This window comes from Stenella coeruleoalba (genome assembly GCF_951394435.1).
Source record: "Stenella coeruleoalba genome assembly, chromosome: 4".
Classification (NCBI taxonomy): Eukaryota; Metazoa; Chordata; class Mammalia; order Artiodactyla; family Delphinidae; genus Stenella; species Stenella coeruleoalba.
The window spans coordinates 126,404,994-126,477,082 of record NC_137149.1 but is presented as its reverse complement, the minus strand read 5'-3'; the positions used below and the strand labels follow the sequence as shown (position 1 = coordinate 126,477,082).

Sequence of the window (72,089 nt, the reverse complement as noted above, 5' to 3'; positions counted from 1 at the left end):
TTGGGAGCCTTGAGGTTTGGTTTGCCAAAAGTGGATGTATTTTTGAGGACTTTGGAATTCACATTATAGTTCTGTGCCTCATTATTTTTAAATATCAAATGGGAATGATAACAGTGGAACATAATTGGAAAAGCTAGAAAAAATCAGTGTTTATATCCTTTAGACCAATTATCCTCAGAATCTTTGAATTTGTCACATTTTATCATTTCGTAGTTGATTTTACATAAACTATTGTGCCTTGTAAAATTTCACTTGGTACGAATTTATTTTGAAGATTAAAGTGATATAGAAAGGTAAATATGCTTTCATGTCTTTTTGTAAGTGGAGGTGCTGTTTTAAAACATAATTTTATGGCATGTCTTGAAGTTTTTAAGGATCTCCCAGATCTATTCTAAACAGGTGTCAAAAACCAGGTTGGTCTTCACTACTTTGTATCAAGTTTATTTTATTGCCTTTTAAAAATGAAGTTCACAAATAATGGAAAATGAGAATAACTTTGTTTTATATTCACAAAAATAATTCAAAGAAAATAGGACGATTAGAATTAAACTCATAAAAAGAAGTAAACCAGTGGTACGTCTGTTAGAAGTAATAATTGTCTTTCAGGTACAAAATACACATTGAGCTGCACTACAGATTTCAAAAAGTTTTTGAACCAACAAAAACTTCAGTGGAAACAATCTCAGAGTTTTTAAAGCTAGACTTCAGGAAGGAAGGGAAAGTGTCATTTGTCCAAAGAGCTGTCGATTATTCAGTCTAAGGGGGTGAACAAAGTTCTAGACCATCCCCCGAATGTGAGGAGATAGTCTATTTTAAGAGCATTAACTCTTTTTCCTTTTCTGTACTCCGTGGATCTTCTCCATCCTCCCCTTCTAGCCAGCTGTGGGCTGTAGTTCATTGCATCAGAGATGGTTAGGAACAAGTGAAAAGCAGAGGGCGAAGCCTACTGACTTTCCTGGCTCTGATTTCCCCAAACTTAAATCCATTAAGATTGAATGGATTTATTGTAGCTACCTCTTACCCCTGTCAAATATCAGGCAAGGGATAGATTGTTCCTTAAAGCTAAGGTTGTTGTTTCTCTGAGAGTCCCCTTGAGCCAGAGAGCCAACAGCGGAGAGGATATCAGAGGGGGTTCAAAAGGCCGCTTCCTGGCAGCCCATCACGTGGTCAGTGCGAGCAAGATGGAGAGGCTGAGGTAGATAGACATGTGGGACCTCTTGGCAGAGGACTGCCAGGGGGCCCCTTTGCTGTGCTGAGTCATCTCCTATCTCCTTCGTGGGAGCAAGAACCAACATCACCCTGTCAGCAACAGGTGAGAACTTCCCTGCCTCAGCAAGCAGCGGCTCGACTAGGGCTTGCCCTCCTGGGATGCGTCAAGACTCTCCTTGGGCTATTTGACTTTCCCTAGTAGACATCTTCAAGATACTCAAAAACCTGCCCAAAGTCCCAGGTATCCCCGAGTGCCTTGCAGTATTGTAATAGACCGGGGAAGCCCCATCTCTATGTGCAATGGGGCTAAATAATAAAAGACTGAGATAGCTTCCATGATGACTGAGACACCTCAGGCACCATCATTCTGGGGAGGATCTGAAAGGTATTTCATTTCATGTTTGAGTTGTATAACAATGCATTTGATGTTCAATTCACTTCCAACTAAACAGCAGGCATGAATCCGCAACAAAGAGAAATCCCAGCAAGGGCAGGGACTGCTTAGATTTGACTTGCTTCCTCGGTTCAACTCCTTCCAGAAATCGACTGAATTCCAAAGTATTGGGGGTGGCCAAGGAGTTCGTTTAGGTTTTTCCCTACGATGTTACGGAAAACCCAAACGAACTTTTTGGCCAACCCAATAGATGGATGAAAATCACTTCTCTCAGAACTTTCCTGAAAGACAAGATGAGTTAAGCCCTCTGGTTTCACAGGATCTCTCTGCCAACTACTTAACACAGAAATGGATGAAAACAGTCCAAACCCCAGAACAAGATTTGCTGAGTGCCGTTCAAATACTAATCATCCAGAAGAGATTCGACGTTTAAGTTCAAATCTGGAACAGGAGCGAACTCCTTGGAAGGCGGAAAGGACCAAATTTTAAATCCTGGGATACCGACTCTCCTTGTCAGCAGGTAAATCTGAGCAGGCCCTAAACTGAGGACTCGTCCACTCAGCGTGGACTATTTTAATCTCACATTAGTGGAGGGGCCAGTCTTGCAGGCTTTGCTGTGTTGTCTGTTACTATAACCCTGCACATGCCCTGGTTCATCAGACCCAAATGGCTTAACTTGACTGTGCTCTTCCCATAAATATTTGTATTTTTTCTTCCGTGGGTCATTCTAATTAATTAAAAATACTTTGACTTGAAATGAGCATTTCAGGGATGATTTTTCGATTTAAATAAGGTTTTCTTCTCAACCTCATGACCACTGATGAGAGTCTCCCTCCTGGCATTTCACCCCTGCCCTGACCACCACCATTGTCCTGGGCCCAGGTTGGTCTGTTTAAAACTGGTGATTCTCTGTTGTAAACATTCTATGATATGGTGGACCATAGAGTATCAGACAGCGAAGAGTTTAAAGGTGCCTTTTAAAAAATTGAACCCGAATGATTGTAACTTTCCACTGGAGAGTTTAACATCCTACAGTCATCAGCCTCCACAAGTGCTGTTAACCAGCTCTCCCAATACAAACGTTTCTTTGCAAGCATTTACTGAGATATTGTAAATTACTTAACTACAGCAATGTACTTTCTTCCCCTTAATCTTGATCTGATCCCTGAGGGGCTATTTATTACAGATATATACAACTTGTCATTAGAAGTGAAGTTAATGTAATATGACACAAGTAGCACACATTGTTTAAATGTGTTCCAGAAAGTTAGCAAATTTAGTTCAGAGAATACTTACATACTCTTCTGCCTGAAAAGCAGCAAGAAAGGAGTGAGGCCGGGGGGTAGGGGCAAAATATTAAACACTGCTCACTGTAGGTGGCCAATTAATACCCTGTATCCAAGCTGGAACAAATCCTTCCACGATATATGTAAAGCATATAATCTCTTATCTGCTTAGGCATTATCAAATATTTTAGCAAATCCTAGCAACTTCAAACACAGGTTTAATGGAATGCAGTGCTAAAACATGCAAAGTCAAGAATCAAGTTTTTTAAGAACATAATCTGTTTTAGAAGGTTTCAAGAGAACTACTTTGTAATGCCATTATAATCTCATCCCATGAGGAAAGACGTCTGATTTGGCAAAACATTGCATCTGTTAAAGCAAAATGCACAACTTTGCCTTCCCCTACATCAGAGCCATAAGCAGGCAAATCACTTTCATTCCTTAGAAGCTGAAAGAGTGCACAGCTATTGGTCCAGTTCTCAACATTTGGTCACCAGACCATATTAATTTGAGAGGGAATTCATATAGATGGCAAGATGACATTAACAGTGTCATCCAGCTGGGACGTGTGCCAGTATGGATTCAACATTGTGGTTTGTATCTCATCATCAAGTTAAAAGTAATACCATTCATTATACCACGAGCGTGAAAAAAGCAAAAACAAAATCAAAACACCAACGTAGCAAGAGTAGAACTCTGAAAAAATTTGTTTCCGCTCATTGGTACATTTACTTAAAAATGGATCTATTTCTCCCCCAGCCCCGCTGTCCTCTTTTCCTGGATAACTGGGATATATTTTAAGTGCCTTTTCATCTTTTCCATCTTCATCTGGGATTCTGCTCGTGCACTCAGGGTGGTTTAGATGAAAGATCAGAAAGTAGGGAAAGTGAGAGAAATCTCCCTTTTAAAGTGAAGCGAACACAGCGTGAAGCCAGAGAGTAAGGCAAAGAAACAGACAGGGAGAGACAGACAAAACTGCCTGTAGAAAACTGATCTTTCCATGTATTTTAAAGCAAAAGCTGAGTGATATACTTGACTTATAAGCGTAACATTTTACACCTTTTTTAGAAAACCAAAAGGCAATTCTTACCTAAAAGCGGGGGGAAGAAAATAAAGCCATCTTATTTTTTCAAAAAGAGAATTTCTTAGTAAGGTTTGCACAGCTTGAGGAATCTGGTGCTTGTGAGTGATGCAAGATAACACTTTCTTGTAATTTTATATAGTAAGCAAAGATTTAGAATATTTACAGACCACCCTGAGTAAGAACGTCACTGGATTCTAGGAGCATGCTCATAGCAGAACATTCATCTTTAAAAAAAAAAAAAGGTCCAGTGGCCCTCAGGCCATATATGGCTATAGGGGAAGGTATGCCTTTGACCTCCCAGTGCCTGCAGAATTAGAGCACGAAGTCATTACAGCCTACTGAAAGGATTTTCTTTCTTTAATTTGTTATAATGAGTACCTTTCTTTCAGATCTGGCCTGCAACTACACTGAAACACTAAGGTTCTCCACATTCTAATCTCTGACAGAAAGATATCGGAAAGACACTTGTATTGCTTTGAGTGACAGTCTGCTGGGTGGGTGGGTGTGGGCTAGGATTCAGTGTAAAACAAAGTTTTTCCATCATTTGCACACCAGCAAACTATATTGCTTTGGTATCTGGGTGCTGGTGGCTTGCTCTGTGCTCATGGGCTAACATAGAAGGGAGCTCTGTGTATTATATTTTTGACCGTATACAACCAGTCTGGTATAAGTTCCTTTTTTTGATTTATGGGTGGGTCTTGAAACAGTCAGAATTTCTTATTGAAATTGATATAGGAACGTTCCAAGCTTTCAGTCAAGAAGAATTCCTTTCATTTTTATTCTATGCAATGTAATTGTAATGAATTACAGTATTCCACTATTTATATTCTCAGCATACACTTTCACAGAAGTTCCCTGTCATTCTGCATTAGTTAACAGATGCTACAATGTCTGATCTTAAAGATTTTGTGGCCCTGTGTATTTTTCCCATTACTCAGGCAGCTAGATTTCCCCCCCCCCCATTGGTTATTTCCTCCCTGGGAATAAAGGCAGTTTTGCTAAAGCGTTAACTCTTTCGTGGTTTCACTTGCTCTAGCATAATGAATCAGTAAACAAAACCGATGATACCACATGTGTCTGAAAGAGCGCTCATTCCTACTTACTTACAGATTGAAGGTTGTTCAGTGAGCTCTTTCTGAAATGCTAAGAATACTCTTCTAAAAAATATTCACAGTATTTACTTTTCTATCAAACAACTCCTTACGGCAAAAGATGCCAGGCAACTTATGCAGCATTATTTTCTATCAGCAGGGATATATAACCAACATTACACCGTATGTTTACCTACAAGTCATAATCTACTTGGGGTACAGGTTTCTAAATATTTTATTTTAGGATACCAGCTCAGTTTGTTTTTAATGGAATGGAATGCCTTTGGTTTTATTCCTTGCTGGATTACTGAAGTATGCGATATAATTCTGCAGTCTAACAATATTACTATTCTAGGAAAGATAGTATTGTGCAAAAGTCTCCTTACGCTTTGAGTTCTACGGTCATTGCAATTCATTAAGTCTGAGCTATTTTAACAGAGTCCCAGGGAGCCTTAGATTTGGTGATAATTTATAATATCTAGGTATGTATTACAATAAGTAGGTATTTATTTTAAGGATAGGTGAATATAACCTGCCGCGTCAGATTTAGGAGATTGGCAATTCCAAACCAAGGTCAGCTGTATGGCTTCCTTGACCTTGGTCAACAAAAAGCTGGTGCTATTTTATTCATATCAACAAATCAACGGTCAGTACATTGTACTCTTTGTGTGCATTAATCCATTCATCGATTCAAAGGGTGTTCTTAGTTGTCTTGCAGTAGAGTAACAGAGGCTCTTAAGGATCACCTCTCGCCCCCAGGAAGGTCTGGAGTTCTGGTAGGCACCTTGCTGAAAATGTGGTCAAACACTTACAGGTTCTGTCTTCACCCAACGTGCTCATGGGTATGGTTAACTTAAGTAAAATTCTCTTCTGTTTGATACCAAGAAGTAAGGTCACAGTATATCCTTCAAGTGTAGGATTGCCTATGCTCATTCAGAAGTGACTCACTAGTACCTTCTCACATCTGATTCTGCAGGGCAGAGGGGAGAGCAGCAAAAGCAAATGTTGTCAGGAGGGAAACTTGACTGAACTAAAGCCTTCATAATCCTAGATCTCATCCTGAAGCTCACACATTTTAAGGATTTACATCCCAAGGCACACACAAGACCTGCAGACACATAATACTTTCTGAGGTTATTTGAAAAGATATACTTTCAACCTCAGATAGTGGTAAATAAAATCTATACTAGTCTATTGCTAACCTTTCTGATTGCAGAAGATCTATTTCCCAGAATTGTTTACAAGGAACCAGAAAAGACAAACTAAAACAAGATTCCTGAGAATATTTAAATTTTGGAAATTTCGAAAACTCTTTGGATTACATGATACAGGTTAAAGGTTCGAACTTCAGAAAACTCATGGAGCAAGTTATGGCTTATTCAATATGGGGGGCTTTCAGACAGTGTTCCTGAGAGCCTCAGGAAGAGGTGAGGCTGGAGTGGAGATGGAAGAGGGGCCAGGAGAGAAAATTCTGCCCCTTGGACCACATGACTGTACCTTTGGCTGTCGTATGTATACATCGAAGGTCACCATAAGACTTCGTTTGACAAAGGATTCTCAAAGAAAGAAGGAAGTGCTACAAAATACGCATTCTAGATTAATGTGTTACCAGAGGAATTACAGAAATCCAGAATAACTATTTTTAGCAAGAAGGTTCATTTTTTTTCCAAATAAAAACCTATGAAGACTATCAGAATTTTCTTGAAATTTGAACAGACTTTTAGTATTCATTATGGAAATGTGAATCAGTTATTACCCCACAGAAGAAAATAAGAAATAAGTACTGTAGTGAGGATTTTATAACAAAACGACAAAAGAGAGAAGTGTGTTAATGTAAAAATAATTGTTCTTTGGGTTATAAATGTAATATATTTTCATTGTGGAAAAATTTTCATACACAGAGAAATATTTTTAAGGCAATATCAAATCATCTATAGGCCCATTGTTAGTTTTTCTGTGAATGCATGGATGTAGGAACATAATCAATACTGTAACGAATACACTTTTGTGGCCTGTGTATTTGATTTAACATTGTCTTGCATAGTTTCTCATGCTTAAAAAAAATCTTTACTGAAGGAGGAAATAGAAAGGACAGAATCGAAGCAAGTTTTCATTGGTCTAAAATTTTAGAAGCGTGAAACAGGGACTTTAGCTCGTTACAAGTTCCTTCACTTCTCTATTTGAACAGCCGCAGGTAGCAAGCAGTATTTGCCTTGAAGCTAATATTTTCTTGGAGATGGGAGCCTTAGTGGTCCTAGGTCTCTGGAAATTTAATCTAGTCTATCTTAGGGATATTGTCCCCATTTGTCTACCCTTTGCTTTCCTAATTTCTTTTTCCATTATCTTATAAAGAAAATAGTTATAAAATAAATAAAAGGCAATTTCCACTGTGAGGAGAAAAGCCAAATAATCAGTTAGAAAAGAATTGTCTTAATGAACTGCTAAGCCTAAATTAGACTTCCTGATATAAACTAAAATAAAATGCCCACAGCTTGTGATAAATGAATGAATATTGCACAAATTAAGCAAAAGATTATCTAGTCTGTCTGTGAGCTAAAAAAAGGCAAGATTTCCCAACCAGAGGCCAGAGGAAATGGGTTTGGGGGATGGGTAGAGTCACACAATTGCTTAAGTGTGAAGGTCCTCTAGGATTTTCCCCAAATATATTTTAGATTAAGGGCCAAAGAATCATTAGATCTATTTAAAGTTCACAGCTACTACAAGTATTAAACACGTTGCGATAAGAAACCATCTGTCCATCACCCTACAGAGAGAATTCAAGGAATTAAAACAGTTTGCCTAGTGGTAATCATAATCTAGTAGGTTAAAATATCCCTTCTCTAGCTTCTTTGTACTCATTCTCTCTCTCTCTCTCTCTCTCTCTCTCTTTTCAGCTTTTTCCCTAACTAGATTATCCTCCATTTGCTGTGGAAACTACGTCAGCATGGTTACCTCTTTTTTTTTTTTTTTTTTTTAATTTTTGGCCACACTGCGTGGCTTGTGGGATCTTAGTTCCCTGACCAGGGATCGAACCCTCACCCTCAGCAGTGAACGCACGGAATGCTAATGACTGGACCACCAGGGAATTCCCAGCAAGGTTACCTTTTAATTATCATATTAAGTTTTAGACTTTATATCCTCCCTAACATCTCTTAACGCTTCCCATTTACTCAGAAAGCAGCCTGTAAATCCTTTATCATAAGTGTACAAAAATTGCCTTTTTACATGTCTTTCCCCACCTACATTACACATATCTTGAGAACATCATTTTTTCCCAGCATCCGATGGAGTCCTAGTCATTGAGTAGGTGCTCAAAAATAATTATTAAATAAATGAATAAACAAATGATAAATAAATAAATAAATGGAATAAATGAATAGAAAAAGGAATAAAATTTCGTATAACTGAGATGTTGCCATTATAGTGATGGCACAGCACTTTGGTCAATTCTTTTTGGGCATAACCTAGCATGTTAAACTCGACATGACCAGGTGAATTCCACTCCGTTAGCTGTAACCATTAAAACATCACCTGCAGTCAAACATACCTTTCAGTCTCTGTGTGTTGTTTCAGAGAACTAAGGACCTCAGCCTAGAGGCTTTCTTTTGGATAAACCATCATTAAGGGTTAATGACCCAATGCCTTGCTTTAGGCCAAAAACTATTTCTAATCAGTCATTAGCCTCCCCTTACTTGTCCTGAAACTCTGATTGTTGCTTAATGTAAGCACAAACGACTATGCAGGCAGAACATTGCCTATCTCTGTCCTTTAAACATAATGAGCACAGATTTCAGCGAATTTAATCAGTTGTTTACATACAAGTTAGTTCTTGGCAATAACGGAAATTGTGTCCTTCACTTTTATAAAAATGTAAGCATAGTGTCCTAAGAGGTCAGATCATATTGGTTATTTCCTCCATGAATCAACATCATTATATTTAAGATTAAATATTTTTAAATTTACAAATTGGATAACATTTTAACGTTCTGCCATGTTACTCTCTATTTTGTTTTCTCTCGAAGCACAAATTTGATTAGTTCTTGAAATACATAGTAGCAATTATCTAATGACAATGTGACCCATGTTCCTTCAGGCAATTTGATACCATATGATTTCAGAAATACCTTGGGTTCCTAAATTAGTAACAGAAAATGTATCATGGATTTTTCCAGAGTTTTGTTTTATAAATATTTACTGCAGCACAAAACTTTGTTATACTTCTTGAGTCTACTTGATAATCTCCTGATTAGACCATCCCATGCTTGGAGAAGCCAAAGAAAATTTGTGGAGCCTGACAAAGGCAAATAGACTGTGTATTTCTTTCAAAATTCTATTTTTTTCAATAGCTTGTGGGGTTTTTTTCTGATAAAATAAACGATTTAGACTAACAAGGCACTCATTGATCTTTGACCTTTTCAGCCACATCAAAAGCATCTTAAAAGCCAATTAGTGGAAATACAGAGGAAAGGTCATTTTATTATAGCACTCAGCATTGGAACCATAATATTTTACATAGATTCACATTATCCCATGGCTTTCATTAGAAAAATAGAAAGAAAAACACTTCAATCATAAAGTAGGTAGATATTCTGCATGCACAAATGGTGTCACTCTTCCTCATTTGGATACAGTAATTTTTTAGCACGGCCGATGCACAACGATCTCTGGGAAACGCTCTCTTGATTATCTCTTTTGATGTAGAACAGGGACGACCCTGATAAATGATGTCTATTGATAATCCCCAAGCCTCATTTTAGACACTGGCTTTAATTACTTTCTCACAATAACCCTTCACCAGAGGATTTCAGAAGAAGAAATACATATAAGATGAAACATTAGCTTTTATTCTCTGTCCTCCTTTTCTTCTTCGAGAGTGTGGATTTGTAGGCAGCATAACACAGAGGAAAGGAAAATCGAGGACTCTGATGACTTCAGAATCAAGCCCTCAGAAATTAAAATAATTATTTGATTATTCAATATATTTGTAATTAAATTTCTAAAATTAGGTGTTTCAAGAAGCATTCATTCATTTGTTTTTCTGATTTGATTTGAGGATCTGCAATCTGCAAGGCCCTGGGCTAGATATACTTTGAATATATAATAATAGAAAATACATCATTACAACCCTTAGAAAATTATAGTTTACCAGAGGATATTCCTACCTGGTTAATCCTTTGCTATGTTGTGCTGGGGCATGATATCTTTCTGTCAGTTTAATAAGAAATGGTAGAAATCATTTAGATTTTGGTAGCAGGTATTGTCCTGTGACACAGAGAACCAATTCATCTTATTTAAAAATGAGAGTATCAGAGTTTTCTCTAAACAAGACGTTATCTTTGTATATAGGACAGAAAAGAAAACAAGTATACAAAAAAAAAAAAGGAAACAAACAAACCCTAGATCAAAAACCTAAATATATCCTAAAATAAAGCATAATGCCATAATGCTGTAATGTAAAAAGCATGTGGAGCTGGTGGAATAAAGTCTCCAAGGTCACTTGTAACATACAAGTATCGGGTATTGAAAAACTGTATTAGACTTTGATTTTCTGAGCAAGAATTTCCAGTCTTTTCCTGAAAGCTTTTCCTTTAAAGTACAAGCAGACCACATTCATCAAAACCAGATGCTAATGTCTCTCTGCTCAGTTTCAGTTATCAATATCAAGTTTGAAAGATCCAAAACATTTTTGTAAAAATGGACTATGCCTGTGATCAGGCCATATTCACCAGGGTTGACATGAGCCAAGGTCCATAAATGCCTTTGAAACAAAAAAAAAAAATCAAGGTCATCAAACCATGTTTTTCTCTTTAATTTTTTTGAGTCAAAAAATTAGTTGTTCAAGAAATTTCACATACATGTGCAGCATGCACGCACACACACACATTTGCACACACATATTTTAGTTAAGGTCTGCTAAACATTAGGTCAGGAGAGAAGCCAAACTTCCTGATTTGGTTCCTTTGAAAACTGCTGACACTGAACGAATCAGCCCTTCAAACTCTGGTTGGCTCTGTTGGCCACAGTGTGTCCATATGATGGTTTGTGCAGTCAACAATCAAGACCACTGGTGTTGCCACTCCCACAGTCCTGAGTGGATGGGGCAAACCACGAGTTAGGGCGCCACAGCTAGTACCAATGCGTTGGTAGAGGTGGGATCATGTTGAATGGTAATATCTTCAAAAGAATATTGAAGTCCTTGAGCTGCTTTGATGTCCTTCCCTCAGGCATCCGAAAGTCTAACCATATACAATTTCCTCCAGCTATATTTGAATATTCTACATAAAAGTCTTTCCTTTCCTCTTAGAGAGTAAGACTAATGGCAATGGTATCTTGGACAAAATTTCATAGTTTTTTAAAAGGCATTTGGACATTTGATTTAAGGCTTTTAAAATTTACTTCAGCTATAGAATTTCAAAGAGACAAGTAATCAAATTTAGAAAATACATGGATTCACTTACTGGCATAGAAATTATCAAAAATACCAACTAGGTGCTAATATTCTGGTATAACATAGGAGAGCAGGTAGTATAATTTAGTGCTACATGTATATTAAATGTGAGCATCTATATTAAATGTGATCTAAACACTATTTAGAATTTTAACCTTAGAGATAGATAAGTGCTGTATTAGACGTTAAGTATGCAACGGTAAACCAATCAGGAGCTCTGTCTTCATAGAGCTTACAGCCATTAAACAAGCACAAAAGTAATAAACACAAAAATAAACAAGTAAATAAATAAATGGTAATATGTACAATGAAGAAAATAAACAGGCCACAGAAGCACTTTTTAAATTTTGTAGGTCACAGATGATGTGATGGTTAATTTGATGTGTCAGTTTGACTGGGCCATGGGGTCTCTAGATATTTGGTTAAAAAATTATTCTGGGTGTGTCTGTGAGGGTGCTTCTGGATGAGATTAACATCTGAATTGGTTGGCTAAGGGAAAAAAGCAGATTGCTCTCCCTTATGTGGGTGGGCCTCATCCAATCAGTTGAAGGCCTGAATAGAACAAAAAGTTCAAGAAAGAGAAAACTCCTCCTGCCTTACTGCCTTCTAGCTGGGACACCAGTTTTTTCTGCCTTCTGACTTGAACTGAAATATCAGCTCTTCCTGGGTCTCAAGTCTGCCAGCAGTTGCACCAGAACTACATTATTGGCTCTCTTACTTCTCTAGCTTGCCGACTGCAGATCCTGGGATTGGTCAGTCTCCATAATCACGTGAGCCAATTCTTTATAATGAATCTCTCTCTCTCTCTCTCCCTCCCTCCCTCCATCTATATAGTACATATATTTGTAATATATACATTATATATATAAATACACACAACCTGTTGGTTCTGCTTCTCTGCAGAACCTTAAGTAATACAGATGATATCTCTTAGGAAGTCTCACTTAATCTGAGATGCAGAAGCTAAATAGAAATGAACAAAGTGAAGAAAGTGCAAAGCATTTGTAAAATTCTTGAATTGAAAATAGCCCTAAGTGGCTGAAATTTAGTGAAAAACTCTATGTTATGAATTTTGTTTTTGTAAGTGTAATTATGAAAGGTTTTTGAGCAGGGCCATGACATGTGCTTATATTTTAAAATATATATTACCCTTAAAACATTTTCTATTTTTAAAATCAGCTCACTGGAACGAGTGATTGGAGAACAGAGTAAAAGTGCAAGTGAGATAAGACAGGAAGGGGGTAGCAGCAGAGATGGAGTAAATAAAGTGTAGACAGGTTTTGGAGGTAAAGTCATCAAAACTAGCTTATGGTTGAGGAAGACAAGGGAGAAGGAGGCCGTGTGAAAGGTAACTTTCATGTTGATTGCTTGAGCAGGTGGGTTGACACAATTGGACGAAGAGCAGATTTGTGGAGGAATAACAATAATGAATTTGGGGCATTCTTTTTTTTTGGCTGGGCCGTGCAGCTTGTGGAATCTCAGTTCCCCAACCAGGGATTGAACCTGGGCCATGGCAGTGAAAGCCTGGAATCCTAACCACTAGTCCACCAGGGAACTTCCTATTTTCTAAATGTAATCATCCAAATGGTGATTTCCAAAAGAATTGCATATAGAGATCTGAAGGTCAGGAAAGAGGTCTTCATTGGAGATCTGTCTTTAGGACACATAGACTTATACATGGCATTAAAGGCATGGCAATGGTTGAGATCACCTAGGCAATAAGCCGAGTCAGAGAAAAGAGCCTAGAGCACTGAGCCCAAATTTAAAATTTGGGAAGAGAGTGAACCCACAAACAATACTGAGAAGGGGTCAGTAAGCAACACCAGGAGAGTGTGGTGTCACAGTCAAATGAAGAAAAGATGTTGTAAGGAATAGAGGAGGTAAGGGCCTTCCGTGGCGCAGTGGTTGAGGGTCCGCCTGCCGATGCAGGGGACACGGTTCGTGCCCTGGTCTGGGAAGATCCCACATGCCACGGAGCGGCTGGGCCCGTGAGCCATGGCTGCTGAGCCTGCGCGTCCGGAGCCTGTGCTCCGCAACGGGAGAGGCCACAACAGTGAGAGGCCCGCGTACCGCAAAAAAAAAAAAAAAGAATAGAGGAGGTAAGGGCCTTCCCTGGTGGTCCAGTGGTAAAGAATCCGCCTTACAATGCAGGGGACGCGGGTTCGATCTCTGGTCAGGGAAGATCCCACATGCGTGCCACAACTAGAGAGAAGCCCGCGAGCCTCAACTAAGACCCAAAACAGCCAAAAATAAATAAAAGAGATAAATAATAATAAATCTTAAAAAAAAAAATAATGGAGGAGGCAAGAGTGTTAAAGTGTTACCAGTTCCTGAGAACCGATAAGAGAACATTACAATTTGGCGGAAGGAGATAATCGGAGGTGGGAAAAGAAACCCATAAAGAGAGATCACCATATCTAGTAGAGTGAAAGACTACTCTAGTAAATAGTTCTCTCAAGACTGATAGGATCGTGTCACAACCAAAGGAACAGATTCAAAGGAAATCCAAACATAGAAGAATTCTATACACAATTTCTGGAATTGCCAGCTTTTCGAAAATGATATTTCAACTCTATATGTACCATTTCACTGTGAACATTGATGTGCTAGAAATATAGCTTAATAGGTAGTTTTTTCTGTATAGTTAAACTCGACTTGCCTATAAAGAAGAAAGTGTACCAAAACTACTAAAAAGTTTCATAGAAAATCTAATTCAAATAAAGTTCTGATCATAACAGTGTAATTAGGCCTAGAGCTATTCCTCTGCCATTAACAGGTAGAAAACTGGAAAGAATGTATGGAACAATTGTTCACAGACATTGAGATGACGGGATATGTAGAACTGTAATCCTGGAGAGACAGGAAACTAAAAGGTAAGCCCTATGCTAGCCCTGCCCCCCTGCCTAGAGGGATGTTCTTATCATGGTGTGAAGAGAGAGATCGCAAACAGAGCACAGGTGTATTACTGACTTGAGGAGACAGAGAAGTTCAGAGAGCCTGAGGCAACTGGAATTCGAGAAGCAGAGAATTGGAAGGGAGGGAGAAACCCGTGGAAGAGCTTAAGAACACTCCTTAGGCGTCTGCTTAAGCCTTTGGCTGAATATGAAGCCATACATACATAGTGTGAAACTCAGTGGGTCTGAGCAAAGAAAGTGCAAGGGATTTGTAAGCTGAATAATTCCCAGACTGGGAGACAGTCACGTACAAATATCCACGGTGGAGAGATTTCTTTAACGCTTGAGAAATTCAGTAGAGATTTCAGAAATGTCATGACTAAGTAGAAAGCCTAAACTAGCACTAGAGTAGCCCTCATTAAGCTTAATAACTGGCCTTGAAAAGATCGAGATGATCTGCAAGTAACTAAACTGCTTGCCTGTGTGTGTGTGTGTGTGTGTGTGTGTGTGTGTGTGTGTGTATGTGTATTTAATGGGATTGAACTAAAAAGAGAAAACTGGCATAAGCCTAAAGAATTATTATCTAACTGGAAGTAGAAACAGTTCCTTTTACCTTTACTATTAATTTTATATTAGACTTATTTTTGATGCAGTGTCTTATGGCTGGCAACTTATAAAGAAGGGACATAAAAATAGTTAAATAATTAATAATTAATGCACATATCCAAGGAAAGTAAAATTAGAAAAGTAATTTTCTTTAGAACAGTTTGTGACATTGTGGATTAATTTATATGAGCCTTATTTGGAATGACTCCTTTCAGAAGCTGAAAATTCCAGATGTTCACATTGCAACCTCCAACGCTTAGCTCATTCATTTATTCATTCAGCAAACATGTATTCATTACCTACCATGTGCTGGGCCCTGTACTAGACTGAGGTTACAAGGATGGAGAAGACAAAGACCCCACTGCAGCATTTCTAAACACTGGTTTTGAGAGATTATCAGTGGGGTGAATCGCACTTTTGTTAGTAAAGCACTGAAGCATATAAATTATATTATTTTAAGGAGCTCCCTGTTAGAAACATATACCGTTTTAGGTAGGACAGAATAAGGTGAAGTAACAGCCCTTGGACATAATTCTAGATGTGCCCATAAAATGTCACACATATGAATGTGTCTGTCATGTATTTAGCCCCAGAAATAAAACGAAGAGCTCGTGTGGGAGAGGAAGATGCATATGTGAATAAACTGTTATGGACAGAATAACAGAGTACAGTAGCATCCAGGTGAGAAAGCCATAGCAAAGGCTTTGTACGGAAGATCATTCTTGATGTAGGAGGCAAATGGGTGTTTGCTCTCTGGACAAGACATCAGTGAAGAAGAGGGTGTTTGGCACAGATGTGAATATGGGACGGGGTAATGGAGCAGGGGAAGGAGACACAGTGGCAGCATGATCAGAGAGACTGACTGAGGCTGGATCAGAGCATTCCCATGCCATGCCATACTGAATTTGGACTTATTTTTGTAAATGATAGGAAAATTACCGAACCATTCTGAGCAGGCAAATACTGGTGAGAATTAGAGAGAATTACATTTTGCAAAGGTTTCTCTGGAGGTGTTTTGCACAGTGAATGAAGGCATGGAGACAAGTAAGGCCCAGCTTAAAAAAAAAAACAACAGTACTGTAATAAAACTGTTAAGAGACAGCAAGGACCTAAGGCCATCTCAGTGGTAGAGAAGGAGGGGACTGACTATCTGTTGATCATTAAGACATAGAACAGACTTGTGATTGCCAAGGGGTAGAGGGGTGGGTGAGGGTGAAGTGGGAGTCTGGAGTTAGTAGATGCAAACTATTACATTTAGAATGGATGGACAAGGTCCTACTGTATAGGACAGGGAACTATATCCAATGTCCTGGGATAAACCATAATGGAAAATAATATTAAAAAAATGTATATATATATATGTATAACTGAGTCACTTTTCTGTACAGCAGAAATTAACACCACACTGTAAATCAACTATACTTCAATTACAAAAAGGAAAAAACAGACTTGGTCCTGTTGGAATGTGACTGGTGACAGAAGAGCAGCTGGCCGGGGTGACTCAGCTTTTGGACCTGGGGCATTTAATTGGGTGAAGAGTGGTCTCGTTAAGCACAATATGCAATAGGCCAACACGTTTCTAGTGATTTCAGAAACCAGTGAGGCTAGCAGACAGTGATACTTGCTTATCATTGAAGTAGAACACGGAAGAGGTAGTTCTCTGGGATATCCAAGAAGAGTGTTTCACAGGTATCTTGCATCCTTGGTTCTAGCTACTGGCTGAGCAAGTGTCTCATAGACACATACATTAATGCTGAGGGACCAGCTCAGATCCTGGGCTAACAATCTTCTTTCTCCTGTGGCTGAAAAAATATTGATACTGTGAACCAGAATTCAGTGGATAGTCTACCCAAGGTACTCAAAAAGTTATTTTAAGTTCTTATTATTCTGGGACTACCTACCACGTGTTCTTAAGCAAGTCTCTGAACCTCACTTTTCCGTGAGAATGCTGAACTAGATGGTTCCTGCATTCCCTGTCTGGCTCTTTTAAAAAAAATTTGTACTGTGTTGGGCAACAAAAAGAGACCTCATTATTGAATAAGTGCTAGAAGAGTGAGTGGGTGTGCCTATGTGAATAAAGTGGGTACTCCATTTCTTCCAAAACGTGATAGGGAGTTTTGTCGGTTGAAGGCTGCCTTTTTATGGCTATCACATCCATTCTCCCAGCAATTTTTTTAAATTTTATTTTTTATTGAAGAATAGCTTATTTACATTGTTGTGTTAGTTTCTGGTGTACAGCAAAGTGATATATATATATATATATATAATATATATAATATATGTGTGTGTATATATATATATATATTCTTTTTCAGTTTCTTTTCCATTATAGTTATTACAAGATATTGAATATAGTTCCCTGTGCTCTACAGTAGGTCCTTGTTGTTTATTTTATATATAGTGGTGTGTATCTTTTTTTTTTTTTTTTTTTGCAGTACACGGGCTTCTCACTGCTGTGGCCTCTCCCGTTGCGGAGCACAGGCTCCGGACGCGCAGGCTCAGCGGCCATGGCTCACGGGCGCAGCCGCTCTGCGGCATGTGGGATCTTCCCGGACCGGGGCACGAACCCGCGTCCCCTGCATCGGCAGGCGGACTCTCAACCACTGCGCCACCAGGGAAGCCCAGTGGTGTGCATCTTTAATCCCAAGCTCCTAATTTATCTCTCCTCATCCCTCTTTCCCCTTTGGTAACCATAAGTTTGTCTCTATGTCTGTGAGTCTATTTCTGTTTTGTAAACAAGTTCATTTGTATAGTTTTTTTAGATTCCACATACAAGCAATATCATATGATATTTGTCTTTCTCTGTCTGACTTACTTCACTTAGTGTGATACTCTCTAGCTGCGTCCATGTTGCTGCATCATCCAGCATTTTAACCCGAGGATAATTTTTACTTTTGGGAACTGTTACCTCCAGAGTGCCAAACATCAAATTTACCGATAAGATAGCCCAAAAGCAGAAATCAAAGAGTCAAGGGTACCTATTTACTACTCATTCGTTCCATAAAATAAAAATAAAACATCTTTTCCTTTCCTAAATCTAATTTGGGGCTTGCCCAAAAGCTCAGAATCAATCTACCCTTTCTTATGAAAAGGACCAGGCAAAACCCTGAAGAGAGTTTGAACATTTGGCAATGTTGTTCTGGACTTTTTAAAGGTTATCTTCACAGAAGCAATGTGGGTTAAGGGAAAATAGTGTGTGATTTCTTTTTTTTTTTTTTTAATGTTAACACTCAAGGGAATGACTTTGGCATTGCTGCCTCTAGGACCATCAAGATATCATTTCCCTTCTCCTGTTCATACAGTTGTATATACAAGAAAACCAGGGCTTCATTTATGGTTTTGCTGCTTCTCCCCTTGGGACTTGCCAGTGTTCTCAATTTAAAGCTAAGGCGTAAGTACAATGGGCTGACTTTGGCTTAACTATAAAGTCACATATTTGCAAATATATAAGAAAAATGTTGAACTGATTCTGACAGCCCACAAACTATTCAGTTTCAGTTGATAGCTCTACTTTATTCAAATCCATTGCATGTTTTAAATTCTTAATATGCATGTTTGTGAATGGGAATTGAAGAATTTGTGGCAACCTTAAACATATGGGAATTCTGTATAACTCTGAATTAGCCTTTTTTGATGTTCTGAGTCTTACTTGGTGTTATTTTCACGCGGATAAGTTAGGTCTGCTGTTGGTATAAACTCCTGAATGCTGAATTTAGCGGTGGGTCTGTAAGTAACAAAATTCCAACTCACTTTCATTCTCCACTGATGGTCTATCTGCAAGGTGGTTAGGGACCATATTTCTGTAGGGTTTTGGCTTTCCAAATATGTTGGCAGTTCTTGGCCTCCACTCAGATTCTGGCTGGTATGGAATTTGTTTTTCTTTGAAGGTTACTCCAAGGCTTGAGTAGAATGATTTGTATCTGGGTCTGTTTCGCTTCTCAGGTGGTATCATACTCCCTTGCAGAGACTTTGCCAGGAATAACCTCTGCTGGAAGGAAAGGAGCAGGGAGGCAGGGAAAGAGGGAGAAGGGGGGAAACAGAGCCTATCAGACTGCTTTTGTATTTCAAATTTTGGAAAAGAAAGCAGGACCTACTGTGGAATTCACTTAAATAAATATTCCATTGCCTAGATAATCATACTCAAGTGTTTTGGTACAAGATGAGAAAGATATAGCTTAATGTTATTCATAGATGGCTACAAGTGCAATTATTAGCTCACAATGTGATCTGCTGCATAAAGCGAAGGCTATATTAGGCTGCACTGATGGAAACACAGTGCCTGAATCACAGAGTGCAGTGGTCCATCTGGATGCGACTGCTTTCACACTGCTTTGAGGGACTGCATTGAATCCAGCTACCACAATCGAAAGAGGATCACGACAAATTAGGACATATCTGAAAATGGCCACCGAGTAGCCCTAGCACAGAAGGCATGACTTTTGAGAAAGGGTGAGAGAAAGTCAACATATTTATCTCAGACCCAAGAAGGACTCGATGGCATTTCTGAAAGTGTTTTTGATTGATACCTGAGTCAGAATCACTTCAGGTGCTCTTTTAAAACTTGGATTTCTTGGCTCTGCCTGTGAATATTGTGGGCCAGTTGGGGGTGGGCAGATATACTTCTGAAAGAAGTTTCCAGATAATGTTTTTGCACCCAAGCATTTGCAAGCTATTGGAATAGAGAAGCTGAGAGCAATCTTCCAGGGACTGATGGGCTATCATACTGTAGACCCAGTGGGTAAGGCATGTGCTTAGGTCCAAGTTTGGAGCTAAAGCCACACGGAGACAGATTTCAGTACAATTAACCCCTTGAAATCATGAACACTTTTTCATCAGAAACGGTTTTACTTTCTTCTGTATACCCTCATTTCTTAACAAAGTGAATTAACTTCATGGATGCTAATTAAATATTGTGGAATGGATGGATGGGGTAACTCTTTGATTAGGGTGACCGTATATTCGGGTTCCATAGGGCTGTTCTTGGTTTACACCTGGTAGGCCACTGTCCTTTCCAGTTTAGCATTTGTCCTGAATTTCTCATTTTTAAGCAAAATATTATTATTATTACTAGTGGCATTGAAATAAGACAGGATAGATTTAGCTTGTGTCCACTTTGTACTTCTAGCTTCTGCCATGGTCTCCACCACTGCTTGTGGGGTGAATGTAAGAGAACAGAGCCATCACTTTTCACATTTGGTGAAATCTGAAAGGTGACCAACAGTGACGCCCTCTCTTTTCCCTGTCCTTTCCAGCTGTAACATAATTAACACTTCCCTTTATAGAACAGTGGGCAGAAAGCTCACTGATAAAATGAGTACCTTGGGACCCAAACAGCTGAGGGCAGCTAATGTGATCCAGCCTTAGATGTTAAAGAGGTAAGCAGTGGATGCCGCTCTCCTTGCACCTGCTTGGTGTACCAACCGGCTATGCCTTTACCCATGCATGGCTGGCAAGGGACACAAAGCTGCCAGGCCATCAGTTAGCAAGGCCAGAGGACAGTGTGGAAAATTATAAGCTAGGTGTGCATAGGTATGTGCAGGAAACAAAAGTCGAGCCATTCTGGGCTTCCCTGGTGGCGCAGTGGTTGAGAGTCCGCCTGCTGATGCAGGGGACGTGGGTTCGTGCCCCGGTCCGGGAAGATACCACATGTCGCAGAGCAGCTGGGTCTGTGAGCCACGGCCGCTGAGCCTGCACATCCGGAGCCTGTGCTCCGTAACGGGAGAGGACACAACAGTGAGAGGCCCGTGTACCGCAAAAAAAAAAAAAAAAAAAAAAAAAAAAAGTTGTGGTAAAAGCCTGTTGAATAAAAGAAATTCATTTGACATGGTACATGAAACTTTTCTCTTTGCTGCCATCAACAACCCAGTATTAGAAATATCAAGCCTCTAAAGAAGTACTTTGTAAATTACCTAAATATCCTTAATAGCAGGGGACTTATTATAAGGAATGCCTCTCAATTTTCGTTACAGCCTTTTCAATCAATTAAAATCATTAATCGAAGTATTCAACAAATGAAAGTTTTAGAAAAGCTTGTGAAGCTTTAAGGAAATTGCAATAATTGAACAAAGCTTGCAAACCAGAAGATGTTGAAATTCATCCCGATAGAAGCAAAGGAGCAACAGAACAAGTTAGCCAAGATTTCCTTTTGAAATATCTCATATTGTGAGAAGAATCATTTGACCAAGCCCCTCCTTGCATTGGAAAAATTTCTATTCTAAATGAGGAGAGAATAAAATTGAGAAAGCTTACTATTTTGCAGCATCTAAATTTGGTGAAACATTTAAAAGAATCATAAGTAGAACTTAGATATATGAAAGAAAAATACCGTGAATGGAGGCAAAAACATAGCACCTGTGAAAATATTTACACATTTCAGTACAGAAAAAAATTGGAATTGAGAATTTCCTTTGGTAGAATTTGCTCTGAGCTTACCAGGCAATTCAGCATGTACGTGTATTTATTTCCCAATTATAAAAATCATGGTATACAGAGAAGAGTCAATAGATAACGTCAATAATTTCAAATGCATTCACACTAAAATGTAACTTTGAGGGAGACTGAAGACAATTTTGTTTTTAAAGTTTTAAATATTAAGACCAATGTTGAAAATAAAATGAAAATAATATTTGGAAAATAATGCTCCTCAGAAAGTTTCCAGTGACACATTTTTAGAGATAGATACAGCTAGGAAACTAATGCAGGAATGCATACAAAAAAGAATTATTTGGACTATGTGACTTTTTAAAAATTAATTTATTTTATTTATTTATTTTTGGCTGTGTTGGGTCTTGTTAGCTGTGCATGGGCTTTCTCTAGTTGTGGCAAGTGGAGGCTACTCTTCGCTGTGGTGCATGGGGTTCTCATTGCGGTGGCCTCTCTCATTGCGGAGCATGGGCTCTAGGCGTGCAGGCTTCAGAAGTTGTGGCACACGGGCTTAGTAATTGTGGCTCACAGGCTCTAAAGAGCAGGCTCAGTAGTTGTGGCTCACGGGCTTAGTTGCTCCGTGGCATGTGGGATCTTCCCGGACCAAGGCTCAAACTCATGAACCCTGCATTGGCAGGCAGATTCTTAACCACTGCACCACCAGGGAAGCCCAGACTATGTGATTTTTAAAAATAATAATATAATGGCACATTTTAAATAGTGCTTTAATTTACTTCGATGTCTTGGTTTTTGTTTTTAAGCAAAATATTTTTTCCAAATAGTTTTTGAATACGACTATTTTTAGGATTCCCCAATTTACTAAGACCAATTTGTCAATCAATAAACATTTCAAAAATTATATAATTTAGTTAGTTTTAGTGCCTCTCTCCTTATACTTTCAAATGTGTCACAGTTTTGCTGAAGAATCATGTGGTCATCCTATTTTTAGTGGTTAATGAGAGTGGGATTAGGCTGAAACAGAAAGCAGTGGGCACCTTGTCCCAAGAAATTGTAAGGAACAGGATACGATGATCTGGATGAGGGACGATGCATCTGAATCAGGAGAGAAGCTGGTCTAGATCACTGGATTTCAATCTTCCATATCCTGCCTGTACAATAGTTTCATTTTTGAGGATATTTGTGCAGGTGAGAAAACCAAAATTATCTTTCAAAAATTTTTACTCATCAAGTAAGAAAATGGAAGGAAAGAAGGAAGAGAGAGAAGGAAGGAAGGAAAAGAGAGGGAGAGAGTGAGAAGGTAAAGAGGAAGGACGAGAGGATCTAAACACCAAGATGGCCACTTCCTGTTGCCCATCATGCCGAAGCGTTTCCGTCTTCTTGAATCAGGCCTAGTTTTCATGAGTGAGCTCCTTTACAGCTTGTCTGTTTTTATGTAATGACCCTTATGCCAGGAAATGGGCAGGGGCCCAAGCACAATAACCTCTAGAACATAGTCAAGACATAAACCGGTGGGTAGGGAGAAAGGCAGAATGGGAGAGGCACTCGTGGTCCAGGTCACTGCGGCCAAATCAGCAGGGATGGGTACTCTGTGGACAGGCGCCACCAGCTTTAGTTAGTATCCCACAGGCTCCACGGAGTGAAGGAGAGACTTTCTTGGTAGTTGTTAGGAAAACTGCAGACCAAACTAACTCTGCATCTCACCAGTAACATGCGCACTGCTGGATGAAGATCCCTGACCTGCAGAGACCTCTTCCAACTCTGCAATGCTGCCATAGCTACTACAGTGTGAGAGTTAAGGGTGGAGTATGTGAAGCCAGACAGACTTTGAACCCAAGCGTGGCCCCTCGCCTTATAGCCTAGGTGATCCTGAGTAATTTCCTGAACATGGCTAAGCCCACATCTTCATTTGTAAAGTGGAGCTATTTCTTACTTCATTATGCTTGGGGAAGGATTAAATAAAATAATGTACGACTGATGCTTACTGTCTGATAATACTGAGTGAACACACAGTAAATTGCAGCTATTAGGATGTATTATTAACATTATTACTGTTATTAACTTGATTATTACTATTATTAATGTGACGAGGTGGCATTCTGGTTTTCCCCTCTTCCGGTTAGAAATTCAATACTACATTTATGGCTTCCTTCATTGACTCAACTAATTTTTATTAAATTCCTACCATTTGCAGGGGTCTGAGATGATTGGGATGGAAACGTGAGTAAGACACATGGCAAGAGCTCATGTCTGTGATACTACATAGATAATCTTAAAGATGCTACCAGAAAACTACTAGAGCTAATCAATGAATTTGGTAAAGTAGCAGGATATAAAATTCATGCACAGAAATCTCTTGCATTCCTATACACTAATGATGAAAAATCTGAAAGTGAAATTAAGAAAATACTCCCATTTACCATTGCAACAAAAAGGATAAAATACCTAGGAATAAACCTACCTAAGGAGACAAAAGACCTTGCAGAAAATTATAAGATACTATTGAAAGAAATTAAAGATGATACAAATAGATGGAGAGATATACCATGTTATTGGATTGGAAGAATCAACATTGTGAAAATGACTATACTACCCAAAGCAATCTACAGATTTAATGCAATCCCTCTCAAAATACCACTGGCATTTTTCACAGAACTAGAACAAAAAATTTCACAATTTGTATGGAAACAGAAAAGACCCCAATTAGCCAAAGCAATCTTGAGAAAGAAAAACAGAGCTGGTGGAATCAGGCTCCTGGACTTCAGACTATACTACAAAGCTACAGTAATCAAGACAGTATGGTACTGGCACAAAAACAGAAATATAGATCAATGGAACAGGATAGAAAGCCCAGAGGTAAACCCACACACATATGGTCAACTTATCTTTGATAAAGGAGGCAAGAATATACAATGGAGAAAAGACAGCCTCTTCAATAAGTGGTGCTGGGAAAACTGGACAGTTACATATAAAACAATGAAATTAGAACACTCCCTAACACGATACACAAAAAATAAACTCAAAATGGATTAAAGACCTAAATGTAAGGCCAGACACTATAAAACTCTTAGAAGAAAACATAGGGAGAACATTCTATTATGTAAATCACAGCAAGATTGTTTTTGAAAGATTGTTTTTGACCCACCTCCTAGAGGAATGGAAATACAAACAAAAATAAACAAATGGGAGCTAATGAAACTTAAAACCTTTTGCACAGCAAAGGAAACCATAAACAAGACGAAAAGACAACCCTCAGAATGGAAGAAAATATTTGCAATTGAAGCAACTGACAAAGGATTAATCTCCAAAATTTACAAGCAGCTCATGCAGCTCAATATCAAAAAAACAAACAACCCAATCCAAAAATGGGCAGAAGACCTAAATAGACATTTCTCCAAAAAAGATATACAGATTGCTAACAAACACATGAAAGAATGGTCAACATCATTAATCATTAGAGAAATGCAAATCAAAACTACAATCAGATATCATCTCACACCAGTCAGAATGGCCATCATCAAAAAATCTACAAACAATAAATGCTGGAGAGGGTGTGGAGAAAAGGGAACCCTCTTGCACTGTTGGTGGGAATGTAAATTGATACAGCCACTGTGGAGAACAGTATGGAGGTTCCTTAAAAAACTACAAATAGAACTACCATATGACCCAGCAATCCCACTACTGGGCATATACCCTGAGAAAACCATAATTCAAAAAGAGTCATGTACCACAATGTTCATTGCAGCTCTGTTTACAATAGCCAGGACATGGAAGCAACCTAAGTGTCCATCGACAGATGAATGGATAAAGAAGATGTGGCACATATATACAATGGAATATTACTCAGCTATAAAAAGAAATGAAATTGAGTTATTTGTAGTGAGGTAGATGGACCTAGAGTCTGTCATACAGAGTGAAGTAAGGCAGAAAGAGAAAAACAAATACTGTATGCTAACACATATATATGGAATCTAAAAAACAAAGAAAGAAAAAGTTCATGAAGAACGTAGGGGCAAGACGGGAATAAAGACACAGATCTACTAGAGAATGGACTTGAGGACATGGGGAGGGGGAAGGGTACACTGGGACAAAGTGAGAGAGTGGCATGGACATATATACACTACCAAATGTAAAATAGATAGCTAGTGGGAAGCAATCGCATAGCAGAGGGAGATCAGCTCGGTGCTTTGTGACCAGCTAGAAGGGTGGGATAGGGAGGGTGGGAGGGAGGGATATGCAAGAGGGAAGAGATATGGGCATATATGTATATGTATAACTGATTCACTTTGTTATAAAGCAGAAACTAACACACCATTGTAAAGCAATTATACTCCAATAAAAATGTTAAGAAAAAAAAAAGAGCTCATGTCAGGGTGGGGAAACTAGACTTTTTGCCTCTTTGGGGACAGTCTTTATTCAGAAGTGATGTAACTGAATCTCTATTGTCTATGCTTTGATATATAACTAAATACAAGGAAGAGTTGTTTTGTGTTCCTTGCGGCAGCTCACCATCTGGACTTGTAAGCCGCTTCCTTTTTGAGATGATGTATGTACACGTGTGTGTGTTTTCTCTATGTGGGTTAATTGGCCCTTATGACAGATTACAAAGATAAGGCAGTATCGTGCCAAAATTGTCTTAGCTGGGAGCGTGGTGGCCATGGCAGTGTATGATTTCAGGCGAGTGGGACTTCACTTAGGTTTTGCTCTGTCTTGTCTCTCCCATGCTGAGCCGGCTGCAGGTCCCTGAGAAGGCAGGGCTATTTGTGCCTCCATATCGAGATGGTTTTAAGTAGATCCCTTTGCTGTGAACAACCATCCCTCCTTACCACCTGCAGAGCACCGCTCTTCTCACAGCTCAGCTCCTGTGTGATCTCTATGCAGCCCTGCTGATACACTGCTCCTGTAATAGTGTGGACCACACTTCCCTTTGTCCCCACTATACTCTCTATAAACTTCTGTAATTATACAGAGAATACCTTTTTTTTTGGCCTTCACTGATACATGTCTGTATCTTTCTGCTAAACATAAGTTCCTTAAGGACAGAAACTATTTCTTATTCATCTTGTATCTCAAGCACGCAACACAATGCCTAGAACATAAATGGGAATCTAATAAAAACTTTCTGAATAGATGGGTGAATGAATGAATAAAGGAATGAATAGGAGTGATGCTTAGAATAGTACGATATGTATGATTAATTATTCTACTCTGAAACTTTTCCTGCATTATCAACCAAGTCTCCAGGAATGAGTTCTCCTTCCAATGCTTTCTCTTTCATAATCTTGATTCTCTTAGAGTCTTAGATCTCACAAGAACTGTCTATCCCCTATCTACTCTTACTTACCAAATTTTGAACATTCAACGGAATGTTTCTGAAACTAAATACCATCCTCCCCCTTTTGACAACTGCTGCCAGAGATTCTCACTCACCTACAAACCATATAGATTTGTCATCACTTTCAATTCCCTAAAAGCCCCAACTTTCTTTCTCCATCACTTCCAAACCTGATGACAATTCTGATTCTCTTTTCCTCCCTCTAACCCTCCAAGAGCACAACCTTCCACCTGCCCCGACCCCATCTCTTCTCAGTTACTGATAACCTTGGCCTCAAACTCACTCCTCCTCTTACGCTCGTCATTAATCTATTTCCACCCCCGCCCCCTCCCCAGGATCATTCTCAGCTTTGTTCAAGCATGTTGGCTTTTGCTTTTCACAGTCTTCACCGAATTCCATCTGCCCTTTCATCCACCACCCCACACAAGCTCTTCTGTTATTAACCTCCTATCCCTGTCTTCCTCTGCGGGCTCTTTTCAGGCCACTTTTAGACACATATAGGTCTCCTTTATCTTCACAAAGTTATCACTGGATTCCACACACTTATCTAACTGCCACTCCAGATTCTCCTACTGTTCATCAGATCAAAACCCATGGGGCAGTTCTCTAACTCCTTCCAATCTGCGACTTGTTTGAAGTAGTCCCAAGAAATGTAACAAGTCAGTTTTCAAGTCAAACCCAAGGTCAACTAATTCTTTCTCGATCCTGATGATTGGTCCTGCCCACTCTTCTCTCCTCAGCTTCAGACAGCTGGCCCTGACCCCTTTTTCCACACTGTGTTCGTTCGCTTCCTGTCTCTAATTGGTCATTGATTCAACACCATCTTTCTGGTTCCATTATGTCCAAACAACATTCATAAGCAGTACCATAAGTGTTGGGAAATGTTCAATTTGATATAAAAGGTATTGGGGCACCTAGTGCAATGCCTGGCAAATAACAGTTCTTTATATATCAGTTCTATACATTTACCCTTTCTCTGCCCATGATACCACCACGAGGTCTTTCATTTCACAGGCAGAAGCTGAGGACTGAGAGATGGATTCAGCTTTCCTAACATTCACGGTGGATCAGTGACTACATCCGAAGCAGGTACCAGGTCTCCCATCTCCAGACACAGGCACAGTATTCGTCCCTTTCACTTCTCTACTTCGAAACCACATTTTACACCGTGAAATTTCATTTCCCCAAACTCCAAACTCCAAAGAGACTTCCAGATTTAATAATCATCTGAAACACAGAGATTATTAACCATAGAGAAAGACTGACAAATGTGTCCCAATTTAAAACAAACTTATCGGTGCCAAGACAGAATGTCTTTGAAAAATAGAAAAGAAAAAAATGAATTCTTTACATTGCAAGAGGATACTCATTTTACAAAGGGGGAACCACTGAAAGTACCTCTAAAGTGTGCAGTATCCTGTTACTTAAAATAGCTTATATAAATTATATAATTTATATAGTTATATATATATATATTGCGTAAATGTCTGTGGTTTAAAATAGCATTTAATCTTCAAAGTTTAATTTACATAAAAACTTTGAAAGCCACCATATGAACTGTGCAGTGTGTATAGTGACACCCCTGTAAGTGGGCGCTGTGTGCTCAGCTATGGATGGGTGCACTGACACGAAGACACCATGAGGAGTTTGTGAATCTCATTACAATACTACCAGACAGTTCTGCCACTGACTACCTTGGCAACCTTGGGAAAGCTCCTTAACCGCTACTGAACTATAGCTGATACATCTACAAAATGGTGATAATGCCTAGGATTAAAAATAATGTTTAACGAGTGTCTAATGCAATGCTTGGCACGTAATGGTGCTATTTGCCCCTGTTTCCCCTCCTCTAGCCTCTTTGTGAGATTCTCGGGTTACAACCCATGAAAACCATCTTCCTCCAATCTGTAGTATTAAAACCCATAAACAGACTTTAAAGTTTCTCTTTAGGAAATCACATTTCTCCTCTTTTACTTGTTTGTAATAGGAAAATATAAATAAAAGGAGACAGCCTCAATGCCCAACTAAAAGGAACTGGTTAAATACATTATGATACATCCATTTAATGTGATACTATCCATCCTAAATAATGTTAATGTGTATTTGAATTTGTTAATATGAAGAGCAGTTTATAATATATTATTAATTGAAAATGACAAGACAGTACATATAGTCTGATACCATTTAAAGAAGTCTCATGCACAGAAACACACATGTACTTATACACTTATGTACATGTTTTATAAGTACAAACCTGTATCATTACTGGATTCCTTATAGCTGGACATTAAAAATGTTAAAATTTTTTTTCCTATTATAAACAAGCAAAAGAACACAGACTTGATTTCCTAAAGAAAAGTTTTAACACATTATGGAGATTAGACATTAAAATGTTAACTAACAATCAGTATCTCAGTGTAATGAGATTATGGTTAATTTTTTAAAATGTAACCTACATTATGTACTTTCCCAAAAAATAAATATATATTACTTGCTTAATAAAAAGTAATTAAACTGGACAAAAACAAGCAAACCATATATTCATTGTACCACATCAGATACCCTGGTGAGCCAACACACCACGTGCACATCCCTCACCGACAGTTGACAGGCTATCGTGAAAAATACAGCAGTTCCTACTTCGAAATGTACATAGCAAACATCTTCTATTGACATTAATCAATTCATCAACTGTCTTTCTGTTTACACAAATTCTAAATGTGACCAGTAGCTTAAATGCCACTTCATGGCATCATCACTAGAGTCACTGTACTAGTATTGTTGTAGCTTGAATTCCTGGGGAAAAATGTGCACAGATTCAAACAAACTTGAAAAATCCAAACAGAGACTTTTATTAGTGACCCCTAATGACCCACAATCAAGGCTAAACATCTTAGCTAAACAATTATCTTTGGGAATTGAAATGTAAACAGAAAGAAAATTTGCTGCTTGCCCTTACCCTATGTGGCTATTCCTCTCTGGCAATAACACATCTGAATACATCCTATCAAAGTTAAAAAGTTCCTGGTACAATTTTAAAAGTTTTCACTTTCTCATTTAGAAAGCAAAATGGTTATAATTATATATCTATGTACCCCAATAAATTGCTTTTTCCTAAACAAAACCCAGTATAAAACTATATAGAAAACAGCAGACTTTGTTCCTACAACTAGGCATCCAAAACGCCTCTGTAATGTTATTTATGCTCCTTACATTCACGTTTCCAAATCAGTTTGCCTCTCAAATATCATCATACGAATAGCTTTTCAAAACTCGGGTATAGTCATCTGCACACCAGTCTTCAGAATTATGTTCCAAGAGCTGTTTAATGTTAGAAGTTCGAGTACGGATTAAAAGTTCTAGAGATAAACTTTAAAAGGTGTGGAGGTATATGTGTATGTGTGTAGAAGAAGGGATTTCACAAAGTATCAGTTTATGACTTTGCACTGGGCTCTAAAGAATTAAGATGGGTACAAACCTTGATGCCCTCTATAAACCGCAAACTGATAGATAAAAGTCGGTGAGGGTACTGTTTGTTAAGAGTCAGAACACTGCAGTCTCATATACTTCTGCTTTGAATGGATGTTGTTTTTGGACTGATTTCCTACAACCCTGACTATACTTATTATGAATAAAGAGCCATTCCAGGAAACTTCCTTTCAGAGTCAGATGTTTTAGCCACACAAACCCCTGGCAGAGATAGGACTAAAGTAAATGTCTTTCATTTTATTTTTCTACAATCATAAACCTGTGCAAATATAGAGATAAACAAGAATTGCCAAAGGCAAATATCCCTTTCAGTGTATGGTATTAGCAGAATATCAACTTGTCCTTGCCATGCCTTGTGACTCCTGTTGCTTACTTTCTAAAGAAATCTCACTACTTTAAAAAGTGTAAATGTCCTTACATGGCATTCAAAATAAATGGAGAGAAAAGCACAATAAAAAAGGAAATAGTAAATGATTATATTAAACTCTAGCCCTTTACTTGGCCATCTGTCTTCAATTTCAGGCATGTTGTTTTTGAGTAGCGTCCCATTGTAACCAAATATAATAGGATAGGCAAGTTAATGAACTACGACACATCCCATCATAAATGTGATGTATCACCAAGGCAAAGCCACCCAAGATGCAAGGCAGCTACTGTTTTCCTGTGAAGCTACTAGTTTTTAGTGCAGTGCTCTGTGGGAAGAGTAGCCTCATTTATCTTTGTGTTTGTTGTAAATCCTCAGACTGCTACCCTATCCTTTTTCTCCCTTCCTGACCTTGACCTCTAAAGAAAAATGAAAAAGGTAGAGAAGCCCCAGGGAGGTGTAGGTAAAGGAGAAAGAGGTGAGATTTGGATTCATCTGAAAGAAAAATATGTGTTCACCATTTTCATCACCAATCAGGATTCCTCAGTAAATTACAAATCAGTTTTGCTAACATCAGAATGTTTATTGGCCAATTCAATTATTGACCAACTGTGTCTTCGTATATTCCTCCCCTGAAACTAAACTCTTTCCTCAGAAAACTCCTAATTGGTTTACATTCTTTAAATTTATTTAGACAACACTATTCTCTGAAGCACTGGATTTAATTTCTTGCTTATGAAAAATATTTTAAATGTTATGAGAAATGAAATACACATTGTTAGAAACTGAGACACTTAAGAGATTGCACTCAAGGAGTCTGAGTCTCCCCTAATCCATTTTTATTTTGTGTCTAATGGATTGAGTGATTTTGATTTAATAGGATAGTTGATTGTAAAGTTCATTAATGTATGGGATTAAGGATCTCTTCCTGAACTCATTTCTTTCTCTGACTTTCCCCTGTCCATCTATTCCACTTTAACTGCTCAAGTGAAAAATTGTCCTCCTGACTTCCTTGAGCTAATTTAGGGCAGGAAGTTGATTCCTCATTCACAAGTGCTGAAAAGCAGCATGATCCATTTCATATTAGCATTCTCCTTTTTCTATGGGAGTTTTATTTCCCAGCATCACTTCTCATGCAGAGCATGGTAGACAGAGTGCTGAGATTCCCACCCCCTGGTGTACACACACTGTATACTCCCCTTCCCTCGAATGTGAACAAGACTGGGGATATGATGGATTTCATAGGTCCACCATTAAGCTGCCTTATATTGCAAAGGGGAAAAGATTTTGCAGATGTAATGAAGGTCCCAAATCAGATGACTTTCAATAAACAAAAGGGAGAGCCTGGGCGACACTGGCCTTATCGGGTGAGCCTTGGAAAGGGACAGGACCCTTTCTGATAGGAAAGATTCAAAAGTGCAAGGGTTTCTCCTGCTGGCCTTGAAGGAGCAAAGTGCTCGGTCATGAGGAGGGCCACGTGCAGGAAATGGTGGATGGCTAGGAGCCGAGAGTGACCATGGTCTGACAGTCTGCAAGAAAATAGAGACCTGAGTCCCAGAGCTTCAAGGAATGAACTCAGAAGAGGATGCTGAGTCTCAGATGAAATCATAGCCCAGGCCAACACCTTGATTTCAACGTGGAGAGACTCTGATCAGAGGACCCAGCTAACGTGTGCCTGGACTCCTGACCTATGGAAACTGTGATAGAATAAATTTGTGTCAAGTCACTAAATTTGTGGTAATCCATTATAGAGCAATAGAAAACTAATACACACAGCACGTGAATCCATTCAGGGCATTGTAAAGTGTGTGATGGTTACTTTCTTGCCAATCCTCAGCCTTACATTCATTCCCCTGAACAGTCACTATTTAGTAACACTCATGATTCATAACTGCGAAGACAAACTCATTTTATCTTTGGAGCATTCAAGCTGAAATCTAGATGTACCCTGCTCCTATTTCATACATGAGGAAACAGGTTCAGAATAATTGACTAGTTTGAGTTTATACTGTTAATAAGTAGAAAGAATTTGAGATCTATTCCAGAGTTCTTTCCACAAAAGTAGAGAAACTGGATTAAGATTTACTTTGGGGGGACTTCCCTGACTGTCCAGTGGTTAAGACTCCACGCTTCCATTGCAGGGTCAGGGGTTCGATCCCTGATCAGGAAACTAAGATCCCACAAGCTTTTGGTTTAATTACGATGGAATCAATCCCTCCCACTCCTGATTTGTGTTAGCACTGCTATTTGTTGTCAGTCTATTTCCTATAACACCCAATACAATGCATTTTAACTGTACTAGAACTTTTGTTTCCCATAGGGTTATATCAGCAGAGCATGCTGTAACTGATAAGTATTTAATTGATATTTTGTGTATTAATGAATGACTTTAAAGAGGATGAATTGGCTGGGTAGATGAGAGAGACAGAATTATTAAGACATCTGCAAATTATAATGGGGTGGAGGAGTCGGGGCAGGTAATTAGGAAAGTAGAAAGGCTTTAAAACCAGATGCCTATCATTAGTCATTAGAGAAATGCAAATCAAAGCTACAATGAGATATCATCTCACACCAGTCAGAATGGCCATCATCAAAAAATCTACAAACAATAAATGCTGGAGAGGGTGTAGAGAAAAGGGAACCCTCTTGCACTGTTGGTGGGAATGTAAATTGATACAGCCACTGTGGAGAACAGTATGGAGGTTCCTTAAAAAACTAAAAATAGAACTACCATATGACTCCGCAATCCCACTACTGGGCATATACCCTGAGAAAACCATAATTCAAAAAGACACATGCACCCCAATGTTCATTGCAGCTCTGTTTACAATAGCCAGGACATGGAAGCAACCTAAGTGTCCATCGACAGATGAATGGATAAAGAAGATGTGGCACATATATACAATGGAATATTACTCAGCCATAAAAAGAAACGAAATTGAGTTATCTGTAGTGAGGTGGATGGACCTAGAATCTGTCATACAGAGTGAAGTAAGGCAGAAAGAGAAAAACAAATACTGTATGCTAACACATATATATGGAATCTAAAAAACAAACAAAAAAGTTCATGAAGAACCTAGGGGCAAGATGGGAATAAAGACACAGACCTACTAGAGAATGGACTTGAGGACATGGAAGGGGAAACGGTAAGCTGGGATGAAGTGAGAGAGAGAGTGGCATGGACATATATACACTACCAAATGTAAAATAGATAGCTAGTGGGAAGCAATCGCATAACACAGGGAGATCAGCTCGGTGTTTTGTGACCACTTAGAGGGGTGGAATAGGGAGGGTGGGAGGGAGGGATATGCAAGAGGGAAGAGATATGGGGATATATGTATATGTATAACTGATTCACTTTGTTATAAAAGCAGAAACTAACACACCATTGTAAAGCAATTATACTCCAATAAAGATGTTAAAAAAAAAGGTGTCTAAGGAAAAAATTAAATTTCTAAGGAAATACTTGCAACATATGTTGATGAAATACTTTGACACTGTGACATACTCAAACCAAATCTCCCAATAAAGTCATCATTCATAAAATAGAAAACAACATTAATGAAATAGAATTACAGGGCTGTGATTTCATCTAAAACCTTGGCAATGTAATCATCTCTCTCTTTTCACCGCACATATATCACTCTCGCTGTAAAGACTGCAACCTTAAAAAGTAGATCAATGTGAAAAAATGTCCACCAATCTCAGGTCACCCTAACATCTCTTCCAAGGGAACTTCAAGAATACTCCACATTGGAAAGAACTAGAACCCTAGACTAACCTCTGAAATACTCAGCTCTTGCTTTAACAAGGGATGAGCGTTGCCTGAACTCTCTGAAGCCTCTTGTTGCTTAGTTGTGACAGTAATCAGGAAGCTGGAGGCTCCTCGAGGGAACGCCTACTCTTCCAGCTCTGTACTCTCTGATTCTAGCACAATGTTTCTCTATGAGATGAGGGTAAATTATGTGTTTTGCTCCTGATGTTTCTCCAGTTATCAGAACTGAGTGAGTTCAGCTGTAACAGCTCGTGTGAGAATCAGGCATGTGGGGGCAGAAATCGCAAAGACAGAAAGAACAGCTAGTGGAAACTGGCTGCATGAATTGTACAAATTCAAGGAGTCACTCTTTCTCAGTGGGAATTTTGGAGGGTTTATGAGTTAAGTCTGATTTCTATTGAATAAGAGATATTTAAAATGTACACTTCTTGGAGCACATTTTTTCCTTTTATGTCCACAAAAATTTTCATGTGAGGGAAACATGCTGACCTTTGCATTTGACTTATTCTTAATTTCAGAGAAACATGACCAACAAGAGCATCATCAAAGTGTGAGTATAGTAATTAAAGGGAGAAAATAAAGAAAGGACTAAATGTCATCCAAAAGAAATTCTCCTGAAATGTAATTTACTCCAGTCTTGGACTTCAGTGTAAGTGAGCCTACCGCTGAAGTCCCAAACTGGAATAGATTACCCTGGTCCCCAGGTCTAAGGTAACTGTAAGGGTAGCAATCCAGGAAAAGAGTGCTCAAAAATGGCTTACACATCAAAGAAGACACGTGTCCCCTGTTAGCTTTGTTGGTCCTGGTTTTCAGTCTATAACTCCTGGAAATGACAATTATTCTCTGATATCACATGAATACTCTTTATCCAGAAAGAGTATGGATCATACTCAATCATTTGTTGAGAGTGATGGAGGTATTAGCTAATGCTACGGTGGTAATCACATTACAATACGTAAATGCATCAAATTAACATATTGTACACCTTAAGTTTACGCGAGATCATATGCTAATTATATTTGAATTAGAAAAAGAGCATATTAATGGTCTAAAAGAGTAAATACTAGTTCCAAAGATGTTTAAATTATCACTATCACATAACTAACACATGGCAAGGACCTTGCAAGTCTATCAAAAACTTCAGAGTAGGGTTGCCAGATAAAATACAGGATGCCCAGTCAAATTTAAATCTCAGATAAATAACAAATAATTTTTTTACTATAAGTATACCCCAAACATTTCATAGACACACTTATATTAGAAATTATTCACTGTTTATCTGAAATTCAGTTTTAAAAGAGCATCCTGAATTTTTATTTGCTAAATATGACAACCCTACAGAAGACATTAGGGTGGAATCACTCTGAACTTCCCAGACTGAACATTTTACTCTTTAAATTATTAGCTTTCATGTTACCTGGAAAGAAAAGAACAGCAGAGAAGATTGTCATTTCCTGAACGATTTTTTCCATTGGTCTGTGTACACTGTCCTGGACCAAAGGTAAAGTTCCAGGAATAAATATCCCAACAATTGCAGCCAAAATAGAACAGAGATGTATGATAGGTGTCACAAATACCTAACTTTTAGTCACATTTCAACAAATCATTTTTAAGTGAACACGGAGGTTGCATTTATAAAGTACTTATTATAACCTAACATTGATACATGCCATGTAAATAAGAGACCAAAGTATAGTCTGCTGGGTTGAGGAGCTTAAATTTGGTTTAAGGAAATTGTGACGATACATGAAGCACAATTGGAAAAGGATGAAGACCTGCAACTTACTTGGCATTCAAGTTCAAGTGTGTGCTCTACAGGCTCATTCATTTCTTCATGTATCAGAGAGATCCATGGTCAGGTCCTGTTCCAGCACTGGTGAAAAAACTGTGAATGAATCAGAAAAAGTCCTTTCTTTGATAGAGTTCCATTCCAGTTGAGCGTAGATAGATAATAAACAAATGAATTCATAAAGAAATGTTGAGTGGTAATAATTTCTATGATGACTATTGAAAAAGGAAGTCAGGAGTGAACTTAGGTTTGGGGCAAGCAAGGTTGTCTCTAAGGAGGTGACATTTCAGCTATGCAACAAGAAGGAAACAGCCTACAGGAAGATTGAAGAGAAGCAGCAGTCCAGCGGGGAGTAGAATGAGTGAGTGCAAAGACCTGAAAGTAGAAGTGGCCAAGGCAGGAACAAGCTTGCTGTGACTGAGCAACAGAGAGAAGGATCCAGTGCCTGAGTCAGCAAAGAGGAGATGAAGGCAGGGCCATTTAGGCCAGGATTTTGGTCCACCTGTTCTACGTTTCTTCTAAGAGACAATGGAAGGCTTTAAGCAAGAGAGTGACAGGGTGTGAAATATATTGGAAAAGAAATCATCCCAGCTGCTGTGAAGATGCACTTTTCTGTACACAGTAACCAAGGAAGAGTAGAAACAGAAGCAGTGATGGAGAGACAATGACCCTATGCAGGCAATGGTGGTTTGTCTCAACTTGGAATGAAGATGGAGATAGAGGTCAGGTTTGAGATGGATTTTTGGAGGCAAAGTTGATAGGACTTTCTAGTGGCCAGGTGGGAATCAAGGGTACTTCCTTAAGTTTTGACCTAAGCATCTGGATGATGAGACTACCACTTACTGAGAAGGAGAATCAGATAACCAAAAGCTTTACTACGGAACTTGTTCAGTTTGAGATGCCTTTTCGTCAGCCAAGTGGATATAGGTGAGCAAGATTCAATCTGGGCTGGCATAGTACAGAAAAGACTTGCAGAAGAAAGAAGACTTGCCTTTGAAAGTGAGTTGGATTCAAATGGATATTGGAGGAATTTTCTGCATTTCTTGCAGAGGAAAGAAAATTAGGAAAAGATGTAAAAGTGAGAATGAACATGAAATGTGGTTGGAAGTGAAAGAATGGGGAATCGATGTTGAGGAAAAGTATGACGTAAAATTAGACTTGTGAAGTAGGGCTAGTGTATCGGGACCTCCAAAAAAAGAGTTTGAATTCTTCCTCTAAAAAACATGTAGGAGCTGGGATAAATTTCAATTTCTGTTCTGACTTGTTCTCTGTTTTATCTCCAGTTCTTACCACAGAGTCTGGTATGTAGAAAGTGGTCAATTTATTAAATGAATGAATGGACAATGAATGAATGATTATAAAGCTAAGTGTGTTTGCACAATGAGAGAACGAGTGAAAAAAAAAAGCAATGAAAGGCTCCCTATTACAAACATTTAGGTTTTTCAGAGAAGGAGATAAAGCCTTTGTATAATATAGTGGTGAAAAGAAGGAAATAAAGCTGCCTTATTATATTGCCGAGCATGGTAAGATGACAAAGGTAGATGGAAAATACAAGTTCAATCTCTCCAAAGGTACTAAAGTTTTAAAATATCACAGGAGATTTCTACTCAAACAATGAATTTGACAGAGAGCCTAGCTGATTAATGAGATTAAGCAAAACTTGGATACGACTTTTTTAATGTTCTAAAAATCAAGTGGTTGCAATTTTTCTCTCAACTACTCACGTCACATGCCATTCAATTCTTAAATAGGTTTAAAGTTGAAAGTTTATATTATTTTTGTTCAGTGTGCCCATAGAGTTTCTGCTGAAATTTGAAATTGATTAGATTGTTTTCTAGGGCACAATATCAAATATCCAGTGGAACAATGAATCAAGTTCTCCCTTTTCTTTGTAACCTGCTATGGTTCCAAATAATGTGCATTTTCTACAAAGCTTGTAATTGTCATAACTTCGTATTTATGTACGCAGATACACAAGTAAGTTATAGTTCTGTCACCGTAGACGTGGTTGTGCTGCACTGTTCACTCAAGGAGTAAAACTAAGTCACTGCTCAGCACACAATGAGGAAAGCAGAAGAGGAGAAACCTCCCATAAAGTCAGCAAGATTTGCTGGCGCTCATTTGCTATTGGCCGCAAAGTTCTCAGACTATACACTCCTTTTATTGGATTATTACTTTAATGGGACTTTTTAAAGGGCATTTTAATAGCCTCCCTGTTTCAGCAGATATACATTGAAAGGCATTTGGAATACTTCCCAGTTGCAACATTTTTGATCTTCTCATTTCTTAGAATTCTGACAACCTACCAGGTAACAGTTAGTATGATATTAAGCTGACACATTCCAGAGTTGGCAGTTGTTAGATTTGCCAGTGCAGCTTGCTGCCCAGATCCCATGGGCCTGAGATTTATTGCCTTTTCCTCTTACCCACCTCTCCATAGACCCTTCCCCCACCTCTTTTTTTTTTTTTTTTAACTCTTTGACTGAATATACTACGGGTGCATTTTTAGGTACATCATGACTATTCATGGTAAATGTGTGACCTAGTACAAAACAAGAATTAGCCACAGAAATTCTTATATTAGAAATTTGCACTATGCTGTGTTATTTGAAGAATCAGAGAGAGCTTGTTTAGAGCAAAGATATTTGTTTTCTTCACCCAGAGTCATGCCATTCTCAGAACTCTCCTAAGTTCACAGATGGATCATGGGTGATCTGTAAACCCTCTGAAAAGCTAAATCCAGCAGAGCGACTCTGCTGTGGCCACTACTAAGATTTCTTCTTTCCCAAACAAGAGCTGAAAGCATGGAAAGGAACAGGGAGTGAAGACATTTTAAAAAACATTCTAAAAAATAATTATAAGTGGTTGTAAAAAATTCCTCAAAGGCTACCTTTTTGGCGGCCAATGATAATGAGGGCCAGACAAGTGTCAAACTCTCCTGGTATTGAGTTCGCTTCAATTCTGTTGGAAACCATCTTCTTCCTGATAGAGGAAGCAAAGAGAAGAAGGTAGGCCATGGTATTAAACAGCATTTGTCTTACAGTGGAGCTACCTGACCTCTGTTCCACATTGGGTTTTTCTAGGTTCAGGCAATGAGAAGGGTTGTAGGAATTGGCATAGACATAAGGCCAAGGCATTCTTGATATAGCACTAGGTCCAATGCATTCCTTCCTTCATTTATTCAACAAAGGTTTGTTGGGCCCTAACCATGAGCCAAGCATGGATTTAGGAACTAAAAACATAAAGACAGAAATAGGCTCTGACCTCAAGGAGGTAAATATCTCGGGGGGAGACAGAGTCATAACAGATAAATAGAGTCCAGTATTAAAAATAAAATCATAGATCCATGCACTAGCAATTATGAGAGTGTGAAGGAAGGGCACCTAATCCAGCTGGAATGACCGCGGGGGAACGATTCCTAAATTGAATTGTTAATAATAGTTAGCAAGGTGCGCGTGGAACGCAGAAGGCTACGAGGATCCCATAAGCAAACGCACCAAGTTGACAACACACGCAATGTGTTTGGAGAACCTCATGCGCTGCAGTATTTCTGTTTTATAAACTGTGAGGTGTGGGTAAAGAGAAATGTGCTGAAGAAACCAGGCAGTGATCAACACGGAGGGCTTGACATTTAGTTGCTTCCAACACTGTCTACCACGAAGGCACATATGGCTGTTTACATTTAAATTAAGTAATACCTGAAACAAGAAAAAGCTAGTTCTTTAAGATGCACTAGTCATACTTCACGGGCTCAACAGCCACGAGCAGTTAGTGGCTACCACGGAGAGTGCAGATTATAGAACATTTCCATCAGCGCAGAAAGTTCTATTGGGCAGTGCTTGTATAGACAGTCCTGAACCTTTGAAGTGTTTTATATAAAGAAGTTAGATTTAGGTCTTAGATTCACACGGGGGGCTGTGGAGGACACATTTGAAAAGGTAAGATGGAGACAGGAGGTCCTTTAGAGAGAATATTTAATGTTCCATGGAGCTTCCATTCTAGCGGTGAAACAGACAAAAAGCAACAAATAGTAAGTAAAATACATAGAATGTCAGAGAGTGACAAGTGGTAGAGACAAAAACAAAGGAAGGGAGAAGAATAGAAGGGGCTGTTGGGGAGTTCAACTGTAAATAAAGTGTTTAGAGAAAGTCTCACTGAGAAGGTGACTTTGGACCAAAGACCAGAAAGAGGTAAAAACATGACTTAGGTATCTGCGGACGAGGCGCATGAATATCCCGGTCTATTTAAGACACATGTGCATCATGATTTAAAATTTTTATATTCTTTATCTCATTGAATCAGTCAGGGATTTCCCAGAGAAACAGAACCAATAATATACGTGTGTGCGTAAATATGTAGGTACCTATAAAGGGACTTGCTAAAGGAATAAGCTAATGCAATTATGCAGTTGTGGCACCTAGAACGTCTAAAATCTGTCAGGCAAGCTGGAAACTCAGGCAGGAATTGATCTTGCAGTTTTGAGGCAGAAATTCTCTTTTCCAGGAAACCTCAATTGTTGCTCTTAAGGTCTTCAACTGATAGGATGAGACCCAGCCACGTGATCAAGGATAATCTTTGTTACAGAAAGTAATATGCTCACTTGTATATGCTAACCACAGCTGCAGAACACCTTCTCAGCAATATCTAGCCTAAAGTTCATTACCTAATCCCCATGTTTCAGATAAGGGAATCCAGGCTCATAAAGACTAAAAACTTGACCAGACTAATTCAAGGGGAAGAGTAAAGAGCCTAACACCTGTCTAAGTCTCCTGACACTAAATCTAGTTCACAGTTTGCTACCCAGTCTAAGTAAACCAGACAAAGAAACCTGAATGAGACCATATAGGGAGCTCCAGATTAAAGAATAGATTCAGACATGTATTTATATTTTATGACATTCACCATTGAAATCTATTTTTTAAATGAAAAGCTCTTATCTATCTCTTTGAATATTTTTTCCCATTCTGCAATTTTTTTCTATTCTGTCTTTGTGGTACTTCTACTGGATATATATTGAAATTCAGTTTCCCAAGTCCATAATCTCTCTTTCTTATTTTTCATTTGTTTATCTCTCTGTACTGCATTCTTAGGAGTTTCCTTACAACTATCTTTCAGTGTATGGATTTTCTCCTCAACATACGCAAAGGTACTTCAACTAGTTATAATAATAGTCTCCATTTACTGAGCCCTCAGAATATGATAGGAACTATGCCACCGTGTGTGTGTTATCTCAATAGTACTATTACTATGCCCATTTTACAGGTAAGAAAACAGAATTTGAGGACTTGGGAAACTGCCTTAAAGTGACAGACTAGCATGGAAACCCAAAGTTATCTGAATCACTGGAGATGTTTTTAATCATCATACCATATAGTTTCCACATATGAGAGAAAGTCTCGATATATGCATGTCTTTTCTGTGTTTTAAAAACTTTTAGTTTAACAAAATATTCATACATTTTATAAATTGTTAGTGATTGTATAAATGTATTTATATTTTGTCAACCAAATGTCATTTTTGTACTTAAAATCAGGCAGAAAATTTATCATGGTAAAAATATAAGTTAATTTGCTTTTGCAAACTGGATTTGAAAGGAAGTAAAAATATAATAAATTTACATTTCTTCTTCATGCTAGGGAATTATCTGTCCACCTAAATAAATTATGCAAACTACCAGATTAACCTTTCACATACAGAATTTTAATAATTTTAGTAGAAATGTTGTTTCCTTCTTTTTATACTATTATAGTTTTTACAAGGTGTAGTCACCAATCCAGACTCTCCTTTGTAACCCCTGAGGTTCCCAACACTCATGGCTTTTTGGACATTTTTAAAATAAGGCAGCCTCAATGGAACCACTTTGGTTCTATAAACAGTTTTATATCTTTGGACCAAAATAGGGATGCATCAGGATCTCATTCTCTTTTTTCCTAGAAGATTCCTCTGCTTGGCTAAATTCATGGTTAAAAACAGATTTATAAAGGACAGCTACTGTCCAGTAGCATCAAGAACAAAAAAATGTATATATCAGCTTAAGAATAATATCAAACTCCTCAATTTTAATTTATTTTTCCTAGTGTAAATAGTAGAGCAATGAATAATAAACCATGTGAGATATGAGCATTTCCCCCAATTAATCCATATTATTTAACTACTTTTCTAGAAATTTGAATCTTTTATCTCACTCTCATAGATACTGAATGTGCTTTTTTTGCTAATACGATTAGCAAATATAATTTTTCATCTCTAAAATTAGAATATTTAGTGAGGTCAAACATCTTTTAAAACTCAATAGCATTGGTATTTCTTCTATTGTGAAATAATTGTGTCTATTCATTCTCCATATAATTATTTGAGTCTGAGTTTATTTCCCTCTACATGTTTTATGTAGTAATATTTAACTATTGCTTCCAATACTTCCCAGTTAATTGATTAACTTTTAATTTGGGGGCTTTTGGACTCACAAAGTCTTCTAATTTTTAGATATTCAAACCTATCTGTTTCAATTTTTATGATATTTTGAAGGCTTTTAACTTCTCTCCCCACTATTTAGAGATTGAATAGATATTTGTTTCTACTTTTAGTTTTCATGGTTCTCTTTGTTGACACTGACACTCTCATTGATCTAGACTTTATTTTAACATTTAGATGCAGTAATAATCTAAATTGATTTTTTTTCTAAATAGGTAACTTATCTTCTGCAGCATTAATAGTCTTGCATAATCCATTTATTCTCAATGGATTTGAAATGACTCTTTTAAAAAATAACTATTAACTACTTATATATTATAGGATATATCTAGTTTCCCTGTTATTTATTTTAAACATTCTTGAGCCAGTTCAACACAGATTTAATTATCAGAGCTTTACAGTATCTTTACGTATCCAATAGGCATATTCGCCAACCATACACCCAAATGCCCTGCCTTATTATCCTCCCTGCAAAAAATTCTGAGTTATTTTTAATGGTTTAGTTCACCATCATTAAGCCAAATTCATGTAAAAATAGAATCTTTTCAACATACTCACAGTTCTTACTGTGCACATCAAATGTTTTGTTACATTTTGATACCATGGTACCCTCTGGACATTGGCACTTAAATATTATGGTACGTTTCTCCTAAAAAGAATTCCATGACCAAGAACATTTGGGAAAGAGTGCCTACTTTACCCTCTTCTTGGAGATTCACAACAAAATGAGCATATAAAAGAGAGAGAAATAAAGAAATTGCTCGGTAAAGAAACCTATGTTTAATCTAGTGTTTTCCAAATATTCAGTCTATTTTATATTTTGCTTCACAATTACTAGCAAACTATCAAAATGGCTTCTCTGTTCTATATGTTCTAAGAACGGTATTTCCTTTTGGCTACTCCCAGTCCTTGTTTTTAATCCCTTTTGCCTGAAATGCTGACCAATTCCCTAGATGAGGAGCATGTTTGTACGTAGGAGTGCCTCTAGCTGGCAGAAGACAGAAAGGGCTAGGGATGGCAGAGGTGCTGAATGTGCATTATGTCAGACCCATCAAAGAGGTCTGCACTCTTTCATGCTGTGGGAGCTCATGGGAATGACTTCAGTCAAGGAACAGAGGAGTTGGACCACGTTGCCTAAGTCTTCTGAAGAGAGGCAGAGTCGCCAGCGAGCCTGCAGCCCAGCTGAAAGTGGGTCACTTCACCACGGAGGAATGGCACTGGGTGGTACTTCAGAGACACTGCGGTGAGGGAACAGGCCCTTATTCATCATGGGGGAGATAGTGTTTTTCCTCCCCTGCGATAGATTCACTCTGGCCTGGCAGCCTCTATGGTTAGGCGTGACTTCCTGAGGGATTTTCCCTGGATTCACAGAAGGTTCCCTGAGTACCAGGGAAAGCCTGACTCACCCACAGGCCTTCCAGGGTGGGGCTGGCATGACTTGGATGCAACTTCGACTTGGCTGAACTCCCATGATGGTAATTCTCAGCCTAGAATCAGCTGCCCCAAGGAGAAATGGAAGAACGGGATGAAGAAGAGGCCCCACGGAGGTGCTGACAGGGGCAATAAAATCTCCTCTCACAGGCTTCTAGCTGGTGCCCTAGGGTGACATGTGAGGGAGCTTGGAAAATATTCTTTTTCTCTCCAACTTCCTTTTTCCCTACAGCAGCTTCTCCAGCAAGTTCATGTCCCTGCATGGTACTAGCTGCTACCTATCCTAACAACGGCTCCCCACCATGCTTTGGATAATTGGATCCAAGCCTGGATCCTAATTTTGCATCTTAATCCTTAGCTCCGGTACGAAAAGGCTAAAGCTTCCTTTTAGTATCCTATCTTGTATTCTCTATCACTGACGTTACAAGAGCAATCTTGGTCTATTTACTGCCGCCCCTGGAAGAGGCCCTTGAATTCTCACATGCTGTCACTCAGGTGCCAACACAAGCCCATATCTGATTTCTGTAAACAAGCAGGGTGATGGAGCTGCCTGGTCGCTAAGTCCCTCCAAGGAAGTCAAGGGTTTGTTTGCCGTTACTGAAAGCCCCCAGTAGCCAGACACCAGATAAAGAGACTATATCAGCTTGGCTGTGGAAGAAATGTGGTAAGTCACAGAAGGAAGGAAAGGAGACGCATGGAAGGCAATTTACCAAGGTGTCTGAATCCCAGTTCTGACTCTTACTAGTTGAGTGACTTCCAGCAATCTACTTTATCTTGCCTTAGTTTCCTATGAAGCAGGGATGGCAATAGTGTTAGCTTCACAAGAATGTCAGGATGATTCAATGAGATAGTGTGTATATAGATAGAAAATACATCTGACATAGACTTATGCCCAGGAAAAGTTAAGAATTATGGTGACAACAATGGTCATTGAGGGGTTGCTAAAACCTTGGAAGTTCAGTGCCCTGAGAAACAACTTTCTGGGAAAAAGGGTCTATAACTTTCATTATGAGTTCTTCAAATTATTAAAAGTCCTGAAATCACGGAAAGCAATGTGAAAACATTGAGTATCGCTGAAATAAAGACAGCTGTTCCAAACAAACTGGTTTTTCCAAAGTCACAAAGACAACAATTACCAAATTGTTATCCTTGACTAAAATGTACTCCATTGCTTTCCCTCACTTAATTAAATATCCTCTTTCTTCCAAAACTCAGGTCAGCTAACCCCTTGCTGAATACCTGACTGGACCACTCAGCTGATACTTGCATAGCTCCCTCTGTACACATTGGTCCTATTTCTCCAACTTCATCCCAGCTGCTGGAAAGCAAGGCTCCAATATTATATCTTCCTTCAAGGCCCAGGACAATCCTTTGCAATGTTTACTAATAGCAACTGTGGATCACTGATAATGATATTTGTCAAGGTGTATTTCTACATAGAGTATAATGAACTTCTTCTAGGTAAATTCATATAATGGACTATCCCCTCTCTACAGCACAGCATCCAACATATAAGTGCTTCATGAGAGAGGGTTGAACAAATAGTTAAAAAATTGGGTGGCTACGAGAAAGTTATACACCAATAAATGGATAAATCAGGCAGGTAAGATCAAGAGGAAGTATTTTTTTTTAAAGATCACATATGGAGGATGTAACCAACCCTCTCAGCATTTATTTCACATTTTTCAAACATTTATAACTTGTGTACCAAAAATTCACTGGAACAATGTATTTTCATCAGGAGACCAAAGTTTAACTCTAAAGAATCAGCCACCCTTCCATTCTGCCTGAGGACAAAGTCCAAACCATAGTTCCATTAGTTTTCCTCTTATGGTCTTAACATGAAGTGTATCACCCATCCTTGAATTGTAGATGTATAGAAGTTTCCCAGGACCACCTAGGATAAACTAAATAGAAAAGGGAAGATTCTTAAAATCAAAAGGAAAACAGCCAACATGGCAAGTAAATTATCTTCTGCGGTGATAGGGTTGGGAGAGAAAGGGGAGATGTTTGTGCAAAGCAACCACAAAATGCCATCGGAGCTATTGACGGATAAGCTGTTTCTGAAACCTCTGCTTTTTAAAGAAACCATATCAGCAGCACCAAACAACTCATTTGCGGCAGATTTGTCTTTGAACAGTTTTTTTGCAAAACGCTGATAAGTGCAACTTAACTTGAGAGAGAAACTATGTACATTATTCATTTAAACAGAGCAAATGAGAAACCATAACACATATACAACTATGGAAACAGGACAAATATGCTCGTGAGAAGGCAAACAGAGATGCTGGCTGGCTGGTTGCAGGGGACAAAATTCTAGGCAGGGCACAAAATTAAAGAAAACGTGGCCGCTGTGAGTGGAGGTGAATCTCTCCTAGGAATCCAGACTGTTGCTACTTTTCTCCAACAAAGGAGCATCTCTGCTTAAATTTCCTAAGAAATTCTAACCTGCACTTTTACAGAGCACTGATTTATTAGCTTCCTTTCTGGCCAATGTATTTTTATGATGACTGAAAATAGAACTGGAAAAATAAGTTAACTGATGCGGATCATACTGTATCTTTAATAAAGCAAACAGTGAGGCCAGATTCTGAATACACAGTTAAGTATAGAAGCATCAAGACCTGGAAGGAATAAGGAACACGGAACCCCAAATCACCATCTGTACAATAATATCAGGGAACCCTGCACAGCTGTATTTCTCAAATTATGTTGCACAGAATATTAGTTCCGTTGGTGTTAGCAGGTGTTATGTCAAATTAATGTTCTACAGTCAAATCTCTCACTCCCTTGCTAATAAAGAAGGTCATATATACAGACACATAAGAAACAAGCTCAAAGCAGTAATTTTTTTAAAGTAGACTTTATTTTTAATTGAAGTATAGTTGATTTACAATATTGTGTTAGTTTCAGGTGTGCAGCATAACGATCCAGTATTTTTGCAGATTATACTCCGTTGCAGGTTATTGCAAGATAATGAGCATAATTCCCTATGCTATCCAATCTCTCCTTGTTGCTTATCTATTTTATACATAGTAGTTTGTATCCCTTAATCACATACCCTTAATTTGTCTCTTCCCCCTTTCCTCTCTGTTTTGGTAACCACAAATTTGTTTTCTACATCTGTGAGTCTGTTTCTGTTTTGCATATATATTCATTTGTATTATTTTTTATATTCCACATATAAGTGATATCATACAGTGTTTGTCTGTCTTTGTCTGACTTATTTCACTAAGCATAATATTCTCTAGCTCCATCCACATTGGTGTAAAGGCAGTATTTCATTCTTTTTTATGGCTGAGTAATATTCCATTCTATATATACACCACATCTTCTTAATAATCCAATCGTCTTGGCTATTATAAATAGTGCTATAAACACTGGGTTGCATGTATCTTTTTGAGTTAGTGTTTTCATTTTTTCTGGATAAATACCCAGGAATGGAATTGCTGGATCACACGGTAGTTCTATTTTGAGTTTTGTAAGGAAACTCCATACTGTTTTCCGCAGTGGCTGCACCAGTTTACATTCTCAGCAACAGTGTATGAGGGTTCCCTTTTCTCCACACCTTCTCCAGCATTTGTTATTTGTAGACATTTTGATATGGCCATTCTGATCAGTGTAAGGTGATACCTCATTGTGGTTTTGATTTTCAAAGCAGGACTTTTTAATAACATGTTTTAATAAATTTTCCAGGTTACATCCTAAGATTAGTCATAGCAGGTCTATGACCTACTTCTGCTTCTATTCTCAAAGTGTGGTCAAGAACACTTACTCTACAGAAATTACATAAATACATAATACATAAATAATGTACTTGGTAAAACAATTGAGAGAATTTCCATAATATATCCTTATTTTTAAGAATCACAACATACATTAGTTCATTAAAAGCTCTAAAAAGTCCTATAGGAACAAAAATCCTATTGAATCCAGCATTGCCAACATTTATCTCATCATGAAACTCTCTTCTTAATATGTAATATTTATTAATAACTTCTATAACAGACTCACTTTGGAATATCCTAGCATAGAAAAATATTTAATGACATAAATTAAAAAGTACAAACAAAAGTCAAAAAACCAAAACAAAAGTCGCAAAACAATGTACCCACCATGATCCTATTTTTGTAAGATAATTACGTATTTGTTTTTTCCATTTTTCTAGAACACATATTTTTGTTAGAAAAAGTATATTATCAATAACATTTTTTAAACACTGAATATTGTTTTATTTGGCATGGGAGAAAGTTATCTAGAGTATGGACCCATTTTCTAAAGTTTCCAAGCATTCCACTCACTTTTAGGGCTATAACAGGAGGCAAACACCTTCAGTGAGTGACGGCCCCGACTTGCTATGCTGGGTGTTGAATGCTGAATATTGAATGTCATGGGAAGTGCCCCAGGCTCCTATTTCTACTCCTAATTGGTGCACCTGAAACATATCCGTTGAACTGAGCTTTGAATGGCCTGCATAATTAGTATATAACAAGGCCAAATGTAAAGATGAAGTATTCCCATGCTTTTCACCCCAAACATCAACTTTAGGCACCTGACAAAATACTATTCAATTTTACCTAAATGTCACTTTCCTCCTTGCGTGAACATAAGTCCTGGGTTTCTCTCTCCTTTTGGTAGGTGGGCCAAGGATTGGGGAACAAGAAGCACTCTCAACCCAGGGAGGACCAGATGGAAGATGAGAGGTAGAAAAGCTGCATGACCCTCCACTCCCCACAAAAGAAACCAGAAACTGTGGAAAGTTTGCTATAGCAGAGAAGTGTACTACACAGGAAATGTACCATATGGAAACTCTGGTATAGCAGAGAAAGAGCTGTAGGGATTAACGAAGACCGCAGGGGATATAGCTCCCACCTTGAAGGAGCTGATAATCAAATGCTTAGAGCGGGAGGAATGTAGGTAACAGGATGCATACATTTGGGGGCTCTATTGGGATGCAGCTCTAAGTTCTGAGCAGTTAGGGAAGTGGGAAGGATCAGAGAGACGGAGAATAATGTAGCACAAAGGAGACTGACCTGAAAAGGCAGCGTAAACAGATCCAACGAAAAGTGTGTGTGCGCATGCCTGTGTGAAGCACTCCTGAGGCTCGCTGCTAGAGGTGTAGGACCAGGTCCGCACCCTCAGGAAGCAGGATTTCTGGTTGGCTAGATGGCATACCTAGAGAAACATTCAAAATAAACAAATAAATAAATAATAGAAACAGTATGTAATTCGGTTCTAAATGAGGGGATAGAGCCTGGCACAGAGCCTGGAAAATAGGTACGTACCATATGTTTATTGGATTTAATTAGATCCAGAAGCTGTCAGAGGGCTAGACAGGAGATCTCTGCAGAGTTATACAGGAAATGAGGATTCCTGTATAAACGATAACCGACAGAAACAATGGCATAGGTGGTGAAATGAGCCTTTGGAACAAGATGAGGAGAAGGCAATTAGAAAAGTTTTTATTTATAAAAATCCACAGATTAAATTTGACCAGAAAGGGACAATAGAACCACTTTTATGCTCTAAGAAGGTAAGTGACAATCAAAGTAAGTCCTGAGGACCACAGTTGCTGGTGAGAATAATTGACGAGAGATGAGCCTTGAATGAGGCAGACCAAAGACAAGCCTATTTCTAATATCACTTTGGATCGACTGTTAGGAATTGATGGTAGACTCAGTGTGATGGATGGGAAAAAAGAGCATATTTGGGGCTCAGCAAACACGGTTCATTTCTTCTCAAAATCTGGTTGAGCATTCAACAGCAGGTAGAAATATACGTTTTTTTATAATAAAAAGTTTTAATAATAAACACTTTATTATAATTTTTATAATAAAAAGTTTCAATAATAAACACTTTATTATAATTTTTATAATAAAAAGGCATGTAAAATGTTTCATTATTTGCTACACTTTGAACTATTAATTCTAGTACAATAAAAATACGTATGTGCAAGCACACGTGTACTTGACACTGTGAGAATCCTGACTGATATATAGAATCCAGGAAAACCAACAAGTATCAGCATAGGCTTGAAGAGCAAAGTCTGAACAGGAAAAAAGATACCCATTGCACAGGCATCATCTTTTTTTTAAATTTTTTTTTCAAGGATAGTTGATTTACAATGTTGTGTTAATTTCTGCCGTACAGCAAAGTGATCAAGTTATACATATATATACATACGTTTTCATATTTTTTTTCCATTATGGTTTATCACAGAATATTAAATATAGTTCCCTGCACCATACAGTAGGACTTTGTTGTTTTGGCATCATCTTAACAGGGAGAAGTACCAGGAGGACATGGCTGAAACTTTTGTTCTCGGTACATTTTCTAAGTGATCTGCGTCCACGTGGGAGGTGAGCCTTCACAAAACGAATTCGTGTTTTCTGGTGCTTACAAAGCAGACTGCCACGGAGGCTGACCCAGGACAGCTCTAGTCGTACGGCCAGGTCTTGTATGCATTAGCCTGTTGCTCAAATACGAATGTCCTATTCAGCTTTCTTGCCTGTCAATTGCAAAGGCCATGTGGCACGCACATCAGAGGTGAGAGGACGAGATTGTTGCCTATTATGGCAAAAATCCTCCCTTCACCACAAGCAGAGCCACAAACGTTTCCAAACCACAAAACAAAACTCGCCTATATAAGCTATAAATACTTCAGTTGTGTGCATTTGTACAATGTTAGGCATAGCTGGGTATGTTTGTTCTTTCATACATCTGTCCTCCCTTGTTTGGGGAAGTAGACCTTGAAGAGTATGACCCTATCCATCTCGGTTAGTGTCAGCTCAGTGTCAAAAGTATATGGTCATGGTTTTTTGCTGCAGATTTTTGTTTAGAGTGAAGCTCTGAAGTGCATTCTGAACCAGGCTTTGTGTGAGTTATCAACTAATCATCTATTGCTAAAATCTCAAAGAAAAATGTGCAAGTTGGAGGAGCAGAAGAAGGCAAAAATTGCTTCTATTTTATATGATATTTGTTAATTAGACTAAGAATCTCCTCATCTTCTCTTTCAACCTAGAAATTTTTAAAAAGAAGAAGAATATAGGACCTTCTACTTCCAGGATGATTTCCACACATTAAGTTTCACCACTCATTTAATTTCATAAAGGCATTTTTATTCCTGAAATATTTACTCCAGATAAGAAAATCTCTCATCACAACTGTGTGAAATCGCACCCAAAGAACACATTTTGGCAGTGTCTCTTGACCAAAGAGTGGGACTCAGTATCAGGACTTGTTTTTCTCCCCAAGACAGATACCACCAATGTTAGACTGCATTCGCAATGGAAATCAGCGCTTGGGCACTGAATCCAGCCACAGAGGATTTGGCAAAAAGGCTGTAACCTCTTCTCTCTCCTCACCAGTGACAATCCCACCACAGTTTTCCATCCGTTGGTGACCTCCATCCTGGATTACCTCAATGCTCTTTGCTCAGGGCTATGGTTAAAGACCTCCCAGAAGCTCCAGCTGTTGGTACAGAATGCACCAGTTGTCTAGCTGCTAACGGTCATAGGCTGACGTGACTGGAGTGTCTCTGAATCCCCAGGGCCCACCTGGGTCAGGCTGGTGGTCCCAAGCCCTTTCATCAGCTGAGTTACCGAGTTTTTCAAGAAGTATATCAGGCTCGTTGATATTTTGCCACTTCTGAATCTCCATGGAAGTTCACCGCTTCTTGGCAAGGAGATGGGTTGAATAGAGGTAAGAGGTAGAAAACACTCTTGAGAATGGATAGATGTTAAAGGAAGTGTTGGTGAGTTCCCTCAGCTATGCACATGAACTAGGCAAGAAGTTGGCAGTAAAGAAAGTATGATTCTCTCTGAAAGGATGTCATGGAATGCATATGTGTACCAGCTACAGATTCTACAGCAAGATGGCCTTCCTATCCAGGTCCTATACCATCACAACAACTAATTAAGATTTTGAAGACAATGAGTATGAAATAGCAATTTTCACCAGAGAATACATACAACTTGATTCTGCTTCCTCTGGTCTTCAATGAAATCCAAGATTATCAGCTAGCATCCCAGGTCTGTTGACTATGGAGATATGATTTTACCAAAAAAAAAAAAAAAAAAAAAGGAAGGCAAAATGTCATTGTCCTTAAATGCTTCACTCCCAAAAGGTTGCTTTTATAAAACACTTGCTTTGAAATCAGAAACAGAAATCAGTGCACCGATTACATGAAAGTCTTTGATGTACTCAGTGGTTATCTAGGTTCTACTATTTTTGGTTTTGAACTAGTCGAAGTTTATTTAAAGCTGGGCATTAGAAGACAATTTTAAAACATTGAGGATAACTAAAATAACACTGTGCGTACACTATATGAAGGTTTACTAAAATAGTTGTCAGGCATGCGTCATCGAGATAATTTCTGTTCCACTCAGACAAATCAGTTATGATTGCTGACGGCAAAACTGGAGTTGGGCTCTAGGAAGACAATCCTTATGCAAATGGCACATTCAGCCTCTAGCACTGTGACAGAAGGGTCTAATGAGGAGGCAGAACGACCTACCCAGGTATTAGGGTGAAATCATCCACTATCCAAAGAGAAAGATGTTCATAATCAAGCATGTCAAGTTAATGGACACTCATAAGGTGTGAGTTAAATGAATTAGCTAGATTCATATAACAAATTCCCAGGATGTTGTTTTGTGCTAGTAAGTGTATTACGGTAACTCTGTAGAAATCGCTACTGTCTGTATTTCAGACATTCCCAGGAGTGCTAGCAAAGAGGAGCTTAGGACAAATTGGTGTATTCAGTGAAGAGAATTATATGAGGAAATGCATGTTAAATTATACTGACACTGATACTACACATGTGTTACAGGGATACTGCTCATATGCTTCTCCCTAGAAAGACCTGGGGCAATCCTGATTCCCCATGAAGCCCCCGTCACATCACTTACATTCATTCTGGTCTCCACACTGGCTCAGCCAGTTACCAGCTACAAGGCCATGTGTCTGCCCACACATTTGCTACCAGTGTAATGATCTTGCCAATGGCTTCACCATTTAAGGACTCTGCCCCATGGGCAGATGCCCGTTGCCTGACATTACATCAGGGTCAACTTCCCGTCATGTTCCCTCCTTGCATTGAAAGACCCTTTGGGGAATTCCCCAGTGGTCCGGTGGTTAAGACACCTCCCTGCCACTGCAGGGGGCACGGGTTCTATCCTTGTTTGGGGAAACTCAGATCCCACATGGTGTATAGCCAAAGACTAAAATAAAATAAAGACCTTTTGGACTCAGTGCCGTAAGAACATTCCTTTGGTTCTTCTTGTCCCTAAGGGTCACCATCCTTCAGAGTCAAGGACCTTGTTCCTAACATTCCTGGTTGCCTGAGATTTTTTTTTTTAACACTTTTTTTAAAAAAAAAGTAGAGTTATTTAGTTAGTTAGTTAGTTAGTTTTAGCTGCATTGGCTCTTTGTTGCTGCACATGGGGCTTTCTCTAGTTGGGGTGAGTGGGGGCTACTCTTTGTTGTAGTGCGCGGGCTTCTCATTACGGTGGCTTCTCTTTGTTGCTGAGCACGGGGTCTAGGCGCGCGGGCTCAGTAGTTGTGGTTCACGGGTTCTAGAGCGCAGGCTCAGTAGTTGTGGCGCACGGGCTTAGTTGCTCCGTGGCACGTGGGATCTTCCCGGACCAGGGCTCAAACCCATGTCCCCTGCACTGGCAGGCGGATTCTTAACCACTGCGCCACCAGGGAAGCCCTGCCTGAGATTTTAAAAGCCTGTTCAGCGACTAGCGGCAGTCTGTATAGAATGTTTGCCAGTCTGTAGCAAAAATTAGGAGGGAAACAAAGGGCAAGAGAGTGATTTGTATTTTTTCCTAAATTTAAATGTATACTCTGTAAAAGCTATCAATAGCTTAACTTTAGGTACTTCCTGCCTTTCTGCTTTTTGGTGTTCTTTCTTCTGAAAAATGATGGGCATCGGTTGATTGCAAGTTTTCCTTAATGGCCGGGCTTTGCTAAATATAAAGATGAAATTCACGTTATTCCCTCTCTTCCTTCCTTCCTTCCTCCCTTTCTCCTCTCCTCCTCCTCCTTTCTCTGTCTCTCACATTCGTTTGTTCTTTTTTTTAATTATTTCGCTATTTTGTGAACTTCAAAGCTGTGGAAAATATGGCGTCTTGGACTCACTGGTCACCAGGCTGTATTGATGGAGTGTCAATGTCCACCTTGTACTGATCGTACTGTTCCATTCAAACCTCTTCAACATGTACTGAAATCTACCTCCACGCATTGTCAGTGTGCGAGGAGAAACTCTGTATTTTCCATGGAGGGACTCGGGTAAGAGTATCTGGAAAGAAGGAGAGAGAGACAGAGGCAGAGAGAGAGAGAAGGGAGGGAGGGAGGGAGGAAGGAAAGAAGGAAAGGAGAAAGGAAAGGAAGAAAGGAAAAGGACAAAAGAGAAAAGAAAAGAAAAGAGATTCTGTTATGCGGTCTCTCGTGTTTTCTGTTCAAATGTCCCCTCAGTCAGGCTCAGCTTTGTTGCTGTTTGAAGCTGACTAGAGACTCATTATCTCCTCCATAAGGTATACGTTTGGGCTTAAACACGCACCACTGGAATAAATTCAGTGGATCCAGAGAGGCTGCGGGTCACTTTCGCTCCAGCCAACTCCAGAGTGACTAGATCACTGCCGTGACAGCTCCTTGTTGACAGAATAAATCAGAATGTGGAAGCTTGTGAGGATACGTAAAGACCTGGAGCTGTCCCGGGGACAGCCTGCTCTCCCCAAAGATGCTAAAGTGGTAGATGAATAAGAAGGAAAGCAGCCCAAGTTCTCATCCCAGACCTGCACCATCTGGCGGTGTGATCCTGAGGGTGTCAGTTTATAATTTCTCATTTTCTTTACCTATAACAACTGAAGGTTGCAGCCTATCCGGTAAAAATGCCAGAATATGGTGAACCAGGTCTGTTTGTGTCGCCTCTCAGGGCCGCTGAGGACAGGCACGCCCCTCAGTGAGATTGTGCTCAGTCCCCCTCAGACAGAGCTCCAGGGGTGAAGTACAGCAAAAGACACTATTATTAATTTCTAAACACTAGGGGCCAGCAACCAATATTACAATTATTCATTCAAATTTCAGCTACAGACTAGAAAGAGAAATCCTTTGTTTCTATAACAATAGTTACTTCAAGGCACCTGACACATTTCTATTTCCATTGATATCAGAAACAAAGTAAGGATGGCAATTCTGCCACCATTGTTAAGGATTACTTGGAAGTTTTAGCCCGTAGATTCAGATGTTAAGCATAAACAAGACAATTCACTCCTAAAAGGGGAGGCACAAACTATCTTAGTTTCTCATATGATTGTCTGTCTTTAAAAAGCCAATGTAAGCAATTGGCAAGCAATTAAAAGTAATAAAAGCATTAGAGCAAAGGAGAGTGAACAGTCAAAAAAATACAAAGTCAATGATTTTTAAAATTATTAAATTGCTGAAGGGATTATTTAGAGAATTAGCAGCATGGGAGTGGAAGTAGGCATTGCTGGCTGGTGATCGTTAGTTAGAGAGGCAGACAGGGACTCCCCCATCCCCCTTCACCCGCCCCAGTGAAGAAGGAAAAGGAGTAAAGGCAAAGACTGGGGGCAGTGGGGAAGCTTGGGTGGGGTCGAGGTAGGTATCTAGTTAAAGTAGAAATTGAGGGAGAATGCAAAGAAGGAACCAAACTGGTTTTTCAGAATCTTCAAATCTAGGCAGAGAAACTTAGACCTGGTTCAGAAAGAAAATAGTCCGCAAGAACTAACAGAGGAAAAACAATGCTGGTGCAACTGATGATTAGAAGTCCATTGCTCCCCTCCGTTTCCTCAAGTTTCTGTTACTTTATGGTGAAGATTAGAAACTTCTCGCAAATATCGTTAAGCTGTGTTTTCTGGTTAAGATTACTTTCTTCCATAAGTATTTGTTGGCAATCTACCCGGCCCTGGGCATGTGGCAGTCAACAAGATAAATGCCCCATCATATGAAAATGGAAAGTGTACCATGTCTCTAGATAATGTTGTGAAGATAGAAATTCTTCTAAAATAAAAGTTTTGATCTGATACATTCCTAATCTGAATGGGGAACGTCTTTCATGGGATAAAAATCAACAGAAGAAATTAAGAAGGTGTGGACAGATTCAAAACGATGAAATTTTTAAATATCAGTTTGTCAAAGCTTCTAAATTAAAAAGAGAAAACAGGAGAAAACATAAGAAAATAGATTTGCTTAATCTAAGCAAATATCAACCTAAAAGTTGGTACTAATAATTAAACAAATGGAGAGCAAACAGAAATAATTTTTGCAACAAACATGTATGTTCTGACTATGACGCAGACACTGACTTGATAAACCCAAAAGATGTGATCCGATCTGACACTGCTATGGTCTGAATGTTTGTATCGCCCCAAAATTCATATGTTGATATCCTAACCCCCAAAAAATGATGCTCTGAGGAGGTGGGGCCTTGGGCAGGTGCTTAGGTCATGAGGGTAGAGCGCTCAGGAATGGGACTGGTTCCCTTATAAAAGAGGCCCCAGGGAGATCCCCAGCCCATTCCACCATGTGAGGACCCAGCAAGAGGGCCTTGCCTGTGAACCAGGAAGAGGGTGCTCACTAGACAGCACGACCATGCTAGTGCCTTGATCTTGAACTACCCAGTCTCTAGAACTGTGAGAAATAAATTTCTGTTGCTTACAAGCTACCTTGTCTGTGATATTTTGTTATTGCAGCCTGAATAGACTGACAGACACACAACCATATTTGCACACTCAGAGAAACACTGTATTTTTATCATGCTTAAATTCAAAAAAAAGATTTTACTGAAAATAACTGAATGTAATAACATTAAAACGTCTATATTTTAAAGATGAGATGTGGCTAGTAAAGATTTAAAAAGCAGTTCAATTCAATTTGAAACCATTCTGTCCCACCCGCCCCTGTTTGGTACAACTTTCAATTCCTTTGTTGATCTTATTTGAAAGTGCTACTTTGTGTCACCCTATTCTCCTAATTTTGAGTTAAATTGGCTTCCTGAGTTGACTGATTCAGGAACATCTGAGCTTTCTCTTTATATCAAATCCTCTTTTCTTCCACTCTAATTATAAATGCTAACTCTTATCAAAGGTTTCCTATATATGCTTTCTCTACTAATTAGGTAAAAGATTATTTTTGTCCCGCTCTTTCCTGAAAGTAACGAAGAAATCTACAAGGAGATTAGGTGGACTGTCTCCATGTCAGCAATATGAATTTCGCCGCTTTTCACATCTCGAGGTCTGTCTCAATTTGTCTGCCTCTCTCTATTTCCCTGCTTCAACTCAGTTATGCTGTATTTCCTGAATTCTAAGAAACACATTACTTTTCACTTTTTAATATTTCTAAAATTGGAGTTTTCATTGAATTTGCCAAAGTTTCCTTGTTACCTTTTATTCATTATCTTAATTGCAATACAGCAGTCCTTTTTAATAAAGACAGCAGCTTATATTCAATATAAAACTTGTAAAATATAAAACACACTTAATACAAAACTATTTTCTCCAAGGGTGAATCTGCCCCTCACTGAAAAAATTTTAAAACACTTTTAAAAAAACTTAGTAAGATGTTGCTAAATTTCTTTCATTATTTAGACTTTAAATAATCCCTCTAAATTTTGAAGAACGTATATTACAAATTTTTTTCCCTGGCATTCTTATAAAAGAGATTCTGGAAGACCTGGAGAAACAATGAACTACTTAGAAGTTGGGAGGAACATTCTTTTGCAAGGAGACACCTGCTTTGTTGAAAATAACTGGGCTGCTATTCAGCTGATGCACTTACGAGGCAGAAATGATTGTGTCCATTTTGATTGTTGAGCGCCACGTGCACCTGGCATTACACACTTTGTAAGTCACCCAGCTGTGCGTTGGTGGATGTTTAACAACTGGCCTTCTGGGGGGAAATGGGGACAGGGAGGGGAAGCCTTGATGTGCAGCATCTCCAATTTCCCTGATTTCCCATCACAGCCAATTTTAAGCTAACAACATCCCTGAACACAGAGTTGGGAAGAGATGCGCACAGGCTCTCCTAGTAGATTCCAGAACCCACCTGAACTGAATTCCTGGAAAAGAGACATGATAAGCTACTGCACAGTTGAAGGAAGCCTCAGGCTGGTATCCAGACTTACTGAAGGAGATGAATTAAGGTAGGGGAGCAAGGACAGAAATTTGGGTGGAAAGGGATAACTGTCTGAGTCAGAGCTTCAACAGATTTTATTGGGAAAAAATTGTCTAACTGTGTTTTTTTAGGTTATTTAGTGTGTATATGTAAACACCCTCATCCTTTTCATCTATGAAGTCTTTGTAAACGCTGCATTGCTCACTAATGCTTTGGGATGAATTTTGGTTGGGGGAGTGTATGAATTGAAATAATGTGCAGAGTCCTGCTTCAAGATTGGTGCAGGACTAAAACTGAGGCTGACTGTGCCTCAGTAGCCAACGTGCATGTTAACAGTAATTGAAGAGGACAAAAAGTAGAAGAGAGATTAGGTGGAAGCTTTCCAAGAAAGAAGAAGTAAAAAGGGTTTTTTTTGTTTGGTTGTTTCTCTCCTGCTAGGGAGTTTCATTTTACATGGCTGGCCATACAGGATGATTGAGAAATGGCAGAGGAAAGGATAGTGTAAAATGCAGGAGTTTTGGGCTTCCCTGGTGGCGCAGAGGTTGAGAGTCTGCCTGCCGATGCAGGGGACACGGGTTCGTGCCCCGGTCCGGGAAGCTCCCACATGCCGCGGAGCGGCTGGGCCCCTGAGCCACGGCAGCTGAGCCTGCGCGTCCGGAGCCTGTGCTCCGCAACGGGAGAGGCCACAACAGTGAGAGGCCCGCGTACCGAAAAAAACAAAAAGAAAAAAAAATGCAGGAGTTTTCATTGGCTTTGGGGACTATATGGCTAAACCAACAGTGTTATGACATCATTAGCCAAATTTTCTATGTTCCTGTGATGCAAAAATTGATCCAATTTTTAAATAATTTTTTTTAAATTGAAGTATATTTGATTTTTAAAAATTGAAGTATAGTTGATTTACAATTACAATTTAGTTTCAGGTCTACAGCAAAGTGATTCAGTTATACATACATATATATATACATATATGCTATATATGCAGTGCTCTACAGTAGATCCTTGTTGGTTATGTATTTTATATATAGTAGTGTGTATCTGTTAATCCCATACTCCTCATTTATCCCTCCCCCAACCCCCCTTCCCCTTTGGTAACCATAAGTTTGCAAAAGTTGATCCAATTTTGATCCAATCTGATATAGCCTTCTAACCACAACTGGCCCCTTCATGTTAAAGTATTTAAGAATCTCTTCTGGATAGAACTTTATAAATTGCGTACAGTTCCTCAATTCTTTTCCCAGATTTTTACCTGAGACAGTTTCATAGTAAAGTCAGAGGGACTCTGTGAGACAAGGTATCCACACATCTGACTAACTTATCGCCGTTTTACATAAACCGGAAAAATGAGGGGCAGAGAAATTGAAGGGATTTGTCCTCAAGCATCGCCTTTGTCAGAGGATAGACCTGGAAATAGAAGCCTGCCTCCGGACTTCTGGATCTGTGCTCTTTCTTCCAGACAATATTTATCTGGCTCTGCAGCAAGCTCTTGGGTGCACCGAGGCCACTAGAAACAGGGAAAGGAGGTAAGGTTATACTTTGGTGAGATTTTGCACGTTGCTTGAGAGACAATTTCTGCATTGGTTCTCTTCTGAACGGTGGAGCAAGTGGAGAGGAGGACTGGATGGGGCTGTTCTCTGTGTGGTCCAGAGGCCTTCACTGCAGGAAGTAGGCCCTTCCGGCCACAGTTCTACCAGGAATCCTTCTTTCCCCTTATAGTAAAGCCCTGTTTATAAATATATGCGCACCCATACGCAAACATATACATCCCTCAAATGTCCAGAGCAGTTCTGTATCCACAGAGATAAATACACAAAGAAGAAACATGACAGAGACAGATGGATATAGAAGTATTTTTAATTTTTTAAGAAAACATTTGCCTGCTTTGGGGAGAAACAGTCGGTTCTAAGGGAAAGGAAACCTGTACTTAGGCTAAACTTCCTCAGGATTAATTATTACTGTATTTGAAATCCAAATGACTTGACCCATCATTAGTGGATAAGTGTAGGCCAGGGAATAAATATCCACTGTGTCCACAGTAAGACAGGTATCCATACCAAGTTCAAAGGCCCCTGGACTTTACCACACACACATTTAGGCCATCTTTAGAGTTGTGACGATGACGAAAAGTTGGATGTATTCTGAAAGCCCAAGGAGGCAGCCAGCACAACCTCAGCCTAATTAGCAGAAACCACAGGTATAACCAGCTGCTGGGCCATTCACGTAACCAATCCTTGAGCCAGATGCCACTTTTGGAAAAACATACCTCAGTGCTCTTCATTGAAATTCCGTCCCTGGGCTCATAAAGAGGGTACTGTGTGAGCAACACAGGCCTGGCTTGGGGCAACTGGGGCCATTCTGTGAGATATAGTGAGAGGCTCTGCTCTGCCTTCCAAATGGCCGCTGATTGTAAACAGGCTGTTCAGTGCGCCTGGAACACGGCGGAGGCCCAGCCACAGAGTTTTCATGCACGCCTGGGATCCTCACTGTACTCTGACTTGTGTAGGAAAAGGATCAGATGAGTCTAAAATCTCCTATGAAGTAAATGAATGAAGAAGTGTTTTATCAATAAAGTTTCATTTACACCTCACACACATATCACTCGAATGACAAAAGCCCAGGAACACCTCACATCTTCTTTCGAACATATGTCTTTTTTTTTCTATTAATAAACAGAGTCCAGACCTCAAACACTTGTGTACTTCAAAAGTGTTATTTGAAGATGGTGGCATTTGTTGAATTGAATTCATGCACTTGGCTTACAAAAGGTTCTCTTTACTCCACTCTATTTAATGTAACTGCAAATCAACTACCAATTCTTCCCTTGAAGGAAACATTTAATGATATAAATGGATTTTAAAACAATTTGGTACCATAACCCATACATGTTGACACTCAATGTTTTTAATATATGCAAAGTCATAATTCAATCTTAATACACTGTCTCTTATTTTGAGCATTTTCTATAGAAATATCTACCCTGGAGAGCAACGTTTAGCAACAAAACTAAACAGGTCAGATCACAAAAGAACAGTTAGTTATAAATACAGTTTTACTACTCAGTACAAAAAAAAATGTGTATAACATATAAAAATTGGTGTGATATCTTTCCAGGGTTGGTGAGAGGAGCTTATTTTAAAAAACTGAAAACCAAAGGCAAAAATGGCAGAAGAGTTAAGAATATAATTTCATGGTATGTAAAATATTGGCAGAGGATAGCAGGGTGTCACACATACTTTCAGTTTGCCAGGATACACGCTCTATTCTCTTAATCCATTTATATCCATATTGAGTTTTCTATCCATATTCCTCATTCTCTAGATGATTTCCCAAATTATTTCTTCTCTATATCATGATTTCCTATTTTTCTAGTGAAATTGTCTAATGTTCATGATAAAGCAATATACAGAGCTATCTTTGCAGTGAACTAACATGCCCTGATGTCCTGATGAGAAAAATATTGTTGGGTTTACTGGAATAAATCAGAGTTCATCAAGCGAACTTCATTCCTCCCATCTCTACTGCCCACTCTGACCCTCTCACTTGTAGTGGCCACAGAGCCTCATGCTCCAAGAACAGGGGAGATGAGTGTAGACTAGCATTCAACCAGAAACTACATCATCAAAAGAGACTGCACACATTATAAGGCACGAGCAGTACAGTAGAAAGATGGATAAAAATGGAATATGTTGATATTAAATATACCAAAGAAAATAAGAAAAGGTAACAAAGAAAGCAAGTAAAAGAATAAGGAAATTTCTATGAAGGTTTCAGACAGGCTCCAAAGCCAGTTACTTAACCCTCCAAATGCTTTAAATATTTCTTATGCATTTGTGTACTTGGGCAGCAATGGGCCTAGCTGAAAATTGGACTTCTTAAAATTAACAAAGGAGAGACTATTGATAGTTAGTGAGAGTATCTGACACAGATGGCAATTATATCTGTGATTTTATCTTTTAAATTGAGCTAAAAAAAAGTGAAAATATTTACTGAAATGTGTTTCTATTCCAACGTTTTCTCTTTTAGCTTAAATAAGATATTGCATGTGGGAACTGTTAAAAGGAGTAAAATGACTAAATAATTCTAAAGAGGGATGTTTTTGTTTCCTCCTTTTATGGTGAGTGGCTTTGAAAGTACCTGTGGTATCAGGTTATTAAAGAATCACTGAATCATGAGCTAAAGGATAACTTTACATAAGAGAGTCAGAGATGTTTAGGAAACACAGGCAGAATATCAAAGGGATTTGATATCAACTTTGATGGTTGAAGGTAAGCACATTTTGAGGCTAGCATAAGGCCATGATTTTTTATAGAATATGCTTTTATTTTCTGAAAACAGGGACAGATCTATTTTGTTCTTTCACAAGACCAATCGTTAAACTCATTCAGTATTAGATATAAGAAAAACCAAGATAATTAGCTGTGTATGTAATGAAAAATAGCGTTAAATTAAGAAAAGAAAAAGTACATTCGAGTCTTTGTAATGTAAGCAGGTTCTAGAAAGAGTCAAATGTTAATAATGAAAAAATGTATCTTGTTTCAAAGAGTACAGTTGACCTCTGATCTGGACAAGATAGTGGAGATCCATTTTTCCCTATTCCTCCTTGGCTAGGCACAACTTTAAACCCAGAAATGGCATGAGAAACACCAAAGAAGGACTCTGAAAGTTGGTAGGAAGAAAGGGCACTTCGTTAGAGCCACAGGACTGGAAAAATCACACAGCAAAAGGACATCTTATGCCTCCTCAACCAACAAAAGAAGGCTACTCAGACCATCATTTCCCAATACCTGACCTAGCAACAGAAGGTAACCCAGCTAGTCTCATTACTCCTCTGGACTGAATGAGACTCCCTCTGACAACATCAGGTGAGTCCAACAAAACCCATAAGGGAATTGTCTGAGAGGTTCACAAACAATAAGCAGTGAGGAAAAGCCTTCTCCTCTCCCATAAGACCTGAGACTCCCTTTTTCCACCTAGAGACACAAAGACAGGAGGGAAAAATCAGTAAGAGGAACCCAGCTACAGAAAACAGCCCTGTGGAAGCTTCTTGTCCCTGTGGGCCCAAGTCCCTCCTCCCCAACCTAGAGACACCAGAGTAGCCTGGAGGCAGTGATAGGGGGACCCCAACACACCCTCACCCACTGAGAGACATCTGGAGGCAGTGCCTGGAGAAATCCCTCTTCCACCTCAGATAGCATCAGCAGAAAATAGTGGGATCCTCAGTGGCCCCAGATAAACCAAGAAGACCAAAATAACATTGTAAAGGATCTGAAAATTAAACTTCCAGTGAAATAAAAGCCTACAAATGTAGGGCAAGACCCACATGCTAACTTTAAACAGCATGACTGCCAGCCAAAATAAAAGATTTAAATGGACCCCAGAATCTCCTAACATAATAGATAAAAATATTGAGGACAAAGTAGAAAATTATATGTCATACCAAGAACCAAGAAAATCACAACCTCAATGGGAAATGACAATCTACTGACACCAACATTGAGAAGAGTCACATGTTGGAATTACTTGACAAAGATTTAAAAGTAGTAATCATAAAAATGCTTCAGCAATCAATTACAAATTCTCTTGAAACAAAGGAAAAAATAGAAAAATCTCAGCAAAGAAAGTTATATTAAGAAAACCAAGTAGAAATTATAGAACGGAAAACATACAATAATAGAAGTAAAAATCTCACTGGATGGACTAAATAGTAGAATGGAGATGACAGAAGATCAGTAAATTTGAAGACAAAACTGTAGAATTCACCAAATCTGACCAACACAGAGAAAACAGACTGAAAAAATATATATACAGAGACTTAGGGACCTGTGAGACAATAACAAAAGAGTGGTGCAAAAGAGTATTTAAAGAGATAATACTGAAAACTCCCCCAATTTACAAAAGACACAGACTTACAGATCCAAGAAACTGAGTAAACCCCAAACAGGATAAACCTAAAGAAATCCATGCCAACATTTCATAGTTAAACTTTTGAAAACTGAAGACAAATAAAAAATCTTTAAAACATCCAGAGAAACAACAGATTACCTACAGGGGAACAATAACTTAAATGACAGCAGATTTCTCATCTGAAACTATGGAAGCCAAAAAGAAGTGGCAGAATATTTTTCAAGAGCTGAAAGGAAAAACTGTCCACCTAAAAACTGTATCCAGTGAAACTACCCTTCAGAATAGAGAAATATGTACATTCTCATACCAAGGAAAACTAAAGGACTTTACTGCCAGCCAACCTACCATTAAAGATTGGTTAAAGGATTTTCTTCAGACAAAAAGGAAGTGATAAAAGAAAGGCTCTTTGAACATCAGGAAAGAAGGAACAATGGAAAGAGCAGAAATCAGTTTACAACAGACTATGCTTTTCCTCATAAATTTTATAAAACACAGCTGATATTTCAATAAAAAATTATAGCACCGTCTCATACTTAAGACAATGATATTTAAAAGTGAGGAAGATAAAGTGATGTGAGGTTAAATAAAAGTGAGGTGTCCACACTTCCCTTGAACTAGTTATATGTTGATACCAGTAGACTATAAGTCACATGTGTATATTTTAACACCTAGAGTAGCCACTATGAAAACTATACAAAGAGATAACACACAAAAACACAAGTAAATAAAAATGGATTTTAAAAATTGTTCAAATAACTCATGGGAGAGCAAGAAAAGAGAAAGAGAAGGAACAAAAACCATAAAAAACAAAGAGGAACAAATAGTAAAATGCCCTACTTAAGTGTTACCATATCAATAATTACCTTAAATGTAAATAGTCTAAATATATCAATCGAAGGACAGAGATTGTCAAGAGGATTAAATAAAATTGATGAAAATATATACTGCTTACAAGAAACTCACTTCAAATTCAACAACATAGAGAGGTTGGAAGTAAAAAATGGAAAAAAAAGTGCTATGAAAACAGTAATTTAGAAAATTTTAAATAGAAGTGGCTCTATTAAAATCAATAGACTGCAGAGCAAAGAAAATTACTATAGACAAAGAGAGTCATCACATAATGATAAAAGAATCAATCCACCAGGAAAAGAGGATCCTAAATCAGTACGTACTAAACAAGAGAACATCAAAATGCATGGTCAAAAACTGATAGATGTCAATTCTAAGATGCATATTTTTGGTTGCCAGAGGTAGGGGGTGAGGGGGTGGGCAAAATGGGTCTGGAAAATCATTAAAATGAACACTTTTTTCACATTGAATGTTTCTGAAACGGGGATACTTCTTAAAATAGATGAAAACTTTAACGTGAAAATGCTGTTATTTTTAGAAAGCTATCATTAAGTCAGTGTCACAATTTACACTTCAATAATGTCTTAGAAATGAGGAAATGTGATGATTGCCTCTTATTGTTTCAAAAATGTGAGTCTTGCTTCATGTTAGGCAAAAAGAAAGAAATCAATATTAGTGATAGATTGACAGACTCTTGGACTTCCATTCATTCCATAAGCTAAATTTCTAAATCAAAACAGACACAAACATACCAAATGATTAGTAAAAGTTTACCTTATTGTTAAGACCAAAAAAAATGCAAAATCTGAAAATACTATCATTAAGTCAGCTTATAAAACAAGAACAATAAATAGACTTTGTTTTTTACGTTGATCAGAATTTTCATCCAACAGCTTAATGTTACTGTTTTAACTGCACATTTCACATTAACCAAACAGTGTGAAATTGCTCAGACTGGAGGTTGGATTTTGCTTTTGTTTGAAAGAATGAGTAGCAGAAAAGCCAAAGTTTAACTAGTATCTGCTGATGCTATGTGTATTGGTTAGTGGACATTTACTTCCAACATCAGTTCTAGAATTCCCCTAATATCTTGAACAAATGGTGATATCTACAACTGTGGCTTTAGTCATTCTACTCTTGTTGCCCTTGATCTTGAACTTCTTGAGTCCTGGAATAACTACTGTGTTCTGTTGTCTGTACTTGGGGACCATTGCTGAGCTCAGCCAAGCATTTTAGCAAGAATTTGCACATGAGGTGCAAATATGTTGTTGTTTTGTCCATTTTAAAACATACATGCAGAATCTTTATGTATTCTTCTTTGACTTGCTTATTTCCTCCTCAGTTATGTTTCTAAAGTTCATATACGTTGCTCCTTCATTTTTATTGCTGTTGAGTTTTCCATTGTATTTTCACAGTTTATTTGATCACTCTATTCTTTTTCTGTTGTTGTTTGTTTGTTTGTTGCGGTACGCGGGCCTCTCACTGTTGTGGCCTCTCCCGTTGTGGAGCACAGGTTCCGGACACGCAGGCTCAGCGGCCATGGCTCACGGGCCCAGCCACTCCGTGGCATGTGGGATCTTCCCGGACCGGGGCATGAACCTGTGTCCCCTGCATCGGCAGGCGGACTCTCAACCACTGCGCCACCAGGGAAGCCCATGATCACTCTATTCTTAATAGGTATTTGGAGTGTTCTGATGAACAATACTCCTATATGCATTCTTATATTTGCCTTCTGGTAAACAAACGTAAGAGTTAATGTAGAACACCTCCCTGGACATTGATTCCTGAGATGCAGGTAGGTATCTGTAAACTTGCTTAGGTGGTACTGAATCGTTTCCAAAGTAGCTATACAGTTTTAAACTCTCAACAGCAGAGTATGAAAGTTCCTAGTATTTGCTGTCCTCACAAATGCTTGGCATTTTCCAACCATTTACTTTTTGCCAATCAGTATCTATGCAATAGCTCTTATCTTTCTTTCATTCGTTATGTTATCTCTTTAATTATTTTAAATTCAATAATTTTGTGGTTTCTTTATATTTTCTCATTAACTCTTTTTCATAGAGGTTTGTTTCCTCAAGTACTTTGTGACTTTTTATTGTGAATTTGTCTTCAGTAGAGGTTGTTCCTGTTTTCAGGTGGGAGTCCTGTGCACCAAGCGTTGTGGAAGTGTTCTTGTGGAGTAGTTTTGTCTTTGTTATCTGCTGGACCCCATTTGTCCCAGACCAGTTTTTACAGAAATATTTCAGCAGAATGCCTTGGATCTTCACAGTGTCCACTCCCATGTTTTCTGTTCTGGCATTGAATTCCTTATTTATTTCTGGCCTCTGAGGATTTCTCTTGTGCTGGGTTTTACCTTTGTTGTTGTTGCTTGGTTTTATTTTATCAAATAAATGGAATGAGAGGGAGTGTTCATGCCAGCGCAATCTGTCACATTACCAGAAATTCTGGTCTGATTTATAGTATTTCTGATCCATGTAAGAGTAATTTCTCAAAGTAAAAGTGGTTTGGGGTTATAATTTGGTTTCTAATAAAATTTGACCACAGAAAGAAAATGGACTAAGAGTACTGTGATTCCTAGGACTATCACTGTCACTGCCAATTAATTAAATAGCCTCCTGGTTTTAAAATGAATCTTCTCTAAAGAGGGGGGTCAGCTCTCCAAGTGTACATAAAATCAACTGTCAAAGCCTGCCAGTCTAAGAGCTAGATGCTAGAATTTGATACAACTTTCTAATGTCATTAATGCTACCCTGTATAGCTTCTTAGAACACAGCCTGACTATAGGTAATTTTCTCTGGTAATAACACCTCAACATGCTGTGGGCTCTACAAATATACGTGGTTAACATCTCTATGCCTTAGCACATGCTGGGGCCCACAATGCTCTAATTAACATCACATATCATCAATCTAAGTTTTCAAAACTGAATTTCAGTTGTCTGCAAATTTATTAAATTATTTTTGCATTTAATTACCTCATTTATAAGATATGCGGTTAATTATGTTAATTGCTTTCAATTTAGAATTATTATTAGATGACTTCTGAAATTATCTCTGCCCTTTAAGAAACTTAGATAATTTACAAGTCTTAGTGATTTACTAAAAAATAGGTAAGGCGATTACGTGAAACACATTTCTTAGAGTCATCCTAACCCTAAGAAGTATTTAAATAATTTTATTTAATCAAGAAAAAAACTAGAGTGGATAAAAATGATTCTAAATGTATATTTTCATGCATTTTAATTGTTTTCTCTTGTAATTTTTAAGGTATTGGAGCATAACTTCTGGCCACTCCCCATTACAAAATCATAAAAGGCATCCTCTTGCAAGGTCCAGAAATAAATTAAATTTCTTATTTCTAACAATCTTTGGGGGCTGAAACAGAGATGTGGTACGCGGACCTCTCACCGTTGTGGCCTCTCCCGTTGTGGAGCACAGGCTCCGGACGCGCAGGCTCAGCGGCCATGGCTCATGGGCCCAGGCGCACCGCGGCATGTGGGATCTTCCCGGACCGGGGCACGAACCCGTGTCCCCTGCATCGGCAGGCTGACTCTCAACCACTGCGCCACCAGGGAAGCCCCAGAGAAGATTTTATTAAAAACTTCTAAACAATTGAGAAAATGAATAAGTAATGGAAGTCATTTTAACTGGATGGAACCAAGCCTCATCAACATTTAAAACTAGCTAACTTATTCTCTCTCCTTACTTCTTCCTGAATATGCTGCGGCCATAACTGAATGCCTGACACCTACATCTTCATGGAAAAGAAAATTTAAATCAACTCGTTCATGTGTTCTGGTGTACTGCATAGCTCAACACTGTCTGTCCAGTATGATTAACTTGCTGCTACTCCAGTCCTTCATTTCACACATTTATTGGGTGCCTGTTATGTAAGAGACACTGTGCTACATGCTGAGGGCAGCAAAAAGATGACCAAGATAAGAAGAGCATCTCCTCAAAAAGGCTCACCCCATATACAATCACTTCCCTCGGCTCCTAAACTTCACCACTTGCATCTTGTGCTGCTTTTAAAGAAGGAATATCACATCCCTAAATGTTCAGGTTATGAATCTCAGGGCCTGAGCTCAACTTCAAGTCAAGAGGCCACATGACTTTGATGGATCACGCCAGCCAGCCATGTGCAAAGGGCTTTCAGTTCCAGTCCACTGAAATCAAGAGCCTTTCCCAGGTATCCAGACAGTATAACATCTATCTTAGTTCCTCTACCAAGATACTTCGGGCGAACTAACTAAAATGTGTGAGAGTTGATTTTCTTCTGACCCTAGTAGAAGGATACGATTCCAGATTCAATTTGGTTAAAAACAATAAAGAAATGTGTTCTTATTTACAACACAGAAATAGACTCAGACATTGAAAACGAACTTAAGGTTACCAAAGGGGAAAATTGGGGGAGGGATAAATTAGGAGTTTGGGATCAACAGTAGATACACACTACTATATATAAAATAATATATATATTATATATATATATAATATACATATAAGATATATAATATATATAAAATATATATATAAAGTATATATAAAATAGATAAACAACAAGGACCTACTGTATAGCACAGGGAACTGTACTCAATGTCTTTTAATAAGTTATAATGGAAAAGAATCTGGAAAAGAATATATATATATATATATATATATATATATATATATATATATATAAAACTGAATCACTTTGCTATACACCTAAAACTAACATGACATTGTAAACCAACTATACTTCAATTAAAAAATTTAAAAATAAAAATAAATGTGTTTTCTTCTACAAATGTTATAAAGATAATGATATCTAAAAGAGAACTTGAGGAGAACACTACAAATATTTTGTATCTCATAAGAGTAACTATCTCAGTTGAAAAGAGGCCAGCATCACACCCTCTTGTAATTATAATTCCGATGTACTAGTTGAATATATGTTAAGATTCATGAACAACAATATTGAAGGTCTAAATTTATTATATCAAAGTTGAAGATAAAAAGCCTCCTTATACAGGAATAATACTGGATTCATTATCAGTATTAACAATGAAAGGGCCCATAGAGTTAACCTATACACTGATACTAAAAATTATAGATTATGGAAATAAATATTAGATATAGACATTTTCCTTTCCATTTGAGAAATAACCTAGAGGAAAGCATCATTCTCTGCCTAGAATTCTATGAATGAAGTTTTGACAGAATCATTTTCAGCGTTTGACATTCATGACTTCTACCACTAAGTTGGTCAAAGTAAATAACATTCAGGAGGTTGTCAGATAGTTCTAGACACCTGAGACACTCGATGTGGCAGCTGAGTCAGGATGCTGGGTCAGGCGAAATACGTTTTCATTATGTATAACGCATGGCTTCTGATGTTAACTCAATTTAAAAGGCCTTTAAAATGTTGAACATGGAGAAATTTGCTTCCTAAAATCAAGGTAGATTTGTTTTATGTAAACTGGTGATATTAATGTCAGGAAAATAATAATTATTATAATATAATACATGTTACATATATTATATATTTAATTTTATATTAGTTATAAGCCATAATTTTTTGAGTGTTTTCTCCATGAAGACACATTTAAGTAAAGTATTTTTATGAATGGAAGATATATTGCAAAACATACTAAGGATAGGGAAAGAATGCAAGCTTTCACTTTGAAATTTTGAGTTATATGATACTCTAATTGCTGCTTACCACACCAGTAGGATTAGATCCATCTAATTCACTGAGGCTGAGGGACAGCCATATGGACCATTTTCCAAGAAGCAAGAGACGTGGTTACAAGTTATCATCTAATCATTCAGTGTGAACAACTATCTGATAGTCAAGTAGCAAAAACAAAACAAAACAGAACAAAAACAAACAAAAAACAAAGTGGGAGATATATTTGCAATATTTCATGCTATAATGTTTAATATTCTTAGTGCACGAAGAGTTCTTATCAATCAAAAGGACAGACAACCCACTAGAAAAAGGAACTAAGGGCAAGGATAGAAAATTCACAAAAAAAGAAGAGGAGATTGCCAATAAATATGTTTAAAAAAATGCAACCCTAGTATATAGAAATAATAAGATGTCATTTTTCTCCTACCCCTTTATATGAGCAAGTTTGGGGGTTTCTTCTGAAGATAATATGAAGTTTTGTTGCCACTCTTGATTACCTTGTCAGAAAGCAGTTCGGTAATTCATAGCAAAAGTTGGAGAACTTTGCATTCCTTTCAAGCTATTCTGTGTCAGACACTGTACTAGGCACTGAGTAAAAAACGTCAAAAAGCGCCCAGCCCAGGCCCGGTGAAGCCCATAGACTCCCCTGGATGCAAGAACACAAGTGCTGTTATGACGGGAAAGGGAGCGGTTAGGGTAACTCAGACTGTTTTGGGTATTTTTTTTCAGTGGGTAAGAGATAGCAAGTCATTCGGAGGTGGTGAGGGGCAGGGAAGGTTTTTACAAAGTTAATCACTAAAAGCTGCCAAAGCCCTTTATCGGAAGGAACGTAAATTACTAACCAACTCCCAGTGCAACTGAGATAATAGAAACACATTTCTCTTAGGGTGCTGGGAGGCACGATCCAAAGTGATCCCCAAAGGATCTTATAAGCATGGGGTCAGGGCACAAGCCGCAAGGTGGAAGGGCGCATTCTTCGGACCCTCTGGGTAAGGGGGATATTTGCAAAACTTGAAGCAAATCCTGCCTGTCTTCTCCCTGCCCCCGCATGCCCGGTCCTGGTCATGATTTACAGCGCGGGTTCTTATTTTACCTTCTTTATTTTTTTTGCATTTTTTAACATCTTTATTGGAGTATAATTGCTTTACAATGTTGTGTTAGTTTCTGCTGTATAACAAAGTGAATCAGCTATACGTATACATATATCCCCATATCCCCTCCCTCTTGCGTCTCCCTCCCACCCTCCCTATCCCATCCCATTAGGTGGACACAAAGCACCGAGCTGATCTCCCTGTGTACAGCGCGTGCTTTTAAATTGAAACTTTTTTCCAGGTTTTATTTGTCAGCGTTTAAGTCCAGAGAATTGTGGCCTCGGTATATTTACAGAAAGTGACTCCATAACACAAGTGCTGGTCTACACAGGACTCAACTGCAGATTCTCACCTTTAAGTTTGTGTCCATTTAATGCTGAAGAGGTTGT

The 72,089-nt window shown here is 38.5% G+C and overlaps 1 long non-coding RNA gene across 1 annotated transcript; it reads right to left on the bottom strand.

Moving 5' to 3' along the window:
- Nucleotides 1-18,822: 18,822 nt before the first annotated feature.
- On the bottom strand, nucleotides 18,823-60,820 carry LOC307185581. The gene is made up of 6 exons (XR_013828100.1): nucleotides 60,447-60,820; nucleotides 49,333-49,420; nucleotides 49,081-49,222; nucleotides 39,036-39,127; nucleotides 36,143-36,241; nucleotides 18,823-18,997 (listed from the first exon to the last, which is right to left on the bottom strand). It is a non-coding gene; the product is annotated as an uncharacterized lncRNA (long non-coding RNA).
- Between the last annotated feature and the right edge of the window lie 11,269 nt (nucleotides 60,821-72,089).